This window comes from Vitis riparia, chromosome 7 (genome assembly GCF_004353265.1).
Source record: "Vitis riparia cultivar Riparia Gloire de Montpellier isolate 1030 chromosome 7, EGFV_Vit.rip_1.0, whole genome shotgun sequence".
Lineage (NCBI taxonomy): Eukaryota > Viridiplantae > Streptophyta > Magnoliopsida > Vitales > Vitaceae > Vitis > Vitis riparia.
Window position 1 is genome coordinate 22,169,586 of NC_048437.1, and position 51,240 is coordinate 22,220,825.

At 35.2% G+C, this 51,240-nt stretch overlaps 4 protein-coding genes across 7 annotated transcripts; 1 reads left to right on the forward strand and 3 right to left on the reverse strand.

The window, feature by feature from the left end:
* Positions 1-2,470: 2,470 nt before the first annotated feature.
* LOC117918293 lies at positions 2,471-8,940 on the reverse strand. 2 transcript variants are annotated; one of them, XM_034834822.1, is made up of 6 exons: positions 8,722-8,940; positions 7,643-7,789; positions 6,844-6,905; positions 4,814-6,700; positions 3,488-3,638; positions 2,471-3,373 (listed from the first exon to the last, which is right to left on the reverse strand). In XM_034834822.1, the coding sequence occupies exons 2-6, from the start codon at positions 7,779-7,781 to the stop codon at positions 2,643-2,645; spliced, it is 2,970 nt and encodes a 989-aa protein (XP_034690713.1). In that variant the 5' UTR covers positions 7,782-7,789; positions 8,722-8,940; the 3' UTR covers positions 2,471-2,642. The 2 variants fall into 2 exon arrangements, with proteins under 2 accessions (XP_034690713.1, XP_034690712.1); XM_034834821.1 differs by having other exon boundaries at positions 6,829-6,905; positions 8,722-8,939.
* Positions 8,941-15,280: 6,340 nt separating this feature from the next.
* Positions 15,281-26,550, reverse strand: LOC117918999. Its single transcript, XM_034836007.1, has 8 exons — positions 26,371-26,550; positions 19,583-19,699; positions 19,230-19,358; positions 18,856-18,978; positions 17,491-17,583; positions 17,050-17,152; positions 16,916-16,973; positions 15,281-16,835 (listed from the first exon to the last, which is right to left on the reverse strand). Exons 1-8 carry the CDS (start codon positions 26,441-26,443, stop codon positions 15,612-15,614), a joined length of 1,920 nt encoding a protein of 639 aa, XP_034691898.1. The 5' UTR covers positions 26,444-26,550; the 3' UTR covers positions 15,281-15,611.
* Positions 26,551-34,926: 8,376 nt separating this feature from the next.
* LOC117917247 (photosystem I reaction center subunit IV B, chloroplastic) lies at positions 34,927-36,359 on the forward strand. Its single transcript, XM_034833457.1, has 3 exons — positions 34,927-35,317; positions 35,955-36,020; positions 36,109-36,359. The coding sequence occupies exons 1-3, from the start codon at positions 35,057-35,059 to the stop codon at positions 36,211-36,213; spliced, it is 432 nt and encodes a 143-aa protein (XP_034689348.1). The 5' UTR covers positions 34,927-35,056; the 3' UTR covers positions 36,214-36,359.
* A 1,332-nt stretch (positions 36,360-37,691) lies between these two features.
* Positions 37,692-50,449, reverse strand: LOC117918942 (protein LOW PSII ACCUMULATION 1, chloroplastic). 3 transcript variants are annotated; one of them, XM_034835932.1, is made up of 7 exons: positions 50,162-50,449; positions 39,764-40,336; positions 39,616-39,666; positions 39,128-39,299; positions 38,530-38,560; positions 38,266-38,440; positions 37,692-38,149 (listed from the first exon to the last, which is right to left on the reverse strand). In XM_034835932.1, the coding sequence occupies exons 1-4, from the start codon at positions 50,380-50,382 to the stop codon at positions 39,158-39,160; spliced, it is 987 nt and encodes a 328-aa protein (XP_034691823.1). In that variant the 5' UTR covers positions 50,383-50,449; the 3' UTR covers positions 37,692-38,149; positions 38,266-38,440; positions 38,530-38,560; positions 39,128-39,157. The 3 variants fall into 3 exon arrangements, with proteins under 3 accessions (XP_034691823.1, XP_034691822.1, XP_034691821.1); XM_034835931.1 differs by lacking the exon at positions 38,530-38,560; XM_034835930.1 differs by lacking the exon at positions 38,530-38,560 and having other exon boundaries at positions 38,266-38,328; positions 50,162-50,448.
* Positions 50,450-51,240: the final 791 nt, after the last annotated feature.

Below are 51,240 nucleotides of genomic sequence, written 5' to 3' on the forward strand. Positions count from 1 at the left end.
GGGTTGCAATCTTTGTCCTTTGTGGGTGGGTAAATGTGGTTTGTTTCATAGAAGAGTAGAGGGTAATTTGTGGTAGAAAAAGTGGGGCTGTTGTCCCATTAAACCTATACCAAGAAAGTAGCTTTAGCCTTTAACTCTCTTTGGAAATATGTCTTCACAGTAATGATTGAAACTACAACCCCCACCACCACCCCTCTATTTTTCTGAAAATCAGTCATTCAAAATATGTAAATGTTAAGATTAAGTGATCGTATGGTATGAATCTATGCTTCAGATCTACTCAAATTTTCCAAACTTTAAATATGTGCATTATGCTCTCAATGTGCCATCCATCCGTGCTTAGGCTTTGTTTGGATGTCAACAAAGAGCAAGGAAAATTTTCTGATATTGAGGACTTCCTTGCAAAATCCCCCTTGCCCCACCCCCCACCACCAAGTAAAACTGTGTTAATTGATACTATTTTTATTTATTTGAGACCTTTATGACTTTCTTAACCAATTTAAGAAGTTTACATTACTTGTTTTTGTAATAATAAAAAAATTAAAAAATTAAAAAAAAAAAAAACTTGTTAAAAAATAATTAATTATTCTTCAAACCCTAGCTCTGCTTATGTAGTGAACACGAGGGGTCAACATCATCATGATGCAAATACGATCTCACTCTATTCCAACCCATTGATTTAGTATGATTTCAAATCATATTAAGATTTGTCATCATTCTTTGGTTTCAACCCTCATAACTTTATTTCAAATTAGTTCTCATGGTTTCTACCTTTTTTTCTAATCCAATTTGAATTGAATCTCTCCTCTGTACCATCACATTCATTACCTTGGATTTTGCTTTTATAGCCAATTAGAGTTACTTTTACCACTTTATGAGTCCACTCATTTTTGAATTATTCCCTTCTTTTTATCTTTTTCTTTTTTGTCATAATAACACTTTTTCTTAACACATAGGCTTTCTATATCATTGGAAATTGCGGCTTTACCAAATGGGTAGCTTTTGGGTCTGACTATTTAGAGGCGGTGGGTGGGTATATAAACATGTATTAATGCTTTATTATCTTTTTTTTTCTTTTTTTGCTTTCACTTTTTAGTCACTAATTGCATGCAAAGACGTCCCATGTGAGAGAAAGATTGTGGGCATTTCGTAAAGTAGGTGAAAAGGAGAGATACACTTCTCCCTCATGTGCTGCAACTATTTGAAACTTGTGTTACTTTTCTAGGACAAAGGTGGGTTCTTGATATCAGTTTATCTTTCGTAATTTTAATTTCTATTCATGACAGTCGAGTAAAGAGAAACCCTTTATGAATTAAAAGAACCCCAGACTTCTTTACCTCTTTTCCTTTGGAGAGATTCAACCCTTTGTACCACCTCCAGGCTCCAGCCCTTCTTTTCTTCTCCTTTTTTTTCCAAGATGCTGTGCCCCATTTACTGAGAGATGGAGATTCGAGAACAAGTTCTCCAAATTTTTGTAGAGAAAAAAGAAATGGTAAAATAATGAGCAATGACCCGATAATGATGTGTCATCAGCATTAAGGCCAGAGTAGTTTTTGAGTCGCATTTTGCAAAGATGCCATGGCCTGCACCCCACACACACAACCGCATGTATATATGGACTAAAGTTGTAATGTCAATTCAGGTTGTTCATGTCGGCGACAGTAACAAGTAGGGTTGGTTGAGGAACCCATCTTTTTAATCTTTTCAAAAATGATTGTTGATCGGTGTTAAACAACAAACACAAAAAGTTGATAAATTCAACAAAAAAAAAAATCAAAGGCCTGATTGTCACCAAAAACCCCTGTGACTGAACAAAAAGTCATCAAAATCCAACAATCTCTTATTTGCATGAACCCAATCCTAACAATCCACTCAACTGAGGATCAATATGTAGACTTTATTACCTTAACAACCCTAGTACCAAGATCAGAGAGGTTGCAGTCTAGAGACACCTTCAACTTTCTCTAAAAGCATAGTTAACTGAAGAACCTAACCTAACCCAACCCAATTTGACATTGATATGAAAAAGAAAGTTTCAGGATAGAGGATATGGTTGTTGTGCGTGTCAGAGAGAGCATTCAGATTCAAGTGGGTGGGGGATGTGTCCTCATATGCCACAAACAGCTAATACTTCCACTAAGAATCACAGGTGCAAATAACAATAAGTTTAAATTTTACACAAAACAACACTCGTTTTTTTTTGTTGGCCACATGGGTAAGCTCTCCATTTCACCACCCTCCATCCATCCATCATATCAAAGACAACAGTGTAATGGCCCCCAACAAACAAAGCCTCTGGGGTCAAATGGGTAGGAAGATATGAAAGATAAAGAGTAAAGACAAATAGTCGGGTGCAGGTACCATACCTCAAAACGTATTTGACTAAATACATAATTATTATCTTTCATAAAATATTATTATTATTATATTAAACAAAGGACCAGAAAAAAAGAAAAAGAAAAAAACAATCAAACATCAAAGAAATACGCATTCCAATAATTTGCAGCATTAAACAAATAAGAGTGCTGAAAATCAGGATACACAAATAATAGAGTTACAAATAAAAAACAGGGGAGGGGGGTGGTGGGTTGGTTTGGAGATTTGAAGAAAAAAAATAATAATAATAAAAAGGAAATGCCTCGTCACACTCTACCTGTCAACTCAACCACAGCCTCTTCCACAAGCTCTTCAAGCAACATCCCTTCTAGTTCCTTCCCTATATTATCTACTTGCAGTCTCATGTGCTCAACCCAACCTTTCCCTACCACCTCCTTCCTCACCACCCTCTCTACCACCAGGTCGTTGTCCCCACCCTCACCCCAAACACACCTCACCTCACCAGAAAACCATTCCTTCATCCTGGCCCACACCCGCTCCACTAGGATGGGTGAGGATGATCCACCCTCTACCCCTGTGTTGTAGGCCCCACTACACCTCCTGGCCCTTTGCGTACAGTCCGGCCCATAATCTGTGATGTCCACAAGTGCTGCATTTACACAGTCGTAAACTAGCTTCCGATTTGATCTCCGTTGTCTTCTCTTAGCCTCATGGAGGATGTCCTTGTCATTCAGCTCTGCATATTTGTCTCTCAATGCTGGGTCCAATGGGGTTTCGGGTGAATGCCATCTGGAAAAAAATGTGTCGGTTTGCACATTGTCGTCAAAGCCTGCTGCTGATAATAGTGTTTGAACAAAGAAAAGCCAATCCTGTTCGTCTTCCTCAGCTCTTGAGGAAGCCAAGGAGGGTTTCAATGGGTATGGTGTAGCAGTCTCTGTGCAAGAATCATCCCATGATAGAGTCCGAGCAATTGACTCTATACGGGGTGATTTGTCAATCAAGTTTGATTTAAGAGGATGAACAAGAACCTGAGTACCTGTTTAGAAAGCCATGGAATACAGCAAAAAAATGAATCAAAAGAGGTTAAAAAAAAATAAAAAGAAAAAAAAGAAAAAAAGCCTTTTCTAATGCAACTACAAACAATACATACCCTGTTGGTCTGTCTTGATATTGCCAGCGAACTCTAGATTTGTGTTGTCGTCCTCTTCAAAAGGTGGTTCTAAGACTGAAATTGGACTTGGCTGGTCCTGACTCTCACTTGAGTTTCCGGGTGTGACAGGCTTTGCCACAGACAATCCAGCCTGCCAAAAGTAAAGAAACTCCTGATCAATGATTCCATAGTATGATTATCTTGGACAACAGACTTTGTCATGACATTCTATAGACTCAAATATTTACCAAGGAATCCAATTCATGGTAATGTTTGGAACCAAGCTAGGCGTATGTAGACTCAAAGATTTACTAAGGAATCCAATTCATGGTAACATTTGGAACCAAGCTAAACGGATGCAGTTAGCTATTCCACTACCATTTTACAATGGCATACTGAAGATACAAAGAGCATATGCTTAACAACAGTTGATCAACACAAGTTTATCTAGAGCACCCTAAGGCTATGTTTGGTTCCTGAAAAGTTCAACAGAAAATATGAATGAATGAAAATAGAGAGAAAAATTGAAACAAAACAAAAACTAAAGGAAAATAAAAAACAGATTTAAAGTTAATAAACTATTTTTATGTACTACTCTAAGTTTATTTAACTTATGTAACTCTACTATATAAAGATTAAATAATTTAAAAATATATAAAAAAATTTATTAATTTTCACCATATTTTTTATGATAGAATCAAACATGAGAAAATCATTTTTCTTACCAATTTTTTTTTCTTAGAACTTTCCGAGAAACAAACATAGCCTAAAAAAAAGGACTGTCCTATCTTAGGCTTTCTTCATTTTTTGGTTGTGCTATCATGTCCGACACATATTTCAGTGGAATATCGTTCCAAAAAAGGATGCACCTTTCAAATTTACTTTGCTTAGAGGTGACTACCGCATTGCACAACCTCATGTCAGAATCCATGATAGATTTAACATATTCTATTCTACCTTCAATTGACTCACAGAAGCAATCCATTCCATTCCATGCAACTCAAAATAGAGTCAAAATTAACTCATAGGAAACAGTGTGATTAAGTAAAGCATATGAATGGAAGAAGTTCCTGAGGCCGAACTGAAATATGCAGTGTGGGAATATCTCATAACACATCTATAGGCTTTCAAACTTTTGTATAGAGAAAAGAGCAGCAAAATTTCAGAATGCAAGTTAAAACAGCTTTTGAACCAATATCTCACAACTATCGCCATTGTTTACCACTCCAAAAACAAGAAAGCCAACAGCTAAAAATATATTTCAAACAAACATAAGCAAACTAGTGAGAGGAAGCATGGATAAAAATATAAAGAATATTGAAATACCTCATTAGAAATTATGGATTGCGTTGGTACCATTCCAATTAAATCTGGGGAAGAGGGTTTGCTTGATGATCTGCGTAGACCATGAGATATGCCCTCTTCAGTGCCACTGTCATTAGCACACTGAGACACATCATCACAAACTTTTCCAGCAGTCATATGTACTGGAAGAGTTTCAGCAGTGGCAGATGGAGATTCATCTCTACATAGAGATACACCAGATTTTTCTTTACTTGATTTTTTACTCCTAGAGAAAAATAAACTTGAAACTTTCCCTTTGAATGATGATTTTGTGCTCTTTGCCTTCGTCAGCTCCTTAGGAACATGTGTTTTGCCAACCTCTGGATGCGAAACTTCAACATTGAGTCGGGCACCATAAACTGTGGATGACACAGGGACAGATTTTGACCTCAGAAGATTTCTAGGAGAATTATCTGCCTCTTCATCCTTAACCAAATTACTAGTCACACATGAAGTTGATCCCCGTGGATCTTGTTCTTTACTAATATCCACTTCCTCGAGTCTTACTGATCTCTTTATATCAGAAAGAGCAAGCATCTCACCCAATGTACTAGAGCTTCTCCGAACGTGTTTCTGTTCCTGACAACTACCATTTGATGCCATCATGGCCCATCTTTCAGAAAGACGCTTCTTGGCTTCTCTGCAAACTGATGACTCTGGAGAATATGATGCTCGGCTGAAGGAGGAGGAAGAATACGGGCTCCCAAACCTATTAATATAATCCCAAGAATGCCTCGAAGTTGGTGACATGACTTCTGAATCACTAAGGTTTCCTACAGCAAACTCATTTTCTGATTTAGTAAATGAACTTTCATCACCAATATAACCATTGGAAAACACAGAAGAAAGCAAAGTTTCATCCCTCCTGTGACCACTCAGATTTTCACGCATCTGCCTTGTGATCTCCTTTGCCACTTCTCTTGATTCACGTGCCTCATCATCATCTGGTTCCCCATGGAAATCTTCATCACACAGTACTCTTGGAGATGAGGAAGGTGGAGAAACAACAACCTTGATTTCATGAGCCTTACTAGGGCTAGGCTTCAGTACAACTATTCGAGTTGGTTGAGGAGGATATTCATCAGCTTTCTGATTGGAAAAAGGAGGGCAATATCCAGGATTATTTTTTTCCCAACAATTTGCTTGACCTGTCTGGACTGGTTTCCTTATCTGTTTTTCAATCTTCTTTCCAGATGCAGCAAATTTGTTATTGTCCATCACCTTTGAAGGCTTAAGGACAGTGATACGCTTAGTGTCAGGAGGTGCAGGAATAGACTGCAATTCATATAGATGCTGAGTAAACAGGGAATTTGGTTCTTGCAGAAATTTCAGGAACAAATCTTTGTTGGAACTTAAAACTTCCAATGCATCTTGAAATTCTTTAGACTGGCGAAGTTTTTCATCTGTGGCCAGACGTTTTGCTTCAATGAACTTTTGGCGAACAAGAGCCATCTTTTTCTCATTTGCATTATCACCTTGTCTTCCCTTCTGTGGCGATTTATCTCTTATGTAATTGGTTTTCTGAGACTGCTGCCAGATTTCATAAACATCTTTATAGTCATTCTGGTCCTGACAACAATGACCATCATTTTGCATTTGCTTGTCAAAGAAGCCATGTTCTTGCTGCCAACATCCCAATGGTATCCCTGAATGAGTGGAAATATTTCGTGAATAACCATTTGAATGGCTTCTTTGTGGAGATAGATCAGGCTGCCGGCCTGGGAGGGCATCAAGACCCATCAACTTGGCAACCACACCGGGCGGGTTATGCTTCAAGTCCACTTCTTTTGACATTTCTTGGGCTATGAGCATCTTCATGGGTGTCCCATTTGACTTCCTGTTTGAAATTCTGCTTAACTCAGACACCATCTGCACAGCGAAGATGAATGCAACACATATCAGGACAACAAAACAATAATTCATATCCAAGACAGACCCACTACACATGGTTTTGAATTCTATATAACTATTACCACTAGAAAGATTAAAAAGATTACCGGTTTATCCTCTACCTGATCTCCAGTGGGACTTGATACCCTTGCCACATCAGATCGACTTCTTGAAAGTGGAGAACCTGATAATCAATGGACATGTCAACAATTGACTTCATATTGTTATTAGCAATATAAAAATGAAGATAATAAAAGACGTCAAAAGGAAAGTAGCCTTCATGGTACTCAACCTTCCTATCATAGGAGCTACAAAGAAGGCAATAATCATGAATTTAGTACCATTTTAACTGAGAGAATTATTCTAATCAGAAGCTTTTCAGGTCTAAAAATAGATTTTATCTCATGCATTTATACCCTCAAGAGAGTGAAAGGGGAGCAACTAATCAAAGGAAGCAATCAAGATCAACCTGTAAATATTTAAGCCCTAAGAGAAACGCCTACAAAGAAACCAGAGAAATTATCATAAATAAACCAAATCTTCAATATTCTATCTTCAGTCATTTAAAATATAAGAAAATTGGGAGTATATATTCTTGTTATGACTTCTGAGCCAATTTTGGAGCACAAAATTTGATCAGGCCCAAGTATACCACGCAAACACTACCCCCTTTCTGCTGGAATTCAGAGTAACTATCAACCAATTAAATAATTTACCAAATCAACCAATCACATTAGAACCCAATCAATACTCTAATTCCCCTATACCCTCTCAACATGTAAGAACACTTAGGAAGGTAGGAGAACCTAAACACAATATATCACAAATTTTTGTTCAAGCTTGTTCTGCAAACTAAATAGAAATTCTGGTGGGAATGAAAAAATAATAAGAAAAAGGAAACCTATGCAAAGAAAACCTCACCATCCTGATGGGGTCTGTCAGTAAGCATCCTGTTTCCAGGCATGCCTGCATTCAAATCAAAGAGGTTAACCATTCTTCCCAAGCATCCCGGAAATGGTTTCTCAAAACCCCGAGTTTTGCTGTTGTGAATCCCGCTCATTTCAGCAACTGAGATCGGAAAGTTGGCAAAGTTAATACCAATTAATGCCTATAATATACAAATTTGGAAAGAACTCGTTTCTTTTGACCAGTCAGCAAAATCAACAAAATGCAGCAAGAAACAGAAAGTACAGACTACAGCCAACAGCAGGAAAAGAAGTGCAGCTGCATTCAAGCCACGGAATAGTTGAATAGTAGTACACTTCATACAAAGAAGATAACTTCAAAATATTTGCATAGCATATACAACAAAACCAACCTCCAAATAGACCACAGGTTTACTAAAAGATCATAAAATAAAAATAAAACCTAGTCTTCTTTGCAATAGAGACAGTATCAACCACAAATCCAAGGCTGAGAATTCAAAATCTGCAAGCTCTAAGCGCGTAGTAGATGCAGGAGGATAAAACCGACAGGTCACAGCACCTAGATTTATGAGAAAGAATAAGAATAAAGAGACATTTCTACTGTCCACAGAGAGAAATTCCCATGAAAAATCACATCACGCGTCGCTGTAAGGCCCTCAATTCACTCAAACTGCGCAATCCATTCAATTTGAAACCCTAAACTCATAATCAAATAAAAATAAAAATAAAAATAAAAAAGCCAAACCAAAACTACTATCTAAAATCACTGCAATGAAAACATAAAACTGATTACTGAAAACAAAATTAGCCCCCGGCTCCCCAAAAAAAACACAACAACAACAAAACCAGAAGTCCAGAATCGAGATTTGCAATTTGCTTCAGAAAGCTGCGAGTACAGCAGACCAAAAGAAAAGGCAATCTAGTGAGAGAAAGTCTTAGAGAGAGACAAACAAAGCATTGAAAAGTGCGAGATCGTAAGAGTGGCAAAAAGCTACTGACAGAAAAAATTGAAGCATAGTAGAGAGAGAAAGTTGTAGAGAGAAAAAGTTGCAGAGCAAGATAAAGGACTAGGACCTGGCGGTGAGCAGCGGTGTGGCCGGATAGAGGTAGCCGGAATCTTACATTCCGGTGGCAATGAGGCCGGAGAATCGGACAGGATCGAGCGACGGAGTGGGGGAGCGGAAGTGGCTTTTCTTCCCTTCTTCGCACCGACGCTGACGGACTTGAAATGACTTTATTTAATTTTGATTGATTTACGTGTTTCGATTCCGAAGAGACTAGATGGAGAGAGAGAAAGCGAAGTATGAAAACCAGGTGATCACAGATAACATTGTTAATATTTTACACAGTCTTGCGTTATCATCCCTGTAATCTTCCATATTTTCATGTCACACCCCCATATTTTCGTCTTTTTCTCGCTAGCCTCCCCTAAAGGCCTATTATCATTCGTGCCCCTGCCCTAAGACCTAAGATTTTATTTCATTCTTTTTTACCAAATTAAGAAAATTATGATCCAAAGTTAATAAAAAATAAATAAATAATTTATTGTCGGTCTTCAAAAACCTAACATTTATTTTTTTTGACCCAAAGATAATAAATATAAAAATTAGTAATAACCATTAATATTCATTCCTAAATTACATCGACATCCCGAAACGCGTCGTCTAACGGTAATAAATCAGGAAAAGTTTGATGGTATAAACAGGACATCTTTTCCAATTTAATTACCATAATGGCACTCTTTGTTCTCCATTGATTTAGATTCTTTTCTATTTTTAATTTTTTTTTAAAGAAACTAGAAAATTAAAACAAATTTGAAAAGTGTGTTTTTGTTTTCATTTTTTAAAATACTAGCTCAAAAATGGAAATAAAAAAACGAAAAACGTCTATGAGATATTTCCAAAATTTCTTAATAAAAATAAAAATGATTTTTTAGAAAATAAAAAATAAAAAATAATTAAATCAATATAAAAGAGAATGTAAATTATTATACATTTAAAAAATATTAAATAGGAATAAAGATGATGGCATATATATTTGAAATTAAATGTTATTTTGAAAGTTTTGTTTAATTATTAGACTATACATTATTATCTTATATCAAAAAATAATTTCTTTTAAATAATTAATTATAAATATATTAAAATTTTTATTATATAAATTAAAAATAAAAATATAATAGTAAAGCATGTTGTGTCTATAATAAAAATAACAATTACTATTATAATATCATCCATCTCATGGCATGTCTATTGAGATATAATAATATGGCTATTAAGTTTAAAAATGAGTCATTTAAATGATTCCAAGAATCAGTATCAAAGTCATCATCATACACATGACTCACGAAAATCTCGTGTTAGAAGAGAGTCATCATTATGGGTTCAAACCACGAGAACATCATGGTCATGAAAATGTTATTATATAAAATTTTAATTACATTATTTTTACTATTTTTCAATTATATAATAATATCTCTATTAAGCTTAAAAATGAGTTGTCCTAATGATTTCAAAAATTAGTATCAGAATCATAATCATGAACATGAACTACGAGAACCCCATGTTAAAAGAGAGAGTCATCATCATGGGTTCAGGTCACGAGAGCATAATGGTCATAAGAATGTTATTATATAAAATTCTAATTACATTATTTTTACAATTTTTGGTATCAGTAAAAACTTAAAACCAAACAAGAAAACCATGTTCTCTTTTTCTAATTTTAATTTTTTCTTTTTTTCTTTTTTGTCAAATATTTTTAATAATTAATTTCAAAGATGTGAGCGAGCCCCATCAATAAATTACTTGTGTATCAAAATGAATGATTTAAGCTAGCGATGTTGTCACAAGTGAATAGAACAAAAAATCTTTTGACGGGCCATCAACCAAATCTCTTCTCATTGTCAATGGGGTCATTTTGAGAGGGAGTGAAAGTGACTTGGGAAGGTATTTTTCATGGAATCATGAGTATTTAATTCAGCAATTAGAGGGGTGTAACTACATAATGATGTAATTGTTGAAGGGTTGAGATTTGGGTAGTAGAAAAAGACAAGAATTGAATAAACTTATGGAAAGGGCATGAAAAAGGTCACTTTCCCATGGTGGATCCTTTAAAAGGAAATGCAAAAACTATAGTGGGTGGCATGCTAAATTACATTTCCATAAAGTATTAAAGTTATATTGGCTTCTTTTGTATGAATTGACATGCAAGGTGTTGGGACCTCTAGTGTGGTATGTAGGAAATAGAGGAGTAGAAGGGTATAGTAGTTTTAGAAATAGGTTATCTATATATAAATAAATAAATAAAGTTAATAATGGATTTAAAAAAATAACCCATTTCATGCAATTAATCTTACATAATTTGATCTTAGATGTTGTTTTTTTATAAAAATAAAAATAAAAATAAAATATCAATAGTAACTTATTTTCAACACCAGGATTATTTGTTTTTAAATTTTTTTGTTGACTAGTTATTTATTTTTAAAATTTTTTACTGAATAAAAAAATCAAAATATTTGACTTTTTCTTAATGCTAAAAATAAATTATTGAAATCCACTAGCATAACTCATTGAAACCAACCAGCAAAACACAATCTGAAGATCCAACTTCACCCTCAATCAACATAATTGAAGTGAGCTTTAAAAAAAAAAAAAAAAAAAAAAAAAAACAAACAAAAACAAAAAAGAAACATTTTAATACTTAATAAAAAGAAAATATTAAAAAATATATATAAACAACTTAAAACTTAAAACTATTAAATAATATTTTATTTAAGTTATATTTAAAATTGAGTAAAAAAACAATCAAACAAACACCACCTTATTCAAATTTATGCATAATATTAAAATAAAATAAATAGAAACAATCGAAGAGTCAAAGTTAGGGGCATTAACTTTTATAAGATATGACAATATGACAAAAAAATAATAATAATGAAATTTAGCATATTCAAGTTAAGTATAATAATGTCAATCTGTTTAGTGCAAGCAAAGAATTGTTTTTCACATGGGGATTTTATATGTAACATTGAATTAGTTTAGGATTAGGGAGTGATGAACCCCACTACGATAGAACAAATAAGGATTCAAAGAGCTAAAGGCTTTAGGTGATCTAAATGAGTAGATCTTAATTGTTTAACTCATCAAACTTGTTTATTTAATCGCATCAAAATGATTCATTTATGTTCTAGATTATTTATGATATGTTCTAATTGTTTACTTAATCATATTAATAGTTTTAATATATTAGAAAAGTATTAAAAAGCTTTTTGTACTAATTCATAAAAAATTGAACTTAACCCATTTGTTAAATGAGTTTAACAAATCATATGTTCGTTAGGTCATGATCATGCAACTATTCAACGAATCATATCTCGATTCAGTAAATTTTCATTATTTCTCACCTCAACATAACATAAACCTAACATCCAGAGGAACCATTGTCACCATTAATGAACATAACAAAGACAACAAATTATTATTTTAATTACAAAAAGTGTTAAATAAAAAAAAAATAAATACAATGAAGATAATGTAAAACCTTATGCATTTAAAAAAATATTATTTCTAATATAATGCATAAAAAAGAAAAAAAAAAAAAAAAAAGAAAAGAATCAAAGAAGTATGTAAAAAGTGCTCCTTAGTTGAGCCTAAAACTGTTTTTCAGATTCAACCAAATTTAAGTAAAAGAAAAGTAGAAAGAAATGTTTAATGTTAGGTATAACTAAACATGGAAACTTAAACAATTTCAGAAAAGAATTTATATATATATATATATATATATATATATATATATATATATATATATATATATATATATATATATATATATATATATATACTGTATCTGCCATCTAACCTCTCTTCCATCTAAGTCTTAGATTAGGTGCAGGATTTGGAATTCATGGAAATTCACAAATTAAGAATTAAAAATTGGGCTTAATTAGTCTAGATGGTGTGATAAACATCAATAATTGATTGGAAGGAGAGAAAAAAAAAAGGGGAATTATTGATTCGGTGGAATTTGTTTTTCATTTTAGTTACTCCCTAATGGCAGTGGTTATTATTATTTTGTCTTTTCATTAATATTTTTAAACAAAACAACAAGGGTTGGTTGTAACAGTGGATAAACGTACACTGAGATTAGAAGGACAAAGGAAAAATAGTTGATTTAGGTGAAAACCCATTTTACATTATGGATGATTGAATCAGCAAGTCAAATGTAGAATAAATCAAAGTGGGCCGTATGATTGAGATAGAGGGAGAACCATGACCTGGAGGATGTACCGAGACTGCGAGATCAGTACTCTACAGTGTGTACACCCGTTAGCACCGAATCACTGATCCCCGCGACAGCAGCGTGGCATCAACCGTCACGTGCAGGCGATTTAATGAGGGAGGGGGCGCTATGGTAAAAGCACAAGATCCTCCGGTGGGGCGCGTGGTCTTCGAGAGCGGAGTGTCACGGAGGCTGCCCTGGTCGTATGACGTGGCGGGGGCACCGGGGGAGTGGGTGGGTGTGTGGGGGGTCTCGAGGGAGGATGTTGCGGAGACCAGTGGGGTCACGACACGTGTCAAAACTAACCCACTTGCGGAGGCGGTTCACGTTGTCCGTGGACGGTAAAGCTCGTGATTAAATAGTAGAATAGTTTGTTTTTGTTTGGAGTGAATAGTTGGGAGAATGTGGCCCATGGTTTTTGCCTTACCAACGACAAGATTGGCACTTGATTTAGTTTTTAAAATCAGCCCTGACTTCAATTTTACGCTAATTATTCCACTTCCTTTGTTTATAATGTTTCCACACATTTTTTTTTTCATACAAGTACAAATATTATAAAAAAATTAAAATAATTTAATACATAAGTGAAAATACCTAAGATTCTCTTATATTTAGATATTATTTTATATTTAATAAAATATTAAAATATCAATATTATCTTTTAAAAATTATAATTTACTTATATTTTTATGATGTTTTTTTTTTTAATTTTTTGCTTAAAGTAATTTGATTTCAGACTTTAGATCGTTTAAATAAAAAAAATCAAAATATTTAGTTTTTTCTAAATAAAAAAAATAATATGTTGATTTTTCTTTACCTTTTAATACCTAATAGAAATAAAGTATTATAAAAACAAATAGTCTAATACTTAACATTATTAAGTATTAAAGTTCTATTTAAAATTAAGTAAAAAAACAAACGTGACAAAACTTGCACCCTATATACAAGCGTACGCTATCTTTATGGAGAACAAAAAATAGGGGTAGTTGCAGAGGGACTTAAAAGCAAGCACTTGTTAAACATGCTTAACATGATTCAAGAATTGCACAAAAATGATGGTTGTTTAGGTTGTGACCATAGCTTTAACGAGATGCGATTGTAAAGGTACCCAGAAGCAAAACAACAAATGAGAAAAGCATACTAGAGAAGAGTCATTAAAGACATAGTGCTTCATAAAGGGCCCAAGGCCCCCCAGCACCTAAAAAGAGGCCAGGCACAATCCCAAACATTGTGCAAAATTGAAGGACATCCCCAAACTCGGCTCTGGCACATGCCAAAGGCCATCTCTCCAAGGTACCACACCATTAAAGATGTGCACCAAACCCAGCAACAAATCTCAGAATAGTATCAATTCTAGTAGAAATGAAATAAAGAAATGCTACTCAGAGATTTTTAATCACAAAAATAAGGGTTTCTAGTGGTATCCACAGAGCTTCTCAGCCAGTTTTTTGGTGACGTATTTATTTTGTGTAAATGCAATCTCAACACTGCAGCATGATGATGAATGTTTTGCCTTCAATGCATAACGCAATATTTAAAAGCACTGTCCCAATACTAAGTAAATAAAATACCAGTTGAGTTCTCTTTTACACCATCCCATAAAAAAACTTACAGGCAGTATTAAATGCAAAGTGAGCAGCTTGAATGCAAAGTAAATTATCCTCGAGGTACTAAAGGTTTGGCAACCCAGAAAATGAAGGGAGTAGTTAATCTGAGATCAATGGAACTTACCAGAAGAAGATAGCAGCTTCTGTGGAGTTTCCTGGAGGTGTTTGCCCCATCTAGGGTTATTTTCCTGGGAAAACAAGACTTGAATAGAGGAAACTTAAATTAGGAAAACATGGTAGAGAATTTGGGATCGATAAATCTCCCAAGATAAGATTTCCTGCCAATATATTCAACACTTACACAATCTTTTAAAAAAGATCTAACATAAAAGTCTTTTCAAGATTCGTGACCTACCAATCACATCCACTATCTTCATATTGTTTATCTAACAAAAAATTTTAAGACTCATAACCTACCAATCACATCAACTTATGACCAGATGTTTAGTAAGGTAGTTAACAGAAGAAGATATACATTTGAAAATGACTTCCACAAAATGAAGCACAACCTAAAATAAGGCCTTCCAAAATCTGAAATATTTAGGTGCAATCAGAACTGAAGTTCTCAGTTAAGTGTCCAGGAAATGATGGCACCTGCACCACAAAATATACATTTCAAAGCAGACTGTATGCTATAATCTATCAGCTAAAGCTGGAAATAACCGGTAATTAAGTTACGCTATAACCAAGATTATTTGATCTAATATCTTAATAGTGATTGATATGCAAGAAGATTTCAAAATCAGAAATGCAGTAACTTTAAGCTAGCATCATCCATTCTGGTAATATTGTCTTCTTTAATAGTGAATGTTATAATGATGTACAATGGAAGTTGAACATTTATGCTTCAACCAACAGCATATGATGTGAGTTGATAAGAGTATTCGAGTAAAGCAATTGTCATAAGTATCCAAGTATTATATCTACCTAAAAGCTTAAAACATTAACATTTTTTCATTGATGTATGTAACTACCCATGATGAACCATTTGCAATGAAGATCGAAAAGCAACACCACCTTCCAGCAATTGGCACCCTTAGTTGAATCATGAAGGTCCCACCAACAATGCATGTGTTTCCATCAAGTGTGTTTGCCTTCACAATCATCAATATCCGTTTCTGCTTCAGACACAACCCAGCTTGAATTGTCAAGCAGCAAAGGACATGCCCTTTCTTTGTTGAGAGACATCAGCAAATTAATGGAGGACCAGTCACCGATGTTCAGTATATCTCCAGAAAAACAACCAAGGGTTTCTTTGTGATTTGAGTTGTCCAGCCAACTCGTAAATTCATCTTCTACAAAGTGTGAACATATGCCTTCCTTTTGTGGAAATTGAAGAGCCTGATAAGCAGATGAGTGATGTTCTCCAGGGTAATCAGTTAACAAGAAGTGCTTCTGTCTTAAATCAAAATCAAATCCAGAAGAAAGGAGAAGAGCTTCCAAACCAGGATGCTGCTTCTCATTGAAAAACATGCTCATGGACCAATGATGGTCTTGAGGAGAACAGACAATGCTGCCATCTTTGCACGTGTAGTCATAAGTGCAATATTCAGTAAGATTAGGACAGTATGATAAGGTTAAAGGAAAATGATGCAGCTTCGCAACCAGACATTTTCTCTCTTCAAGGCTATGTTGTCCATGGTCATAGTTGTGATAGCTATCTGAATATGAGTGTGTTAATGAAGTATAGGATAGTAACGATGATGGAAACAACCCACTTGCATCAAACCTATTATCTCCACTCTGCCAATAATCATCAGCCAATGAAATTGGTAATGTGGAATTCATGTCGAGGTCCATATTGGGAGAGGCAATACTTAAGATTTTGTCACCTTTCATGTTGTCAAAATCCCAATCCAGCAAGAGAGAGTGTGTTTCACTTCCAAGCATCAGTTCTTTCTGGCCATGGAATTCATCCAGTTCCTTGAGATGGCTTGATACAGCCAGTCCATATTTTTCAAATGAAAAATCAGAAGTTGAATCATTCTCAGTCCACAAACATGCAGAGCTTTCACCATCTAAGTCACAATCAGGCTTCTGCTTTTGGTATTGAAGATGGAATTTGCGAGGTGGGCAGGTTGGAGGGGGGGAACCTAAATCCCATTTCCACAGAAGTTTTTCTTTTGAGTTGTCAATCTGACAAAATGAAGAACCATCATTCAAGTATGGTCCATTTTTAAGTCTCCTAAAATTCTGTATTGGACTATATTGAAGTTTGTTGGAGTGAATATATGACTCAGAAAAAGTCAGTAACTTCGATTTCATATCAATCTCCACTGGCTGCATCTTTTGACCCTTAGAACTCTGCTAAAGAAATTAGTTTTCAGATCGATAATCAAGGACCAAAAGAGGATTAAGATCCAATGAAAATTGAAAGAGCATACCTTGTTTTCACTAGTCTTAGGGGATAGCCGACTGAGTAGCACAGAAATGAAATCATACCTGAGAAATTTTCTACTGAATCTATAATGAGAAGCTTCAGGAAATTAAACAATTTATGTAAGGTCAAATGCCTAACCCCTTCGAATAGAGTGCATCAATTTCAGGAAATGAGGTATCTACCCACTGACGTAATTTCTGTCTCTTTCTAGAGAAAGCTTCTTCATCTATGCACTGGGTTCCTGAGGATTTGAAAATAATTTACTTTGGTTTCACAAAGAATTCTTTAAAATTTTTAAGTGGAGACACCTACATGGTTAGATTGATGCTCAAAAATGCTTCTGCCAGCAACATCAATTTTGGGATTTGGAAATGATACATAATTTCAGAAGATTTACATATCCACACTAATATACAAAAATTAGTTCTATTTTTGGCAGCCAAGAAGACGGGGAAAAGAAGAACATCTTCAATCTCATAAAAACCCTTTGTAAACTTCCATATATCTTTTTTCACCTCCATCTTCTTGGCCACAAAATGGAGCATCTTTGAGAATAATTAGGGCTTAGTATAAATATACCCCTAGTTTTGGATGCATTACTACATTCCCCTGTGTTTTTGAGTATGCTGCATGTATCACCCAACAGTGTGCTAGCTCCCTTCAAATCTACATCTACAAATTCGTCAAATCCCATTACTTGCAGAAGTAGAATCAAGAGTATAAATTTGATTCTATAGGTAATCCGCATTTGAGGAAGTGAGAAATTTCATAATCTAGTCTCATGTCATACTCTAGACAGAATTGGGAAAAATTTTGAAAATTATGGAACCTTAATTTTCAATCTACCAACTGATCTAACATGCTCAACAGGTTAGGCACCTCATCTGGAGATGGGTACAGAGCCATATCTGTGCATTTCTGACTTTACAAGTTAGTCTGTGTAGTTGTGCTTGTTTGTTTGTGTTTACTTATCTTTGCTTGAGTTTGCATATGCATATGTACAGACTTCAGGGACTAAAATGGTAAAGAAACTGATGACTTTAAAATAGATTCCAACACATAAGGGCATAATTCACTCATTCTTCTACATATATGTTCTGGAGTAAATAAAGAAGGATACTTCTGTAAGTGCCCAAACAAGAAATATGTGCTGGACGTTAGTTGACATGTATATCTCACCATGTCTGACATGCTGATAGCTAAGTGGGGAATAGATTCACTTATTCATAGTTATTGGGGGATGACCAAGAGGGGACCACAAATTTTATATGAAAACAGATGTACAAGAGAAACAAAGAAGATGGTTGCCTCACACAAGTGTCATATCGTATGTGCAACAGAAAAATCAATTGTCATGGCAAACTTAACTGAAAAAACCTAAACAGAAGATGACATCAACACTTTGTACCTCTTGTTAAGCATCAGAAGAGATTTGTTCGACTTAGCAACACCAGCCAACATGTGATTAAACAACGTCTCAGGATGGTAAAATTGAACTTACATCTGCCATGTTGTTGCCAATTTTACAATCATACAATGCATCTAGACATGTGTAATGAGCACCCTTCATTTGGTTATTTGTACACGATTAAAAATTTTCATGATAAAAATAAGATAGAAAAAGACTCAGAATATATTAGAGGGAAGAAAATTTATTTAATTATAGGGAAGATGCATGTAACATGGCATAAAAAATAGCTACTATTGTTTCTTTTACATATCCCCTTCCTTTTTCTTTAATAATAGGCATCTCTTTTGTGCGTGTGTGTGTGAGAAAGAGCCATCTAATCAAAAGAGCAGTGTTCAAAATATTCTTACATGACCCAGTACAGTGCACACCTGAGTTCTTTGAAGCACCCCCAAATGGTGAGAGGAATGAATTGAGCCATTTAATGACAAGTGTAGTGTTCAGAATATTCTTAAATGCCCTAATACAGTGCATACCTGAATTCTTTGATGCACCTCCATGTGGTGAGAGGAATGAATTGAAGTTAACAGGCGTAAATTCTTTAATGTGCAATGAGGACTTGAGGTCCTTACTGCTGTCTTTTACCATGTTCTTTGTCTCTGCATGTTATAAAAGTAAAATGTTAGTCTTAATGATTCCAAATTGGATCATGTGACATGTACTAAATAAAAACTTCAGCAACTGTCAGAAATTTTGGTAACACCCACATAACAATTAAGAACCAGTACCACCCAATACCTACCTACATAAAAATTAATAAACAGTACTGCTCAATACCGACATAACAATCAAGAAGCATTATGGTGTAACACCTACACAACAACGAAGAAGCATTACTGCTTGACCCTACCTCTACTACAGTTAATTGATTTGAATTTCTTCAATTGATCATCCTCTTCAGGCAGTGGACAGAAACTTTTGCTTGCATCTTTCTTCAATTTGTTAAAGTAAGCATACTCAGAAGTTTTTGGATCATCACCTGCATTTTACCTTTGCATCAGAAGAACAACATTTTGCCTAATGGTACTACATACTGATGACCTTGCATCATTCAGGATTATAATATAACACAATATTAAAATAATTTAAAGACAAATGAAAAAGTGCAAATATTAGAAAGAATAAGCCAGAGAAGCATAAGCCAAAGGTACTTTACCCTGCTCCAGAAAACTAAAGCTAAGTGCAAGAATAAATAGCACTTACATCTTGTACCCTGGGTTCCTCCAATAGGTATAGAAGATGCATCTTCATCTGCTCTGCAACTTGGAGGATGAGCATTTTCCCGATCCATAAACTTCCCTCTTTTCACCCTGCTAATATCTTTGAGACAGAAGGCAACATAATAATTAAAATAAAATAAAAAGACAAGTCCAGATGTCCATGTGGAAGAAATGGAGCCAAGCATGAAGCTCAACACAAGGTTCATTATTAACTATTGAGTAGTATCAAATCCAAGAACTTCATCATTTATGGCATGTTCATTCTTCTAATCACACACACACATATATATGTATGTATATATGTAAAAGATGGGGTTTGGGGCTAAGTGGGTAAGTTGGATGAGGTGGAGTATTTCTTCAACTCATTTCTTGATTTTGTTTAATGGTTCCCCAATAGGATTTTTCCAAAGTTCTAGAGGCCTAAGATAGGGAAATCCTCTTTCTCCTTTCCTCTTCGTTTTGGCAATGGAGGCGCTTTCTTGTATATTGAAGAGAGCTTTACAAGGAGGCTTGCTAGAGGGTTTCCTAGCTAGTGAAAGAGGAGGCGATAGCCTGGTAGTGTCTCATCTTTTATTTGCTGACAATACCCCTAGTTTTTATGGTGTAAGCAAGGAGCATGTGGAGGTCTTGAGTTGGGCATTCATGTGGTTTGAAGCAGTATTCATAAAAATCAACTTAGACAAAAGCGAGTTGATTCCAGTGGGGTGGTTCCTAATTTTGAGGATTTGGCTAGGTTGCAAAGTGGGCTCTCTCCTATCTTGTTAGCCTTCCTTTAAGAGTCACTTTCAAATCCCCTCGTGTTTGGGGTGCAATGGAGAAGAGATTTTAGAAACGGCTCGCTTTGTAGAAGAGACAGTACTTGTCATAAGGAGGGAGATTGACTTTGGTAAAGAGCATTCTCTCTAACCTCCCAATCTACTATATGTCCTTGTTTGCCATCCCTTACAAGGTAAGCTTAAGGTTGGAAAAGATTCAAAGAGATTTCCTTTAGGGGGAGGAGAGTCCCAAATTAGGCCGCATTTGGTGAATTAGTCTATTGTTTGCATGGAGAAAAAGGATGGGCGCTTAGGTATCATAAATCTTTCTATGTTGATTCAGGCTCTTCTTGAAAAATGGTGTTGGAGATTTGTTGACATTATGGAAACAAGTGATTGTAGGGAAATATGGAGAGGAAGAGGGAGAATGGTGTTCTCATGCCTCAAGGGAAGGTTATGGAGTGGGATTTGGAAGGCGATTAGGAATGGGTTAATGGAGTTTAGCAAAAGGGAGGCTTTTAAGGTAGGGAATACCTCTCTAAGGGTGGGAGGCTTACATTGATCAAAAGTACCCTGTCAAGTCTTCCGATCTACTTCATGTCCCTTCTCGTTATTCTTAGAAAAGTGTGTGCTAGACTCAAAAAGATTCAAAGGGATTTTTTATAGGGAGGCGGTGCCCTTGAAAAAAGACCCCATTTGGTGAATTGGAATTTAGTTTGTGCGGATAAGAAGGAGGGTGGCCTAGGAATCCGCAGTTTTGTGGTCCTAAACAAAGCCTTGCTCGGAAAGTGAAGTTGGAGATTTGCAACAAAAGGGGAGTCTCTTTGGAAACAAATTATCATCAGGAAGTATGGAGTAGAGGATGGGGGGTGGTGTTTGAGAGAAGAGAAGGTTATGGTGTGGGGGTGTGAAAAGCTATTAGAAATAAATGGAAGCAATTAAGATATAGATTCCACTTCATGGTAGGGAATGGGAGAAGGGTTAAGTTTTGCAAAGATTTATGGTGTGAGGAACTAACCTCGAAAGAAGTTTTCCTTAGCTTATTTCATTTGGTAGTTAACAAAGATGATTGGGTATCAGAAGCTTGGGAGGAGGGTGAGGATTTGGGTAGTTGGAGTCCATGCTTTTCAAGACATCTTAATGATTGGGAGTTAGGGGAGGAGGAGGCTTTGTTTCGCAAACTACAACTCTTGGTTGTGAGAAAAGAAGTGGAGGACGTTATGAGCTAGAGAGATAATAAGAACAGAAAATTCTCTGTTAACCTTGAAAGAAGCTTTCCCTAACTTATTTCGTTTGGTAGTTAACAAAGATGGTTGGTGTCAGAAGCTTGGGAGGAGGGTGGGGATTTGGGTAGTTGGAGTCCCTTCTTTTCAAGACATCTTAACAATTGGGAGTTAGGGGAGGCGGAGGCTTTGTTTCGTAAACTACAACCCTTGGTTGTGAGAAGAGAAGTGGATGACGTTATGAGTTGGAGAGATAATAACAGCGACAAATTCTCAGTTAACCTTGAAAGAAGCTTTCCCTAACTTCTTTTGTTTGACAGTTAACAAAGATAGTTGGGTGTTAGAAGCTTGGGAAGAGGGTGGGGATTTGGGTAGCTGGAGCCCCCGCTCTTCAAGACATCTTAACGATTAGGAGTTAGGGATGGTGGAGGCTTTGTTTCACAAACTACAACCCTTGGTTGTGAGAAGAGAAGTGGAAGACATTATGAGCTGGAGAGATAATAAGAACAACAAATTCTGAGTTAAGTCCCTTTACTGCTTCTACACGAGGGCTTGTAGAAAACCATTCCTATGGAGTATCATTTGGAAGTCCTAGGCTCTTGTGAGGGTGAGTTTTTTTTGCTTGGGAGGCGTCTTGGAGCAGAATTCTAACCATAGACCAGCTGAAAAAAGGGGTTGGAATATCCCGAATAGGTGCTACTTGTGCAAAGAAGAGGAGGAAACTACCAACCACCTACTCCTGTTTTGTGGCAAGGCTAGAATGTTGTGAATTTTGATTTTTTTCCCTTTTTAGTGTGCAATGGGTTTTGCATTCTTCAGTTAGAAGGAATTTGCTAGGATGACACAACTCTTTTGTGGGTAAAAAAAGGGAGAAGGCATGGAGGGCTGCTCCCTTGTGTTTAATGTGGACCTTATGGAAGGAAAGGAATGGAAGAGCTTTCAACGATGTCGAGTGGTTTGACCAAGCAATTAAATCTCTTTTCTTGTATACTTTTGTGAATTAGGCTAGAGTGTACATAGAGGATCACACTTTGTCCTTGAGTAATTTCATAGATTGGTTGTTTGTCAAGTAAGGGGATGACTTTTTTTGTCTCCTCACTACTTAAGTTTTTTTTAGGCGCTGTTTGTATACTTCGTGTGTACCTTTTTCTTCGTCTTTTGGCACTTCTAATGCAAGCCTTTTATTTACTTATAAAAAAAAAAGGTGGGGAATGGTGGAAGAGTGTGGTTCTGGAAGGATAGGTGGTGTGGAAAGGATTCCTTGGAAGAGGCTTTTCCAAGCTTGTACTCTTTTGCCTCCTCTAAAGATGCTTGGTAGCTCAGTTGTGGGAACAGACAAGGGAAGTGGGTCACTGGAACCCTGTATTCACAAGACTTAACAAGGATTGGGAAATGAGAGAGCTGAAAGCTTTTTTCAGAGGGTTACACGAACAGGTGCTTAGAAGGGACGATGAGGATGTCATGTCTTGGCAGGTTTCAAAGAAAGACCTCTTTACTGTTAAGTCCTTTTACTCCCTAGTTCCTTGCAACGCTAGAGAGTTCCCTTCAAGCATAGTTTGGAACCCTGGGGTACTAAAGAGGGTTAGCTTTCTTTGCTTAGGAAGCTATTTAGGGGAGAATCCTAACTTTGGATCAACTCAAAAGGAGGGGTTGGTTTTTACCAAACAGGTGTTTTTTGTGTAAATCAGAAGAGGAATCAACAAATCATTTGTTTCTTCACTGTCCCAAGGCAGCCATGATTTGGCAGCTTATTTTTTTATCTTTTTGGTGTTCAGTGGGCTATGCCCTACTCTATTAAGGAAACCATACTTAGTTGGCACAGCTCCTTTGTTGGGAAGAAAAGAAAAAAGGTGTGGAATGCAGCTAAAGATTCATTCGTCTTGATTACGGCAATAGAGGCCACAAGTCATTTGCACGAATTATTTCCTACAGACCCTGCCTATCAGGGGAGAAAAACAAACAAAGAAACAAATAACTCTTCCAGACTTGTGATATTTCATACCAAGAAAACTTCCAAAGTGGATCTGTATCCACATCAGGGACAGTGTTGGATATAACAGTCCCAGACACAACTCAAACATTTCCCAGATGTGCCCAGAACTTCATCATAATTTTTTCCCATGACTAGATACATGCCTTGGAGGCATCAAGACACAAGTATATAGCTATAATATAGAAAAAGAACAAGAATTTCAAGGAAAAACTATGAAACAAGTAACAGAAAATTACCAATACATCTCAAAAAAAAGTTATGTTTTGGAGCTTCTTCCGGGGTATATATTGTGGTATAAAAATTTACATAAATTAAACTTATGTACATATTATTTGTAATGCAATTACAGAAGAAACACATCTTTGTAGATCATTGTCTTCGCCATATCAGCATCCCACTTCAAGATTTCTCATGTCATAAGTGTATCAAAGTATTGTGGTTGTGTGTTGTGTTTGGTCCATACTTCATTGTAAGAGACATGCCCAATTTGGATTGACTTTTGAGAATTTTTTAAGCCAAATATGAATGTTTTTGGGCCCCATTTGGGTTGACTTATGAGAAGCCAAAAGCTTTTTTTAAAAGTTCAATAAGAGCTTTGATGTCTATTTGACTAATTTTGTTCAAAGAGTTTATGACTTATAAAAGAGCTCAATATGGACGTCATACAAATATTACTTCTTGAAGAAACTTTATTTTAGCTCATGCAAGTAGTTCTTTCATTTTTAATAAAACTTTTACAATACAAATATTGAGCTTTAAAATTTATGATTTTGGTTTAAGCTTCAACTTCCAACTAAGGCAAAAAACAGGATGATATCCCAAACGAGCTCTTAGTAATGTTTGGGAAGTTATGATCATAGTGTTATGAATTTTAAAACAGTTTAAAATAAAAGAAAGGATAAGGTAGCTTCTTTTAGAAGACGTTTTTTGATTTATGCAAGAAGCTCTATAGACTTTAATGAAACTTTTATACTACCACTTTTGCCCCTTTATTTTTAAAGGAAAAATTAAAATTCCAAATATATCCTCTTTTAATTCATTTATGCTTGGATAAATATTCTGACATGAGACAGTATCGATTCTATTTTTTTTCTATCTATACTTTTTGAAAAAACTTATTTCATATTAATTGTTATTTATCTATGCTGGTTTAAAAACTAATATAGTTTGTAATATTTAATCTATTTTCTATGATTATTTATTATAGTTAAATTATAAAATATGAATATGGGAATTTTGGGTGTGATGAATTTATTGTTGGATAAATATTTCTTAGGTATAAAATGAAATTTAAATATTTTATATGTATTCAAACCGGTGAAGAAAATGTTCTTCAGAGGATAAAATGGTCATTACAAAGCAATAGGAGATTTAAGGAATGTTTTTGCCAACCAGACAAATAAAAAAAAAATTAGCACTAAAAAAATCTTTTAAAATATAATCCCAAACATCAACTAATAAGCCAAATAAAAATCAAGGCTTATGTTTGTGCTTCTATTTCTAATAAAAGCACAAGTAAGAAGCTATCCCAAATGAAGCCACAAGTCAGCTGATCAAAGATGCATGAATGCTTCAGTTTCTACCAATGAATGATGGGATTATTGAAGATAAAGTCCTCACAAGTGCCATACCAAAACCCATGGAGCAAGCATCCAGATTCCAGACAAGCATTCAATACCACAAAATCACTCATTCACCAGGCAAGTTAATTTTGAAAAAAAAAAAAAAAAAAAAAAATCAATTATCTAAACTACCCACATTTGCCAAGGACCATTTGACTTGAACCTCACTAAGGTGGCGTTTGTTTTTTTGAGTTAATTCTAAATAAAACTTAAGACTAAATAGTGTTTAATAGTGTTAAATATTAAGTTATTGGTTTGTTTTAATATTTTATTTCTATGAAGCAATAAGAAAGTAAAAAAAAACCAATAGGTTCACTTTAGTTATGGTAGTTCACTTTTAGTATTCAAAAAAAGTAAAATATTTTAGTTTTTCCTATTCAGTCAAAAAATTTAAGAAATAAGTCATAAGTCAACAAAAAATGAAAACAAATTATTTGAAATCTGAAAGCAAATTGCTTTCAGCAAAAAGTTAAAAAAAAAAACAAACAACAACTAAGAGTTGGTCACGCGCAAAATGCACAGGTGAGCTACCGAACGTCTAGAAAGTTTAGGAGAAATGTTAATAGTAAGAAATGCTCAGGATGTTGAACTTGTCCATTTTTCCAATTGTCCTATCCCTAATGATAGTTTCATGATTATTGAATGAATGGGGAATGGGGAATTACATCGGTGTATTGTTGAGAAAGGTAGTTTGGAGTGGTTATCCAAATTTTTAAAAATAATTCAAATCTCCCTCGGCTTCGTCCAATTTCACAGATTTTATTTTTTTTTCCAATAGTTACTGGCTAGGAATAATAACCGCCAATTTTCCCTTCTAATAGAAAATTTTCAGGCTTTTTTTTGGCGGAATTACCTATCCAAATGTACATAAATTCAGATCCAACTTCAACTATATTTATTTAACTGCAATTTTGTAGAACAATATCCTCAAATTGAAACTGCAAACCAGATCAAATGCGAACCAAAACAAGACATGCTACACTACTCGCTAATATCAAACGATTAAGCATCGAAAGATATGTAAAACTAAGAAATTTCAGAAAATCTGCCGTGAATTGGTTCGATAAATCACCAAATAATATAATTCGAAGCAATTCGATCTCCGAAAATAATTGAGAACTAAAAAAAAAAAACTCTAATAAATTAATAGAAGGTTAATTGTCAAATTAGGAAGAAACCTTGAGGTCCATGAAGACCGGTGGGGATGTGCAATGGTGCAGTAGAACTGGTTTGGAAAATTCTTCTCTTCATTGTGGCTGGTGAAGTCCGAAACCCTAGCTCCGAGAGAGACTGAAGAGCGAGAACGGCACGTGACAGGGGTCTGATTAACGGCGCATGCGGGAAATTGCAACAATTCCGATTTTCAAAAACAAAAAATACACACGCTCAATAATATGATTTTAGAGCCCTTTTTTTTCCTTTATTTTTCAGAAATATCTATTTAAAATATTTATAGAAAAACATTAAATATGTTATAAAACGAGAATAAACATATTGTAAGTCTGGAAAAAGAATATAAAGAAATATATATATATAATATCGTTATAAATGTACAAGGGAGAAGAGGAAATCATAGAAAGAAGGAGAGAACTTCTCACTCGGAGGTGCGACCAATATAAGGTATGAAGAACTTTTTATATATTTGATATAAATGATTTCCATTTACTCATCTTTTATAAATGAATTTTAATTTTACCTTTAGTTAATGTGGTGGTCATTCACCACTCCATTTACAATGCTCTTTGTTGTCCACCACATTAAAAAAATGTCTTATTAAAACCCTGTTAATGAAAAAATCCAATGATAAAAATTTTAAAAAGAAAAAGATATACATTATGTTTTTGGTTTGTTAGGACTATCTTATTAAAAACCTTATCAATCAAATTCAATGAGACAAAACCTGAATAAAGGAAAAAAGAGTATAATACACTAATATTATTTCATAAACATACTCTCCCTTATGTTGATATTCTTGAGTTGGTGCATGAGTTGGTACATTATCATCTTACGTGTTAATCTTTTAAATGTTGAGGTTGATAATGACTTTGTGAATAAATTTGCTGGATTGTCATTTGAATATATTTTTCGAATATCCATTTCACCACACTTTTAGAGTTCATGAGTATAAAAGAATTTTGGTAAAATATGTTTGGTTTTATCTCATTTAATACAACCCCGACCTCTTTATATGTGTAATGCATGCATTCATATGATATCATAGGGTTGTCTTTAATACAAAAGAGTCCACATGATTCTCTAATATGTTATATCATATCTTTTAGTTATATACATTTATGACTTGCTAAATGAATTGTAAGTATGTCTAAATGACTTGAAGAGGTAGTCATCATTGTTTTTTTGACAAATCTTTATGAAATAACAGTATTATCACAATTAAACACACACTTTATTTGTGACTTAACTTTATGTGGGTTGGAAAAGTATCCTATGTTTGTACATCCAAATAATTGTAACTTTGATTCTCTTAAATAAAATACACTCATATCATTAGTTTCACGAAGATAGTGCAATATATGTTTGATACTATTCCGATATCTTCAATTTGTAGTGTAATTGTATGTTGCTAATAAATTAATAGGAAAAAACAATGTATGGGCATAGTATATAATTAACAAGATATATAAGTGCATCAATAATACTCTGATATGATACTTCAGAACCAAGTAATTCTTCATTTTTTTTTTGCAAAGGTGAAATGAGTCATTTTGCACTTCAAGTTATTGGACAACTATTGAAGAACTTAAATGATGTGTTTTATTCATATAAAAATGCTTCAAATTTTTCTTAATGTATGTTGATTGATGTATTAAAAATCTATTTGGAAAATGTTCAATCTATTGGGCAAGACAAAATCTTATTTTCTTTTAAGATTTTTCATCTCAAATTCATTTTTCAAATAATTTGTTGTTCTTGTGAGCTTTTTAGAAGTCCCAATAAGATTTAAGTAATCAATATATACTATAATAATTGCAAATCTAGTTTGTGATTTCTTAACGAAAATGTATAGACAATAGGGTTATTTACATATCTATCTTTTAGCAAGTCTTCGTTAAGACAATTATACAACATGCATCCAAAATATTTTAATCCATAAAAGGATTATTCTGACTTAATTAGGTATATGTTATGAGATTTTGTACTATTTGTTTTAGGCAATTTAAATCCTTTAGGAATTTTCATACATATATCATTATCTATGAATCCATTTAAATATGTTGTAATAAAATCCATGAGACTTATATCCAATCCTTTTGTGACTGTCAAATTAATGAAAAAAACAAAAAGTGATTATATCCATTATATGAAAGTGTATTTTCCTTGTAGTCAATACTAGGTATATACGAGAAATCTTGTGTTATTAATCGCCTTTTATATTTTATGATTTCATTATTTTCATTATGCTTTTGTACAAATACCTTTTTGTACCCAACATGTTTCGCATTTTTAGGCATTTGGGTTACAGGTCTAAAAACGTCTGATTTTGTTAATGAGTTTAACTTTACTTTCATTGTTTCTTTCTATTTTGACCAATTATTTATGTGTCACAATTTCTATATTTTGTGGTTCAAAATCTTCATTATTTTTTATGATGTCAAAGGCCATTTTGAAAGAAAAATATTGTTAATAACAATAATTTTTTTATCTCATTTTTCTTCCGTGTGTATATAAATTTTTGAAATCTCAAAAATTTCAAGTACTTATGTCTCTTTAAGAGTTACTTATTCACTTTGTACCTCTCTAGGGGCTTCCTTTTCAATATATGTCTCTTTAAGGGTTATATGCTTTATTTGTGCCTCTTCGAGGGGTATTAGTTCATCAGTTTTAGATTGAACATTCATTTTTATGGCATCTTCTAGAGTATTAAGTTTTTCTTGTGTTCTCCTATTCCAAGGAATTATATCCTTTAAGTCAACAAGTCTCCCATACTTTAAGCTTATCTTAGATTCATTTGTTAACTATTCTATAGGGACATTAATTCATGTTGGTGTATTTACAACTAGGACATGTGACATTATCACTTTGTTTGTATCAATGAATGCATCTGAAATTGGTTTTTCTCCCCCTATGAAAACACTTTCATCAAAATAATAATTCACAAAGTGATTGTAAAAACATACTTATTAAGGGTTTAATATATCTTATGATAGATGAATAATCAAAACCTACATAAATCTAAAGTCTTTGTAAGGGACCCATTTTAGTGTGTTGTGTAGATGCAATTGGTACATATATTGTACAACCAAAGATTTGTAAGTGAGATATATTTGGTTATTTTCCTAATACAAATAAGATTATAGAGGGAAAATCCAAACATGTTTTATTATGAAGGATAAGACAAAAAGAAGTAGAGGGGACACTTTTTCAATACATTTGAAGATAAATAGGAAGGATAACAAAGAGAATAGGACATAGAATACTTGGTGATGAAAATACTAAGGGATCTTAAAAATCAATATTAGATAAATGTGAAGAAAATGCAGACATATTTTCTTGCAAAGGCAAGTTAGAAAAGAGAAAAAATAGAGGACAATTCTAAGAATAGATATGTAGGTGAAGGATTGTCTTTATATATATAATATAATTTTTATTGGTATTCAAGCCTAACCTTCTTGATACTCATGCCAAGACTCAATCCTTATTTCTTCTTTAGCTTTTCTTCTAAAATATAACCCATTCCTTAGAGAGAGAGAGTTAGGGTTCTAGTAGAGTGAGTTAGGGTTTTTTTGTTTGAAGGCAATCAACTGATGATGGTCGTTGTTTATTTTATTTTGTGATTGTTTGTTGAAAAAGTTAGGGGAAATATAAAGAGACTAAGAGGAGAGATGCACATAGCTTTTATATATAAAATTTTCAAGAATTCTTTGAAAGTCATTGAAACTGATATTTTGGAAATCAATGCTTTGTAAGTGTCTAATTATTTTTATCTTTATTTTTATTTTTTAGATTTTCTTTCTCACTTTTTTTTTAGGTGGTTATCTTCACTCTTATCACACAAGGCTTTGTTTGATCTAATTTGTTTAATTTTTTTTCTTCCCAATTTTTATTTTTCCTTGCTTTTTCTTTTTAGGCTTAGATTCAAACTTTTTGTTTTGTTTTGTTTTTTGTTTTTCTTTTGTTTTAATTTCTAAATCTGCAATCCACGTGACATGGTTTTCTTAGTTTCTTTTCTTGTAAAATAGTGTGCTTCTATGAGGGGTCATACAATGTTAGCAGTAGATATGAGGTTTTCTTGTTATTACTCTTTGATTATGATGGAGGTAGAATTTTTCTTCATTATCTATTTTCTCTAAAAATAAAATCCAATTGAAGTACATAAATGAAAAGAAAATCATGCAAAAATTTGCAAAATTGATGGAAAGTTTTGGAGAAAACCTAGGTAAATGAAGAATCACCAACTCTATTCAAAGAAACTCAACAATGGAGAAAAGTAAAAAAAAAAGAAGTTTTGCAGATGAAGAGTAGATGAACATGTGTTACATTGTGAAACACTTGTATGGACAAGTATGGTGATGTGAGGAGTTGCATGTACACATGTTTCTTTATTAAGAGGATGTCTTTTGATACGGTAACAACTTGCATTTTATCTTATATTTTACCATTATTGACTCCCCTTGTACATTATAGTTGTAAATATGATATATGGTATTTTCGTAATTATTTGAATAAATAAGGATAAAGATGGCATCGTAATAAAATATATTCCAACCTTTATGATATAGAAAGTTTAGTGTAGCACCATGGTAATTAAAATTATAAAATTGTTTTATAAACTAATTTTTATCCTAATAAGTAAGAATTTTTTTTTTTTTTATAAAATAATCTAATAAAATAAAAATAAGCATAATAATTATTTTTATGAAGGACAAACACATTTAGCAATTAATTTTTAAATAGTTATAATTATAATATATAAAACCAACTAAATTTAGTAATTCACTATTTTGAGACAATAATAACATTATATTATTGAGGTTATACATTTAGCTCTATTCAGATTTAATTTAATTCAATTCATATGTATTCAAATTTCAAATAAATAAAAATAAAAAATACATTCCATAAATTTAAGTTATAAAAAAAGAAAAAGACAAATCCATGTGTCATTATTAAGTTACCAACTGTGTAATTACATTCCTTTGTCAACCAAACATTTAGGTTATGTTTGGTTCAAGAAAAAGACAAATCTATATGTGTCATTATTAAGTTACAAACGGTGTAATTGCATTCTTCTGTCAACCAAACATTTAGGTTATGTTTGATTCATAGAAAGTATTAAGAAAAGAAAAAAAAGTGTTAAAAAATATAGGTTTCTCATGTTTGGTTTCATCATGGAAAATACAAATATATATATATATATATATATATATATATATAATTAGTTTTTTTTTAAAATTTATATATTTTAAAATAATTTAATCTTTATATAATAGTAGAAAATAAGTTTGAAGAAACATATAAAAATAATTTATTGAGTTTAAACTTATTTTTTTATTTCCTTCCACTTTTTCTCTCTTTTTCCTTTCTCTCACATCTTCCCTCAAATATTTTGAGATCCAAACATAGCCTTAATGGTTCGATAAGATTAGTTCTCATGTTACCCTTATGTTTTTTAAGGAAACTTTGACATTGTCTAAGTAGATTATTCTCTTCAACCCACTTTGCTAAGTTAGTATTATATGTTTACAACTTTCCTATGACGACAACATAATTATCATCCAAAGGCAACACTATCAAGTAATAACATAATATCCTCTTTAGCTCTTCTTCCCTTTATACTGTATTTGGTCATGTAGTTGTTAAAATTTTTCTTTACATGATGCAAGCAATATACATGATTTTCAACCCTAAAAAATTAAGAACATTACAAAGAATCACTTGTTGCCTATCAAATATTGTGATTACCTCTTTATTATAAGGCATGTCTTTTAATTTCTATAAAAATTATAACCAATCTTCATAATTTTTTGAATTGATAACACTAAATGCAATTGAGAACAAATCATCATCAACACCATATGCTGGCATAAAGAATAAAGAGTCTCTATATGGTCCACTTAAATTGGTTGAGTCAATTGCAATGATAAGTTGATAACCCATTAAGAAATCTTGCACTGGAAAAGAATCAGCAATGAACAATTGCAAAAAAAAAAAAAAAAAAAATCAATTATTTGCATACATTCTGTAATTTTGCTAAGATTAATGTCTACTAATCACTCACATAACCAAGACAATAATTTATATGAATTCTATAGCCTATAGGTCATATATTTTCTCATTTGCTATTTCTTTTTATTTCTAATATTGCTTATAACACAATGAAACACCATTTCGTTTAAAGAAATCTTTGTAAATTTGATATAACAAATACTAAGGAGATAACCTTATGACTTGTTTCATGCCAAGATCATCTCTATTTGATTGCATTGAAAGTTGAGCTGAATATTCATCATTTGCATAACGATTATGCGCATTATTAAAGGTGTGAACCTTAATAGTTTTTGTTGCACCAATAGCATGAACAATATAGCACACTAAAATCATGAAAATGTGAGGCTTGTAGCATGGAATCAATGACAACTTATAAGGTGTGCATGACTTACTAATTTCGAATTTGCACACTGATTATACCTCCATCCTCTAATTGTTGAACATGTTGAAGTACATAAATACAAACATAATCATCACTATGAGATAACATCATAGTGATGATCACAATGAATGCATACTTGCGACTGATCCTTTTGTACTTCAATAGTTGGACAATGACAAGAACATGCCTTCAAAACAAAATCATCATATAACATCCTCGAACAATATATATCCCTTTCCACCCTTGTATTGTACTAACTTATCTTTGCCAATTACAATCTTCTTTACGTGAGGGTAACCATAAATTGAATTATTCACTTCCGTTTACCTATGGGAAAGTAGACTTTTCTTATGCAATTTTCAAATAATTTTATTTCACAAGATAACAACCAAAATAAATGTTACATAAAAAGTACCAATAATTGTAATAAATTGAAAATATCTTACATAGTAAAGAGGAGTATTTGTCCTACATTTGTGTTGTTCTATTAATGCATATTTTATAGCAAACCTAATAGCCTTATAGGTGTCTTATTCTACCCATTATTATTATTTTTTAAATATTGTATTAGAGCATTAGCATTGTATACAAGATGCATTCCAATCATGTTGTTTTTCTTTTTTCCCCAAAAAACTGCTATTTCCTGTTTCCACCTACTCTTTGGCTTCTTTCATAGACTTGTCTAAGTTTTAACTTCTTGTATTAAGATGCCAACATATTTAAATAATATAGATAAATAAATCAAATAGAGTCAATGTAGTTTCAATATATGCCTCATGGCATTTTCTAGGTTCTTTTGATGTAAAAGTTCAAACCTTCCTAATTAATAATTCAAATGCAGTTCAAAGGTAAAGAGTAGTATAAGCCATATTGTCTCAAGGTTGAAGGAAAGAAAATAAATAAGAAAAATGAAGAAAAAAATCATATAATTTTTTTTTCTTATTTGATTATAAAAAAGCTAAATTATTTGAAATACACTTTTCTCAAGCTCTTCCACTTTTATTTTGTTTTTGTTTTTTCTTAAATGATATTTTAACATTTTCTTTTTTTTTTTTTTTATAATTTTAGATTAGTGAACATGAAATGGGAAAATTTTGATTATTTGTGACCTTTGATCTTGACACGGGGTTGTAAGTGGAAATGGACTGGTTAAAGTCTTAGGTGGTATTTATTATTTGATTGAATAGAAAAAATCAAAATATTTTACTTTTTCTATTCAGTTAAAACTAACTCATTGATATCAACCAACATACCTAAACTAAACCCATTAATAATAAGTTCACTTTAATTATGTTGGATGATGTCAACAAATTATTTTTAATTGAATAAAAAAAGTCAAATATTTTGATTTTTTCTATTCAACCAAAAAACAAAAACCACCTTACACTCTAGACATCTAAGTTCAACAAAACATTTTAAGAATTATTGCCTATTATTTAATCAAATGACCTTTGAGAGACTTCTTACTTTTTTTTCTTCTATTTTATAAAAGATTTATTAAAATAAGTGACTCTTTAGTGTCTTTACCACGTTCAATCCACCCTTTCAAATAATTTCTCATGTACCTCATTTTTAATTGAGTTTTTAATGAATAACATTAATAGGAATTGATGCAATTCAATTTAGGTTGATTTTTAATGAATTCAAGAATCAAATTGAGTTAATTGACTTTAATTAAAGCTAATTTATTAACTTGAACCAACACTATTTAAAATTGATTTGATTTAGTCCATTTTGATTTATTCAATTTAGGCTAAAAATAGGTTGATACATTTTAATTTTTCAAAAATGATAGCCCTCAAATTTATTTTCTATCTAAAAATATAAATTACATAATCCTGCTTAATTTGTTTGGTTCATCAATTTACTTGTTTTTTTGCCCACTCCTAAGTATCATAGTTTGGATAAATTTTAATACATTTAATGAGCACATGTTATTTATATAGGTGAAGAGAGAGAGAGAGAGAGAGAGAGAGAGAGAGAGATGAGGTGGATCACATTATCCGAAGGAATGAGATATGGTGCAGATGTGGCAGCACCCCAGTGGTGGCACCAATTGATGCCACCCTCCAAATGAATCATGATCAGATAATTCCCACAAAAAATTATAAGCCCCATGCCCACCAGTCTAAACCTCTCAAAACTCTGGATTTGTCCCCCACAATTTCCAATCTCTTTATTGTTCATAGAGAGATAACACCACCCACCAAGCAGAAAGGAGGAGGAGAGAAGTGTTTGAAGCAGAAAGGGTAATGGCTAGCTGCAGCATGGCATCTGCTGCTTCTGGGTTCGTCCTCACCCCCACTCCTAACTCCACCACCAAGCCCACCTCCACCCCCTCCATGGTCATCTTCTCCCCCAAGAACCATAGAAATTCAAGGCTTGTTGTCAGGGCTTCTGAGGGCGGGCCGCCGCCCCCTCCCCCACCCCCACCCCCTGCTCCCGCGCCTGTGGCAGAGGGTGGTGCTCCTCCCCCTAAGCCACCTCCGATTGGACCCAAAAGAGGCACCAAGGTCAGTCATCATCGCTTCAGTTTTCAGGAGCTTTTATATCTCTGTTTGCAGCAATAAAGATGATACAACTAATACAAACTGACAGCCGATGTGAATTTTGTTTTTGTTTTTTTTTTGTTTTTGTTTTTTTTTTAATTTTTAAATTTTAATTTTATTTATTTTTTTGTATTCCCAGTAGAAGTAAATATCATTCATACTCACATAGGATGAAAGCAAGTGAATTATTTATCATGTATAATATAATTCATATTCAATTCAATAAGAGGGTGTTGAACAGTTTAAGTTTACTGGCAAAAAACTAGCAAGTTTGCTATTAGCAATAATTCTAATATTCTTCCAATTTTCCATTTCTATTTCACAAGGCTTCACTTCAATCAAAATTTTCATTCACTTCATAAATTTCTTTACATGTACTGAGCCAATTTAATGATTTAGAGTAGGAATATGGGAAAAGAAATAGAAATTCATAAGAAAGCTAAGGGTATTACAAGGTTGTAGCAGGCTGACTGAAGTTACTGATTCTCAGTTCTGTGGAGTCCTGGTTTCACTAGATTCAAAATTTTCTTAGCAACCAAGCAGAGGATTAAGCACATGCAATGCAGGGTCAAATAACTTACATCTACCTTTGACTGCACAGGTGAAGATTCTAAGGAAGGAATCCTACTGGTACAATGGCATTGGATCAGTTGTAGCTGTTGACCAGGTCAGTTCTCTCCCTCTCCTTTTTTGGGTCTTTACCTAAAACTCACCCTTAAGTCTTGACCAATGAATCATTGGTTTGTGCTGGGCAGGACCCCAAGACACGCTACCCAGTTGTGGTGAGGTTCAACAAAGTTAACTATGCAAATGTGTCTACAAACAATTATGCTTTGGATGAGATTCAAGAAGTTATTTGAGTGATGCTGGCATTGTAATTTGTAGTTTTCTCCTATCATTCCGATCTTCAGCTAAATAGCTTGTCTGTGTTGAGAATGTATCATATCTACTCTTAATGATTTCTTCTTCTCTTGCCCTTTTCCTATCTATGTTTTTTATTACTGCTCCTGAAATCTCCATTTAAAATGCCCATAATGCAGGACTGTAAATCCAATACCTTTTCTTTTTCTTACCAACATAACGGCCGCCAATCATCGTTCATCAGAATTGGGGGTGATGTTTAACCTCTTCCTGTGGATATCCTTTGCGCTCTCCAGGAAAAAAAATTGGGAATCCTGCAAAAGTAATCAGCAATAACTTCTGATCTGCAGGCCCTGCATTATCAAATAGAAAAAAAAAAAAATTTACAGGACTGGTGAGGCAAAAGATGAGTTTTCATATAGCAAAAACACCATAGGATTTGTTAGAATTTAAAGCTTTGTGCTGGCTATTTCTTCAAATTCTCCATTTTGTTCCTTTTTCTATCTGAGTCAGGACCTGACAATACAATTGAAAATGTTAAAAGCAAGTTTGAGGAAATAGTCTGAACTTTAGAGGTTAGAAAGTGTAAACTTTTACCATATCTATAATTAAAGGAATGTATGATGAAGATAATGGAGACGCAACAGGAAATTCACTGTAAGAATTTGATAGATTCAAAACCTATGAGATGGAGTTTGATATTTGTGTACTGCTTGATAGGCACCTTTGATGCCAAAAATGTTGCAAGGGTTTCATAGAATGATGATTTGTTGGCTATTCTGGAACCGAGAGGGAATAGTTGGGCTATTTGAGTTTGGGAGAAACATCTGCTCAGGGGTTGAGTATCTTGATTCTTGTGGGTGATGCTTTGATTGTGATTTCTTAAGTTTCTTAAGGGACTAGGGAACCACAACAGCATGCCCACTCAATCATCTTTCCCTGGGAGTCTTGATAGATGGAGCAATATTTTGGCTAATCAGGAAAATGGCTTCTTGGCTAAGAGGAGGCCACAGGACTTGGGGGCTCCTACAGAAGATTTCTACCCTACTTGGTGGTTTGGATTCTCATTTTGTTTAGTTTGCTTTCATTTCTTTAAGGCGATGTTTGGCTTCCAAGGAAAGAAAATAAAAGAGAAACAAAACGAAAGAAAAAATGAAGCAAAATAAAAAGTAGTCAATAAATTATTTTTATACATTATTTCAAACTCATTTTATTTATTTTTATTTTTTAACATGAAGATGAAATACTTTGAAAATACAAAAATTTCTAACTAATTTTAATCGTATTTAATTTTCCTTAGTATTTTCCATAATACAACCAAATATAAAAAAATAATTTTTCTTAGCATTTTTTTTTCTTTCCTTGTACTTTCCACTAATCAAATGTAACCTAAACTTTTTACGCATTATCTTCTTTAAAGGGCCCTTAAATCTTGCATTTCTCTTTTTTCATCTTTACATAAAGTTCACACCTCTTATTGAAAAAAAATGCCTTAATATTTGCCCTTACAATCTAGAAAGCAACATTCAAAATGCAGAAGATACAATAACTAAATGAGTTACACTTCTGTACATAACAAATTAACAACTATTTTTATGTCAAAGTTGGATATTTGATAATGACTATGCTAATGGTTCATATCCACCATATGAGTTATGAAATGAAGAAACAAGCAAACACAAACCAAGAACAGAGTATCCAAATTTGGAATTGTCTGTTTCAAAATTTATGGGAACTTGGATCTAACTTGCTGGCTTTACAACAATACACAAATTGCATTGTTCACAAGAAGCAAAAATTTCCTGGAGTAAGAGTTTTCTGAAACACCTTAATCAGTAGGGTGATATGTGTGATAGTTACTAGATCAATGTTTGTATATCCAATGGAACTTGTAATTCAGTTTCTGCAGGCTTCGCATGAACCATCGAACCACATCTGAAGATCATGAGTAACAAATTAAGCATCTTAGATCTTTTTGAAAAAAGAAGTAGCTGAAATGTTCCGACATGTCATGAATTAGTCCTGTGAGAAACAAAACTGGAAGAGTCTACCTTGGACTACAGCAAAGTTGCCGGTATAAGCTGCATGACATTGTGAGTTCTTCCATGGTAAATCTGTAAGGGATAAACCAATTCCACCACCATAAGAAAGCACCAGTAATCCATATTAAATGTGTGACACATGATTGAGGCTTCTTTTTCTCTTCTCTTGACAGAATCTTTGTTTCTAATTCAAAAGAAGAAAGCTTCATTGTGAGGCCTTCTCTTGCATATATCTGAGCTAACAATGACCATTCCTAATCTGAAGAGTCTTACCTCTTAATGGTCCTTAAGGCTCTAATTGAATCTATTGAAAAACAAAGAAGAAAATCCTGATTATAACCTTTTTCCAAAATTCCAAATGTCACTGTTAGCTATTTCAATTGATTTTTCTATAGAGTTTACAGTTTACACATTCACCATTTTCATCTAGAATTAAGAGAGGTATAAGTTTGGCATGAAAAGGCTGGGGGTGGGGGAGTAAGCAATTATTTCCAAGCAACAAATGGGGCCTAACAGTTGTTATAGCAACAAACTGAAAAGGCTGGGAGTGGGGTGTAAGCAATTGTTTCCAAGTAACAAATGGGACCTGACAGTTGTTTTGGCAATAAACTGAAAAGGCTGGGAATAGGGTGTAAGCAATTGTTTCCAAGAAATAAATGGGGCCTAATTGTTGTTTTAGGAATAAGCTGGAAAGACTTGTTTCAATACAATGAATATATTGGTGAATTCAAAATAAAAGGGAAAAGAGAAGAGAAGATACATATAGTAGAACTCATGAAAAAGCCCTAAAAGATCTCAACTCACATGAAGGAAGCTAATCTTTATTACAACAAGGAAATCGAGAGAGCCATTAGTTGAAGGAGAAACTAACCTTTGTAAAACAGGAAAAAGGAGATCTTATTCAAAGAACTCTTCCATCCATGCCATCAAGAAGACCTGTCCACATTCCCTTTATTGGTGGTAGTTGTGCAACAAAGGCGTTCCAAGGAGGGTAACCAACACCACTGCCACGTACCCGGCCATCCATTCGTAGGGATAAATACCTTCAGAATGAACACAAATAAGTAAAATCTCTTGATGCAAGAGTTTTCATGATAACCTTCAACAAACTTGCAGACAATCAACAGCATTTTCCCCACATTTTCACATTTGATGAAAGATTTAATGAACTCATCTCCAAATTATCTGAAAGTGGACACTGATTTCAAGGTGTTTATTGTTTAATAACCAACTTTAAGAAAGAAAAGAAAGAGAAAGCATATACATGCCATGAGATGAAACAAAATGTGTATGCATGAGCATAAAATCCTAGAGCTTCCTTGCATTAGAAAGAGACAACTAACATGGTAGAACACTTACACTGGAGATTCAGGGGAGACACCAGCCAGCTTCTTTTGTTCATCTAACCACCTGTTGTTGAAAAGATAAAATAAAACAATAGAATAAAATGATAAAGAGGGGGAGGCAACAAGTTTATCCTAATCTTTTGTCTAAAATAATCTCTTACTTGGACCATTCAGACACATAAACAGGAACTAGCTGCCAGAGTCTCTTCCTTTTGATGGTTATATCCTTCATCTCTTCACTTTCTTCATACTCAAAACTAGGTAATTCTCCATCTGTAACAAAAGGCACCACAAGCACCCCTCGATCCAAAAGACCCTGAGTGAAAGGTTGACTAAGTTTGAAAGACTCTGCAATGAAGGGTGCAGGGCCAGCACAGATGACAAGACGAGCAATCCCTCTCAAATCGTTGACAGAAATAACCTTCTTTTCATCCACACGGAGCTTGAGATTTGATAAGCTTTCCTCTCTTGTGAGCCTAGCCAATTGTGCATTCTTAGCACTACTTTCCCTAGAATATAGGAATGCAAAAATAGCCACTGCTCCAATGTCTATGCCAAGACCCTTCAAAATGTCAGGGACTAAGGGTGCTCTTGATGAATTTGTTAGTGCAGCAATCAATTGTGTGGTGGCTATTAATCCTCCAAGAGCACCACTGGCAATGAAAGCAAGATAAAAGAACATCCGTACGGTTCGAAAGGGAGACAGAACTTCACTTCGTATCTTGGCTGTAGAACTGAGGGACAAGTACAATTATGATTACAAGGAAGTTTGCTTGTAAAACAGAATCTGATAGCACATGCACTGGATAAAAAGAAACTAAGAGAAAAAATACATACAACCAACAATTTCTAAGATGTTCATTTACTTCTGTTTCTAATGCATTTCCATGAAAAAAAATATAAAGAGGCAAAAACAAGTTTGCATGCAAAACTTGCATTTTATGGTGCCAAAATGTGGAACCCTGTCATGTTAGGCATAAATTAATAATTTAACACACTAAGGTGAAGTTTGGCTTTCAGAAAATTTGAGGGAAACACAAGGGAAATAACATAGAGAGAAAAAAAAAGGAAAGAAAAAGCAAAGGAAAATAGGAAAATAAAAATAGATTTAAAGTCAATAATTGCTTTAGATTTCAATTTTATGGTCCGATTAATTTTTCTTATAGTTATTGCAGCCTAAGCCCTCTTATCAAGACTTGTAACTGGACCCTAGTACCTCCGTCTGAACTTTAGGCTGATATCTTCCAGATGCTGACAGTAGGGAATTCCTGCACTTGACGTCAGATCTCCTCATTTTCCTTCAAAGGTTGGAGAAAGAGTCTCTATAAGCAGAAGGTGACCTTACAAGCTGGACCCCTTTGTCACTTATTTTAACTCTTCTATATAAAGATTAAATAATTTGGAAATGCATAAATATCTAACTAATTTTAATTATATTAGATTTTCTATCATATTTTCTATAGTAAAATCAAAGATGAGAAAACCATGTGTATTGGAATTTTTTTTTTTCTTTCCTTAATACTTTCTTGAAACCAAACATAGCGTAAAGTTTCCCACCCCTATGATGAAGCTGTCAATTAAACAACATCAAACATAACATTCATATATGATGCTACACTATAATGATTTTTTTTTTTTTTTGATTGTATACACTATAATGACTATTGCTGTAGTTTAATTGCAATATTGCACTGATTACCAGGTCTCATTATTTTGTTAGATATGGAGTTTGATTATGGATATCTATAATAACTGAAATTTTCTAGGTTAATATGACTCAAAGGATCTAGAGGGGGATGAACATGTCCAATCAAAATTCAAACAACTATCAAAACATAGTAACCTATTAACCATTTCCAATAAAACTGATTCAATTAATGGATTAGACCAATTCAATCAATGGTGCAATTAATCTCAATGATAAATAACCAAACTAAGTACTCATTTGAATACACTTTGTGTTTATTTTTTTTCCATAGAAAATAGGAATAACTTCTAAAAAAAAAATATATGGTAACTCTTATATAAAATATATGGGCTTATCTTATGTCTTTAAAAATTATTTTTAAAATTTTTAAAATTTAAATTTTTTAATACCTCAATTTTTTAAACAGTTCTTAATAGTCATCATCTTTTTAAAGTAAATCTTAAAAAGTTTTACATTTTATATAGAAGTTACTATCATTTTATGTTTTTAAAAACAGAAAACAAGAAGTATATCCAAACGACACCTAAATTAATCAATTTAAGAAATATGTATCAAAAAAATATTTGGGCAACATTTGTTTAATCTAACCCTAGCCAGCACACATAAGTAGTTTCCTCGTGTGATTTTTATGAGGACAAGCTTTGCAAGAAAAATCGTGGAACCTAATCTAGGTGTCAACAATGCCAAAGTGAATAATCAACATTAAAGGAGATCAAGCTAAGCATTCAAACGGATTGATCAATTTCCTTTTCCTCAAATCTCGGCCACTGTCATCACAAACTCAAAACAATCTACAAACTGAATCCTATATCCCCTTGTGAACCAAATCCTGTGATTTGCTAACAACATTCACTGTTTCCACAATGGAATCCTCCAACAAACATTAAACTACTCAGCAAATCCAGGAGAAAATTGTTGTGTGGGTTGTTGATGGTTAGATTATCATAGTTTTCCTCACTCAAGAATGAGGTTTTTAGAGGATACTGATCAATTCTTGGAATCTCCTTGATTTCAGGATGAAGGATTTTGTCTTCAATCTGCCAAAAACCCAGCTTATGTAGGCTTCCTAAAACCCATTTTCTTAAAAAAAAAAAAAAATATAGTAAAATAGGCTTCCTGAAACCTACTTTTTTTTTTTTTTGATAAGTGAGCGCATATATATAACTAGGCAAAAAGCCACAAAGCATACAGGAGGTATACATAGTAGCCTACGCAAAAACAAAAACAAAAACAACACTCACCACCCCTTAGGGAACGGCAAGCCATTCCAAAAAACCTAAAAGCGAAGAGGACTCCTCTCCCATGTACACCCTAACCCAACTCCACAAGTTACAAACAAACGAATTCTTTAGCTTCTGAATAGCTAGAGAGCCCCCCCTAAAAGCTAATCTATTTCTCTCCTTCCAAACCGTCCAAAAAATACACAACGGAATGGAAGTCCAAATCCTTTTCCTCTTTCTCCCCACAAAAGGGCCCCTCCAACTTACTAACATCTCTTTGACTTTCTCTGGGAACACCCAATTAGCCCCAAACAAGGCCAAGACAATCTCCCAGAGGACTCTTACAACTGTACAGTGTAAAAGAATATGATTTACAGTTTCCTCTTCACAACCACACAAAAAACACCGGTTTGGAAGCTGCCAGCCCCGTCTTTGAAGCTTGTCCAAAGTTAGGACCTTCTCCCAAGAAGCCTCCCAAGCAAAAAAAGCGACTTTGGTTGGGACCTTGTCCACCCAAATGCTATTTTTCGGGAAGGAATTGACATTGGATCCTGTCAACAACTTGTAAGCATCTCTAATCCGAAAGCGGCCGTGTCCCTCTCCTTTCCATATCACTGCGTCCTCTTCAATAGAGATCCTCAAATCCCTCAACATATGCAACAACTCTTCCAAGGCGTCCATCTCCCAATCATTAGAATTTCTAGAAAGTCTTATGTTCCATCCTCCTTGACCGACACTCGAGTCCCACATCTCATTTACCGATGCATTCCTTTGGACCGCCAAAGCAAACAACTGAGGAAAATCTTGGGACAGCACCTCATTTCCGCACCAAAGGTCAGTCCAGAACCTTACCTTGGTCCCCTTACCCACTTTGAATCCTATATTTTCCCAACACCAAAACGACTCCTTCAAGATATCCCTCCAAACCCCCACCCCAAACGTTCCACGGGCCTCCTTTGTTCTCCACCCAAACCCCAACTGGCCATACTTCACCCCAATCACCTTCCTCCAGAAAACGTCTTCCTCAAAGGCGAACCGCCAAATCCATTTCCCCAACAGGGCCTTATTCAAGAGATCAAATTTCCGAATACCTAAACCCCCACACTCCTTTTGTGTACACACCACCTCCCAATTGATTAGATGAATTTTTCTTTCCGTACTTCCCCCTCCCCAAAGAAAATCCCTCTGAAGTTTTTCAAGTCTTTTTACAACTAGCTTAGGCATACGGAAGAGAGACAATTGGTAGATAGGCATGTTGGCCAAAGTGCTTTTGATAAGGGTGATCCTCCCGCCCTTTGACAGATATTGTCTTTTCCACAAGGCAAGCCTTCTTCTCATCCTTGCTTCAACCCCATCCCACATAGCCATGGCCTTGTGCTTGGCTCCCAAAGGCAGCCCCAAATAAACAGATGGGAGGGTCCCCACTTTGCACCCTAACTCCACCGCCAACATCTCAATATCTTCCACCTCCCCAACCGGGATTACTTCACTTTTAGCAAGGTTTATCCTGAGACCAGAGGCTGCCTCAAACCACATCAAAATCCAGCTTAGGTAGGTAATGTGATCTTGTCTTGCTCCACAAAAAATTATCGTGTCATCAGCAAATAGTAAGTGTGAGACATTTATCGCCATTCCCCCCCTCCCTTGAATGTTACAACCTGAGATGAATCCCCCATCAACAGCCCTTCTTAGCATAGCACTTAGAACTTCCATACCCAGCACAAAGAGGTAGGGGGAGAGTGGATCTCCTTGGCGTAACCCCCTAGAATTGGGGAAATAATCAGCTGGTATCCCGTTCACCAGAATAGAGAAACTAGCCGATGAGATACACCACCAAATCCATTTCATCCATCTTTCCCCAAAGCCCATCTTGCGCATGACCTTCATGAGGAAATTCCAATTCATGCTATCATAGGCTTTCTCAATATCCAGCTTACATATCAGCCCTTTCTCTTTGCGTTTAAACCAATAGTCAATCACCTCATTGGCTATGAGCGAAGCATCTAAAATCTGTCTACCCTTCACAAAGGCATTTTGGTCCGGCGAAACCACTTTGTCTAACACCTCCTTGATTCTATTGGCTAGCACTTTGGCCAAAAGCTTATACAAACCCCCAAGCAAACTGATCGGTCTGAAATCCCCCAAGTCCTCAGCCCCCCCTTTCTTAGGAATGAGGACTAGGAAAGTGGAGTTGAGGCACTTAGCAAACGATTTTTCTACAAAAAATTCCTGGAAAAACTCCACAATTTCCTCTTTCACAAACCCCCAACAGCATTGCCAAAAGGCCACTGTGAACCCATCCGGGCTTGGGGCCTTATCACCATTCATCCCCATCAAGGCCGCATGAATCTCTTCCTCAGTGAAAGGCTGTTCCAGGCCATCAGCTTCAGCCAGGCTTAACCTTTGGAGCTGCAGCCCTTCAATGTCAGCTTTCCAAGATTGTTCCTCTGTCAACAACTGCTGAAAGGCATGCACAACCCCCTCTCTCACCTCCCTCTCCTCCTCCATCCACCTCCCATTAATTTTAATCTTTTCCATGGAGTTGTTTCTTCTATGAGCATTAGCCATCCGGTGAAAGAATCCCGTATACTTATCACCTTCCCTCAACCACAACTCCCTAGATAATTGTCTCCAATGCGTTTCTTCCAAGATCACCCATTTTTTAAAGACATCCTTAGCCTCAGCTTTCATCTCTGTCTCTCTTTCAGTTAGGCTCCTGTCCCTCTCCACCCTGTCCCAAAATTCTACTTGTTGCAAGGCTAGATTTTTGTTGACTTCCACCCTCCCAAACACCTCCCTGTTCCAGATTTTGATCTTATCCTTCAGAAACTTCAATTTTGTGGCCAATCTGAAACTGGCCCTCCCCCTCCCCCCCGCCTCCTGCCACCAACCCCGAAGAAGCTCCTTAAAACCATCAACTTTGAGCCACATATTCGCAAACCTAAAGGGAGATGGACCCTTTCTGACCCCTCCACCTTGCAGTAAAATGGGAAAATGGTCAGAGGTTGGTCTAGGCAGCCTGCACTGACTGACCCCGCTGAAGCAGTCAAGCCAATCTTGGGACACTAGAAATCTGTCCAGTCTGGCCCAAGCTTGATTATTTCTCCCCCCACTCCACGAAGCCACCCCCCCTTGCAAAGGAATATCCAGAAGCTCTAGCTCATCCACCACCTGAGCAAATCTTCTCATAGCGCCCGTTAGCCTCCCCTGATTGCTTCTTTCCTCAAGGGATAGAATAACATTGAAGTCACCCCCTAAGCACCAGGGATCATCCCAGATTCCCCTAATTGCCCCAAGCTCTCCCCATAGAATCTCCCTATCTTCTTTAGTGAATGGACCATACACACCTGTAAATATCTAGACCTTCCCATCTTCTATATTCCTAAGTCTGCACGAGATGGAGAACTGACCCATCTTCATCTCAAGGATTTCCAGAGTTCTTTTATCCCAGCAAACCAGAATCCCTCCTGCAGCTCCCTGAGCGTCCAAAGCACACCAATCAAGGAACCTTCTAGAACCCAAACTCCTCACCAGACCCTCATTCATGGACTGAATTTTCGTTTCCTGGATACAGAATAAATCAACTTTCTGGTTTCTAATTATAGCTTTAATCACTTTCCTCTTGGAGCTATCATTGACCCCGCGCACGTTCCAACTCAAAAGCCTTATTTTCATTGGACTTCCATGATTTGGCACCCTCTTCCTTGCACATTACCCTTTTTCTTCTTCCCTCCCTCATAGTTGACTGAACATTCCAGTCTTCTCAACTCTCTTTCAAATTTCGATTTCTCCAACATGGCTTTGTTGTGAATTCTTTCTCTCCTCTTCCTGATTTTACCCATAAACTCCAAAATATCTTTCTCTAGGCCCTCCGTCGAGAATCCCAGGAATTGACTGAACCTGGCCAAATCACTTTCCTCCCACCTCGCTTCCACCCATCCTCTCTCTTCTTGAAATAAAGGCTGGGCAATGCACAACGCCTGACTGTTATCCTCCCTACTGTCATTACTGATCTCTACCAAATCCCAACACTTCCCTTCATTTTGCTCTGAAATCCCAGTTCCGTTGCCCAGAATATTCCCCTTGGATGAGTCCTCAACAGTCCCAGAGCGGCCGAAAGACTCCTTCAATGGAGTCCGACCAAAAGGAGAAGAAGAGGGAGAAGAAGGGACAATAGCCACCACTCCAGAAGAGGAGAGAGCGTTAACATACCTTGCGTCTTCCTCCATCAGGGCACAGTCGGTCCTGGAGATCCCCCCCCTCTGATTTTCGTCTCCATATAGCCCCCTCTGACCATCCTTCACCCAGAAAGAGGAGATGCCTGCGTCTGGGCCCCTTAATGGACTTTGGTTGCGCTCCACAGCAGAGGGGCCCTTCTCCATCTGGGCATTAAGTGAGGCAGATGGGCTTTGAGAAGCCAGCCCAGCCCCTTGACTCGCGGGCAAGGCCTTTTCCATGGGCTGCCCCAATCCAGAGACTGGCCCAGACGAATTAAGCCCAAGAGAAGAGGTCTTAGGCCACGAAGAGGACCTCGCTTGGCCCAACAGTCCCAGCCCACCCAATGCAACATTCCCGTCTGATGGCCCGTCTTCGCTCCGAAAGGGATTCGAGGTTTGGCCCGACCCGCTGTCCTGACGCCGCGTCCCGTCGGCAGTCAGCAGGTTGTCCTCGAGCCTCGGGTCCTCCATCGCTACCTTCACGCGCTCCCTCGCGCGTGCACTAGCGTCACCCCCTACCTCCATTCCCACTGCGACGACCTTTCCTTTCTTATCGGCCATCAGAACTTTCATGACTGGCCTGGTTTCCCACCATAGGGTTATCGAGATGCAAGACCCTTCAACCCAAACCTCCACCTCATTGGGAAGAACCTCACCTTTCCGCTTCACCAAGAGACGTGCCCACCGTAACTCCTCCATTTTTTCCGTCTGATAGTCAATCGCTATGAATCCCCCACACGCGTCCCCAATCCTTCTCAGAATATCCCGTTCCCACAAGGAAACGGGTAGGCCTACTACCCTCACCCATGCTTCACTGCTTCTTTCCCCTTCCCTCAAGCATCCCGTCTCCGGCCACCACTTCTCTATGGGAGAAAAAGCCCCCCGACCGACACACCCCCACTTTTATGGGCTTGCTCTGCCTCTGCCGGTAGCTCAAACTCCATTAAAATCTTTCCCCTCTCCATTTTTGCAAGCCCTAAATTTCCTTTTAGCCTCCAGATTCTCGTTAGATGAGATCCCCACCCTCTGAGATCTTCCCCCTTTGCTGCATTAGGGTTCCATGTCCCAACAATGCAATGTTCAAGTTTCGATAGGTTTCGACCCACTTCCTCCTTAGTTACCTCTACTCTAACTGTTGATCTTTCCTTTCCCCTCGCCATGTTAACCGCTTCCGCGTATGTCTTCGCCATGGTTGGCTTCGCCGGTGACTCGTTTCCTTCTGGTTCTTACTGCTTCCCTCTTCACAGCCCAATCTCCGTAGTGTTTCCACCATTGAAGCCCAGCCACCCTTTGCTCCTCTTCCTTTGGGAATGAACACGCTGAATCTTTTTCTTTCCGTGTCCGAAACCCCCAGACGAAGAAAACAGCCCCCTCTATTATAGTCACGCGACAGAGAATACACCCTCCCGTTCTCCTTCCACTCTCGTACCCACCTACCCATCCTTACATCCTCAATACTCAGAGTCAGACTCTCGAGGACTATCTCAAGACTCACCGGACCTAGTCTGACCCACGAGGAGATCCCTCCTTTCCTTTCCACAATCGTGGCTTGCAATCTTCCTCTCCTTTCCTCCACCTCAACCTCAAATATTTTCGACTCCACGCCGAAACCACCCTTCCTGATTTTCTTCCCAAGCCTCGCATGGCTCTCGCCCTCTACAGCTTCTGTCGATCCCCCATCGCCGCCGCTATCTCTCTCTCTCGCAGACTTTCTCTCTCTAACCCTCTCTCTCTCCTCCATTCAATGTATTTTCCTGAAACCTACTTTTAAACTGATAAGCCCATGGAATTTGATTTGAAAAAAGGAAACTGCATAATTGAAACACCTTGATTGATTGATCTAAGGTGTCAACCAATTGAGTTTACAGTCTAAACTACTTTGGCCTTAAATTGATTTCCCAAGAGATGGGCTTCAATCAAATGATGCAAAGTCCATTGATCAAGCAACTGGTAGTTTCACCTACATTTTCCCTATGTATGGAAGCTCATTTCAGCAGTTTAAAGCTTCAAAGGCAGACATCAACCTATAACACCTTTTTCTCCAAGCTATATCATAAGAATGAAATTATATCACTAGGAAAATTTTTGTAAGTTACAGATCCCTTGAGGTTTCAGCCATATAAAACCATATATTTGTTTGAGCAAACGGTTAAATTAAAAGATGTTGCTTTTCTTAACCAAATTGCTGGACGCCTATGATTTTTGGAATCCAATTGTAGCTGTTATTCCTGTCAGAACTGTGCTTCTTAGCCTTGTTTGGCAATCCATCGTAAATTTTCAATGAAATATTGTGAATTGGCAGAATGGAATGAATTGTTAACAATAAGATGTCACATCCTTTATCCATTAAATAAGCAATCTCCCATCTTCCAGTACTTCATCTATACCATGCTGTATGGCTAGAAATCTGAAATATATACCCTCTGGGAAGCTGCAACTGTACTTAGAACTACAGAGTGAATTCACCTTGACAAATTGAAGGTCACCAAATCAACAGTTCATTCATTCATTAACAGTTCATCAACAGTTCCAATCATTAAATTAATTTTAGGCAGTTTCCAATCATTCAGAGCTCATTCAAGAGGTTTACTCCCAAATTCCTCCAACCCCTTCTCATTAAGACCTACTCTCTGCTCCACTATTCCACTCCATCCATGACCTTTTTATTTTTAAATCATAAATCATTGAGTTTATTCTCATTTCTTGTAGAACACTCAATGCTCCAAACTGCTATATTGCAAGAAATCATGCCTTACCTAGTTATATTCCTCATTGTACAAAACCAGATCACCTAAATTAACTTTCCTCATCTTGTGACCTATTAGTGCTACCTCTCAGTTCTCATGATCGTATTCATTCCAAAATTCCTTTCCGGACTCGAGACTCGTTGATCCCCACATCCTTATCACTGTAACCATACAAAGTTACATATTGCATTCATAGCTCGTATTAAAAAAATCACAAACAATGTTTCATTCCAGCTGGTGCATCCATCCCAATTAATAAAAAGAAAAAGAAAAAAGAACCCAATATCTCTCTCCTTCATCCATCCCATTCAATTTCCATAAGAATAATTCTCCCAACCCCCTACTCCATTTTTAATAAACAACAATCCTCAGTCATAGAAGTAATCTACTCTTGCCATTTCTTATCCATTTTCCTTTAATAAAACAGTGCATTTCCACTTCTTTTCCTTTTACATCCCACAAATTTTGGTCTAGCGTACTTGTAACTCTCTTAACATAAAGCAACTTCCCAGAACTTTGTATTCAATGCAACATGAATTCAAGCAAGCACACAAACAAACAGAAGAGTGGAATTTGAATTGAGAACCAAACACAGCCTTAATAATACAATTAAAACTGTCCATATACAAATATATATACATAAAGATTTCGAGAGAGAGAGAGATGCCTGATTGGAGAAGGAGAAGATGAGGAGGGCTTGTTGGAGGCAGAACAGGTGATGATGGACAATGTTGTTGATGTTTTTCCATTGTTGATTGAAGAAAACTGAGAGTTTCTTTGACTGCAAAATCCGAACTTGTTCTTCTTCTGATGGATATTGTAATTAGGGCATCTTATAGTAATAACTGTTGTTGTTGTTGTAACGTAGGAAATAGCAGCAACAGCCATGGAAACTCCACTTTCTCTCTCTTCTCCTCTCTTTCACTGAAATCCTAGGGGTAGTTCTGGAATTACACACACTGTTGGCGTTGCAGATCGCTAACATGCGCACGTTGCGTACGGGGTTGGTTTGTTGGATCATGGATGATCCTCATGATGCCACGGTGGCGCCTCCATTTTCTGGTCTGGGCTCAGGCCTGCTATTCAAAACTAAACGTAATTAAGGCCCACGTTATGACCCGGACCAATTCACCGGGTTTGGGTTTCTCTATCTTAAAATTTCCAACTCAAATTCAATTCAATTAGTTTGATTTTGTTTGATATTAAAATTTTACATTTTACTACATTTTTTGTATCACAAAATATGTTATTTGAAAATTATTACTTAGGTTAGGACTTAAATTTGACTTATTATTTTGAACAAATAATTTTTTTCTCTTAATATGAATTTTAACGGGTCTAAGCTAATCTTAAAATATCATGTTTATGTTATAATCATATCAACAGATATAACATGTTTAATAAATACTTCGCATTTGTGTTTGATTGTTTCATTTATCTACATGTTTAATTAATTGGGTTAAATTAACCATTTAGTATTAAAAATTAAAAATATTTTTTAAATTATAAATATCATATAATTTAAAAAATTAAATAACTAACCTAATAAAATTTTATATATTTTATTATAAAATATAAATATTTTATAATTAAAACATTAAATAAATAAGTATAAATTAAAGTTTAATTTAATTTTATATTATAACTATTAAATTAAATTAAATAATTATATTAGTTAAAAAATTTTAAAAATTAACTTGAAAGATAAAACAATTAAAAAGAATTTTAAAATAATATACTTATAAA

Coding starts and splice junctions, on each gene's coding strand:
- LOC117918293 (XM_034834821.1), bottom strand. CDS start 7,781: ATGAGCGGGATTCACAACAGCAAAACTCGGGGTTTTGAGAAACCATTT. Junction 6,701..6,828: donor ATCAGGTAGAGGATAAACCG/GTAATCTTTTTA, acceptor TTCGCTGTGCAG/ATGGTGTCTGAGTTAAGCAG. Junction 3,374..3,487: donor TATCAAGACAGACCAACAGG/GTATGTATTGTT, acceptor CTTTCTAAACAG/GTACTCAGGTTCTTGTTCAT.
- LOC117918999 (XM_034836007.1), bottom strand. CDS start 26,443: ATGAAGAGAAGAATTTTCCAAACCAGTTCTACTGCACCATTGCACATC. Junction 18,979..19,229: donor ATCAATTAACTGTAGTAGAG/GTAGGGTCAAGC, acceptor TATAACATGCAG/AGACAAAGAACATGGTAAAA. Junction 17,153..17,490: donor TAATGCATCCAAAACTAGGG/GTATATTTATAC, acceptor TCAAATCCTCAG/GAACCCAGTGCATAGATGAA.
- LOC117918942 (XM_034835931.1), bottom strand. CDS start 50,382: ATGGCTGTTGCTGCTATTTCCTACGTTACAACAACAACAACAGTTATT. Junction 40,337..50,161: donor TCTTCTCCTTCTCCAATCAG/GCATCTCTCTCT, acceptor CTTGTCCCTCAG/TTCTACAGCCAAGATACGAA. Junction 39,667..39,763: donor TATGTGTCTGAATGGTCCAA/GTAAGAGATTAT, acceptor TTTCAACAACAG/GTGGTTAGATGAACAAAAGA.
- LOC117917247 (XM_034833457.1), top strand. CDS start 35,057: ATGGCTAGCTGCAGCATGGCATCTGCTGCTTCTGGGTTCGTCCTCACC. Junction 35,318..35,954: donor GACCCAAAAGAGGCACCAAG/GTCAGTCATCAT, acceptor TTGACTGCACAG/GTGAAGATTCTAAGGAAGGA. Junction 36,021..36,108: donor CAGTTGTAGCTGTTGACCAG/GTCAGTTCTCTC, acceptor TGTGCTGGGCAG/GACCCCAAGACACGCTACCC.